Source organism: Physcomitrium patens, chromosome 23 (genome assembly GCF_059467195.1).
Source record: "Physcomitrium patens ecotype Gransden chromosome 23, ASM5946719v1, whole genome shotgun sequence".
Lineage (NCBI taxonomy): Eukaryota > Viridiplantae > Streptophyta > Bryopsida > Funariales > Funariaceae > Physcomitrium > Physcomitrium patens.
In genome coordinates, this window is record NC_143432.1 from 7858406 (window position 1) to 7930494 (window position 72089).

Sequence of the window (72089 nt, forward strand, 5' to 3'; positions counted from 1 at the left end):
AGTCTACCATCTTTTTTGAATGCAAAGACTATAGGTACTTTCTATGGAAAAGTGTTTTTTCAAATGAGGTCCTTTTTCAAAAAAAATTTCAATGTCTTTTGGAACTCTTCAAATTTATTTAATATTAAGCATTAAATTGGCTAACTAATCGATTTGGCTCTAGGTAATAATTCTATTCGGAAGGAGGCATCTCAATTAAATAGCACGCAATTAAGTAAGTAAATTAGAAAGACATTTTGATATTCATGTATATGTCATTCAACCCATTTTGTTCCTTTGACTCTCTTTTCTATTCTTGAGATAAGATTCAAAACCACTACATATATTGATTACTTATGTTATATTTGCTTCTTCATAAAGATCAATCTACAAGTAAACTATTAGCCATAGATTGTTTTATGACCTCACTTGATGTAGAAGCACAAAGAGTCATTTTCCATCTATCATCTTTAAAAGAGATTTTCTTTACTAGTTAATTAACTTTCTTATTTTTTATTTCTAGATATAGCATATCAAGGATAACTTGATATCTGAGCTTTTTTATCTTCAACTTTTTCTTCAAGACATAAGTATCATTCAATCTCAAGGTTTCTTCTTCGCATGTCTCACTCGGTATGTTCTCTTGATTATCTACTAGATATAACTTCCTTCTATTGATCACCTTTATTTTAATCTTAGAGTGATAAATAATTCCAATCAAGATACAATTTTCAATAGAGCCATAATCTACAAATACTTGACATGGCTATCCTCTTAGTTGACCTGTTAAATATATCGGTCAACCCTTTTGATAGTTTTCCATGGCCATATCATTTACCTTTGAAAGACAACAATTATCTCTAATACTAGTTCTTTGTGCATTTATTGGAGAGCCATATTTTTCTATTCTACTTCTTTATTAATTTGATGAGCCTCAAAATTGTGAATCTTCCTTGATTTGTTGGTTTTTGAATTTTGAAATTTTAGACAATCTTCAATCTAATGGCTTAAATCTCAATGGAAGAAACATAATTCCTTTTGTGATAATATTTGTCATCTCTATAATTTTAGTGATCCTTATAAGGTATCAATCTCTACCAATATTGGTTGTTGTGTCATAGTATTAGATAGCGATACTAGACTCTACGCTATAGGTTGTATTCCATGATTTTTGAAATCTATAGTATCAACTCTCTTTGCAATCCTAATTGCCTCTTCAAATTTTTATAGATCCCTTAATTCTATTCCTTTCTAAATTATAAGTTTCAACCTTTGTATAAACCAATCCATCATCTTTGCTTTTGAAACATTGTCAATTTGGATAAATATAAACTTAAATCAAGAGACATTATCTTGCACTAACTTGGATTGAGTAAGGTTAGCCAATGAATCATGTATTAACTTCTCTACATTGATGGAATAAAATTGACTCCTAAGCTTAGTCTCAAACTCCTCTCAATTACAAAATTCACTTTGAGCTCTATAGTTTTGAGTTCATTATCACCACCAAATAGCTATTGCATCTCTCAAATAGTTAGTTGCATACATAATTCCTCTAATGGTATTTGATCTAGATACTTAGAGGTATTGTTACATGTTAAAGAGCCATGGACATATATCTTCTTGTCTTGAAGTCCTAGAATATGTATTGGGCTTGTTCAATTTTAGTGTAGTAGATGTCAACTCTCTTGCCCTAAAGGCTTCCATTTTTCCTTAGAAAGTAGCTTTGTTGTAGGAGGTGTTGTATTTGAGCCTCTGTTTAAGATGGCTCAACCATATTTCTTATGTTGCAATTTCTTTGCTAGCCTCTACTACTATAATGCCTTCTTTATATCTAGCTAATTTCTCAAAAGTAACTTGTGGTAGCTCCACAACAATATCTTGTGTGACCACAACAATTGACCTCCAACTAAATGATGGCTATTAATACACTATCAAAGAATAGACTAATATTTTCTCTGATATCAATGAAATGGAACTAAATTCTTTCTAAAATCTAAAATCTTTCCAATCTATAACAGCATGAGTTTTATCACAATATAGGATAGAACATACTATAATAAAATAGAATAGAATTATAAAAGATAAAATAAAATAAAAGAAAATAGAACAAAATAAAACAAAAAAATATAAACCAAACTTTATTGAGAGAAAGGAACCAAAGCTATACCTATCCAAATATCCAAATAGCCTTGGCCAATCCTATTTATATTTTGTCCAACCATCCTTGAACTTTTTAGAATGTCTTTAATGGTGGATCCTATCAAAATAATTGCCCCTCTTAGAAGGTTCTAAAGATGGGCCTTATCTAAATAATCACCCTAAGCTATTTTAAAATGTTCTTTGGTCGATTCCACATAGACCACCAACTTAACCCTAATTCTAGAAACTTCTAGAAACTTCTCAAAAATAGTTCCAATTACCTATCTTTATGCATCAAGAGTATAAAAACCCCATTATAAATAGTAGTTTTTATTTTTAGAATACATTTGTTATTATTGAAATTTAACTAAACATTAAATACTGAAATTTAATTGAATATGGAGGAGTCTAACAATGTATTGTTTATTACATGCATGCCAAGTAATTGAAGGTGAAGGTTAGTCCTTGATGGAGAGAAAGGCATAATTGTAATTTTTTTGTACTTTTTTAAAATTACACTTCACAATCGTAATAGACATCTATCAAAAGTTTTCATTTTTTATACCCTAGATATTTGTACATTATGTCTCAGCTTTTGCCAAAAAATCTATCAAAGAATTTGTGAGTCAGTATAGAATAAGAATAAGTTTACAATTTTACTTAAAAGTAAAATTTGAAAAAACTTCAAAGATTTTAAAAACCATGCTCTCCATTCTTTTCAAATCATGTTATCAAGCTTTGTATTACAAAGTGAGTATATTTTTAGATATTTCAAAAGATTCAAAAATTTATATGTATTTGTATTCCATTACATTTCAAAATTTTATTATACTTTGTATTGCAAAGTATATACAAATAATTACATAAAAAAAAATTGTGTAATTTTTGAATATACAAAAATTTCATTGTACTTTGTATTGTAGAGTGAGAATATTTTTAGAAATTTTAGAGTGAGCATATTAAGGTAAAATGGTTTGAGTGTTGTGTGCTTTGTCATTTTGGTAGTTAATTGTTCACTTTTAGAAACAACATATGAACAATCAAATGAAAGTTGATTGTTGAGAGTCACCATAGCATTATATATTATTGAGCTATTGCAGAGAGTTTGGAAATTATTTGATTCTTAATTTAAGATCTTTTATTTGAAGTATTCAATATAGCTTCAATTTGTATATCTTTTTGTATTAATTGACTGACACAAGAAGTGCAGAATTAGAGGCATTTCAAAGCATCATGTGTAGAAGTGATAATAATGAGTTTTATCATTGAAAACTTATAATTTGTCAATAGTTGGAGAAGAACAGACTTGAGAGTTGAAGAACAAATCTTGATTCTTTTTTTTCTTTTTCTTTTTTTTTTTCTTTTTCACTTCAACTTTTGTGTCATCCTTGTAGAATTGATTACAAGCTAAAAGAATTCATTTTCTTCTTATTGTAAGCAATGAGCTATTATTCAAGAGTACGACAATTAACTTTGTTGGAAGTAGGCTATTACAAGAGATATTATGCAATTCATTCAATTTTGAAGGTTCTTTTACTATCCTTAATAATAACAAGTGATGTGCAATGGAATAAGAAATTATCTACAATTGCACCAAGAAATTGTAGTGAAGCAAGTATTGTCTTCTGGCTTGAACTCAATCAAATTTACTTGAGTAGATTTTGTTCATACCATTTGGATATTACTTTTACAAAGACAAACTGGTTTCTAAACTCCCACATCTTTTTAAACTATTGTAAATTATTCTTTAAGAACCATGATTATCTTAAAACACTTTTATAATTTTTTAATATGATTTAATATTTTTTTTATTTTTTCACAAGTAATTTCTTAAGAAAAATTAAATATTTTTTTACATATTATTTGTCACAATGGCATAGATTTAGCTATCCTACCTTGTAGCTAAAAGCTCCATTTTGAATTTCATTTATTTTTTATTCTTTTAAATAAAAAAAATATTCATTGGCTTAAAAATATATATTTCAAAAAAATGCTTCATTTGAGTCATACTTTTTGTGATAACAATATAAGTTCATCTAGTATTAATTTGAAGGAATGACTTATCACCATGTAATATTTAAATAATTCTAAAAAAAAACATAATAGCAATAGTAGAACTTTAGATTATATTTTTATGGTAGACACTGCTTTGCATTGTAGATTTTTGATTGTGTAATTTGTATAAAGATTTTGTATTCCACTTTAAAACATATGTTTAGCATTTAACCTTACAAATTGAATGTCATTTGTTAATTTGGTTGCAATTTGGTTATTATAGAATATAAAATTTATTCAAAATTTAATTAAAAGAAAAAAAAAATAGTATATTAGGATTGGTTATTTGATATATTAATTTATTTTTTTGTAGAAACTAAAATAAATCAAATAGTTTAAAGATTAAACATGTTAAGAGACTAGTATTTAAATTTTGGTGAAAATATACCAATTGCATTCTTTAAAAGATTTTTGTTAGAAGATGGTTTAAAAAGCCAACTACAAAAAGACTAAAATAATAATGTGTGAAATTTGAAGTTACCTAAAAAATAAAGACTATAAAAATTTATAGATAACTTTAAATTTAAAAATTTAATTGACATCAATTTTTTTTATTTTTGATAAATCTTGTTATATGAACTTTTAAGAAATTTGACCTTAATAATAATAGCTTAGATGTTTGATTTTTTAAAATTTTTTCTTTAAAAACTTAAATGTTGTGTCTTTTATAAAATTAAATATTTTAAAGAAATGATAATAATTAGACCATTTTAAAATTTTAGCTTTTTATCTAAATTTTATATTAATACAAGTAAGCAAATTTGACTTTTTTTTTTAAGTTATAACATTACCAATTTCATTTTAGAATAAACAATTATGATTAAAAATATTTTATTAAAAGTTGTGATATTTTTATTCTTTAAATAGAAATTAGATTTATTATTTATTTATTAATAATAACATCAATGTCTTGGTAATAAGAACACTCTATAATTTAGCCACTAATTTTTAATAAAAAATAATTTTTCTTATATTAATAAGAAAAATTATAATATATATTATTATTAATAGTATAATGTTATATAGGTTTTTCATAAATAATAAAGTTTATACTTATCTATTTTATTATTTCTTTAAACTAAAAACACAAATAACCAAAATATATATATATATATATATATATATATATATATCATGTAAACTATTGTTCAATTTGTGACATACTATAATAAAGTTTGATACAATATTTGTATAGCATGAGGTAGTTCATTGTTAGTATGTCTAAATTATTGTTATTAGTGACATTCCTAACTTTGTATGTATCCAACTATTTTTAGAATAAAAAATAAATTTTATAATTTATTAATCATATTAACCATTGTAACATAAAATTTCATCATATAAAACATTCAAATATTAAGTACTTTTTATGCTTATTAATTAATATATTACACAAAAAAAAATTAACTCCAAATTATCTAATACATATAAAATATTTAAGAGGTGACCTCAACACAAATAATTATGTTTAAATTCTTAAAACTAGTATGAACAATTTTACCAAATATAAAATTATGAAAATATTATATATATATATAGTACAAGAAAGGGTTCACTAAAACAAGAGGAAAATCCAGAACGTTGGACGAAAAGTAGCAAAATCAAAACAAACACAAAAACGACACGCACACAACCCATATGGGATCTCAAAGAAGCCGAGAAGCGGAACCATCAAAACTACAACGCGCTTTAACACCAAAGAGCACCCATGAAAAAATACAGAAGATGAGGATAGCATGCAGCGAAAAGAGCAGAATGAGCAAGAGAGAAACGGTGTGGTGTGGAGGGAAGAAGAAGAAGAAGAAGAAGCACAAAAAAACAACAACAATAAAAACAAACAGGATCGCAGCACGCAAAGACCAAAAAAAAACAAGCAAGCAAGCAACTGGGCGGGGGGGGGGGGGGGGGGTACAGTACAGTTCAACTTGGCGTTGAGGCAGATCGGCAAACAAACACGAAAGCCACAACATCAGCATCATTATCATTATCATCATTGAGCCAAAAGGAGGGCAAAGGGAGAAATGAGGGAAGGGAGGGCCTGGAATCATGCCAATGGGTGCCTAGCTACTCACTCTCTCCCTCACTCACTCCCCTGGGATTGCAAGCCTAGCCTTGCCCATGCTTGCTTTTAGTGCCTTCACCAACACCTTGCTGCTGCATTGCTTGGGGGTGCTGCGAAAACATATATCAACAACAACAGCAACAAAGTCCATCGCTGGTTAAGCCACGGTGTCATTGATGCACCGTGAGGAAGAAGCTGGCTAATTAGCTGATGTGCAGCTCTTGCTTAGGTAGACATGAGATTGGCGAATGAGCTTTTTGTTGCCAACTCTCTGTTTTTGAATTTGCTTTCCAGAGTTTTGGAAAATCACCCACTTCAGGGAAATTTTGCACATTTGTGTAGTTTTTTTTTTTTTTTTTTTTTTTTTTTCTTTTGATGTTGGACAAGGAGAGCGTTGCTGCAGAAAGTGCAGAGTGCACGCTAGATTTTGTTGCACATGTTTGACGTGCCGGAGATCCATGCTTGACGAGCAGGGTAATCGGGTGACGTTTGTTGGACTCCAACTCACACGCTTCCGATCTCCCTGGAGCATCTACTTGTCGTGACGGGTAGTAATAGATTGCAAGTAGGCTCGAACTGTGGGAAGAAGTTTTTGTTTGCGGCTTCACCTCGCAGTTACGATTCATGGCGCACGTATTCCGCGTTTAGTAGACGTAGTTCAGTAGGACTGGTGGTTCACGTACAGATGCTTTCCGAGCATGGGTTTTTGGTGGGATTTTCGTATTGCGAAGCTGAGGCTGCGTGATTAATTAGTGAAGGAATCTGGTTAGGGGACCTTGAGGACGTTTACAACCGAGCTCTCCTCGGGTCCCCCGGTAGTCAAGGTGAAGTATGTACAGGCGAGAGCTACTGTATATGCTTATATCAAGACCGCCTCTCTCCTGCAGGTTTTTTGAGCAACTTGGAATACAGGTCACACCAGTCGTTCTCAGGTAAGTAAGCCCTGATGTGGGCTGTATGTTAGGAGTTATTGCTAGATTTGCAGCGTCGTGGTCTTGTTTAGAAAGCTGGTACGAATGTGGGACTCCCTCTCAGATCGCAAAATGAAAGCTAGATTTGCAGCTTTGCGCCTGGAAAGCTTCTCCAATAAGCACCGGAACAGTTCGAATAGGAGCGCCGCCTCGAGCCCGTTCTGCATGGGTGTGGTCCCAATCAGCTCCCATCGAGCCTTTCGAAAGGAATGTGTTGATGGAGATTCGCCGATTGGCGAGATTCATGTCGCCATTCCCTTCGCTTGGGAAGTGACTCCAGGCACACCCAAGAGAGGCGGTGAATCTGCAGACATGGAAGACATGGTGCAGAAGATTGGGTCAGCGAGCCCGGAGAAATTGTCTCCGCAGTCACCTTCCTCTGAGCATGATTTCGGCGGCACTACCAACCTTATCGCAATAAGAAGTCACACTCGCAGACCGAGCAATGACGCCGCCATTGCCTCAGCTGATGAGCTCTTCCATTACAATCCGCTGCTGTCCCTGCAGCTACCTCCTCGACTCCAGGCGGTGAAACATCGACTGCAAGAGCTGCGAGAGCTACGAGAGTGCGCCGCATGCTATTGCTTGGACGCAGCCACTACTGACTCGCCAAGCAAGCAAGCCTCTCCGCAATCAAGCCATTCCAAGTTGAAGTTGCAAGTCTCGTTCTGTGGGTTGTCCAAGATGTCTCACACCGGCAGTACAGGGGGAGTAGTCATCTTCGATTCGGGTCGCAAAGTTAGTGCTGGAGCGAAGCTTCAAAACTTGATGTCGAAGCTCAAGAGGGATGAATCCAAACCGACAGTTCTGTTCTCGGATCGAACACCATAATGGTAGCCATCGCTTGCTGTGCTTGTGTACAGATTCGACGGTCTGAGATTGCACAGCACCTTGAAACTATCTTGCATTCTCAACAATCAACCTAAAGAATGAAATTACATGTCCTATTCATTTGTGAAGAAATGCTCAAAGGATACGAGGTATGGTGCAAATGATCCTCGCACCCTTTGCTCGGAGCAGTAAAGAGCTTCCATCTCTCTGTGAGTGAACACATTGAATGCAGCATTGGACTTTAATACCACGTCAATTATTATCTCATTTCCCCGGCAACAGAAACAGTGCACCTTCATATCCACAGGAATCTCACAGAAGTATTCTTCATTGTGATGCATCGGAACATGCCATTTAAGGTTAAGCTTGTTTATCGATCCCTAGCCTCTACTTCAGCAAAGCCATAGTTACAAGAATTCTTTGCTTCCTTCGAAGCACGCCCGCATTGTGATACAAACGATCAATTTCGAAGAACATGAATTAACATCAGAACAAGGTTCAGATCTATTGCTATGCTCTGGTACTGATTCCTTTCACGAGCTTCTCATTGCTACAATCGAGCGACGATCGCGAGCATGGGAGCATCCAATTAAAAGTAGGCACACACGAGGACTGTTGCTGGAAATTCGACCTGATTATGAGGACAACATTCGTTTCAGGGCACGAACCTACGCTGGGACATGACCTCTTCTAGTTCCGGTGCTCCAAGTATGAGCGACACTTAAATTTCGTCGATTTGCATCGTGGAAGACACCGCCCCTTCCCCTGAACGAGAGAGGGCGGATCACTGTTGGTTCTAGAGCAATCTAAGAAGCAACACTCGTGAACGACATGCTCAACCTTCAACATTACAATTCTTCCGCGGCAACCACTTTAACAAAACAGTTCAGTACATGGACCTTCGCAAACTGAGTGCCTTAAGATTGTTGAAAATAACGTGGAATGTGAACTGATCCCAGTATGGATCCGAAGGCATGTGATCTACTTAGCTTATTCGACCTGAACTTCGTTCGCATTCCTGAATAGCCCCGTTGCGCTTTGAAATTTTCCATACAGAATCCACGAGCTAGTCAATCGTCGCGACAACTCCACACACAGCATCACCACTCTCTCTCTCTAGCGCGCATATTCCATCCTATTAACTTTCCAGCCCTCTGTGTTCTGGCACCACACACGCCACGACTAGCCTTTGCCAGGCTGTGAGAGCTTTCGAAGCCTCCGTCGTCAAAAATAGAAACTCGCTCAAGAAACGTCGGAAAACGCTAAACTGGATTACCCACAAAAATCGCAAGGGATTCAGAGTGCCCACTCGTGATCGCGTTGCGATGTGGATCCCCGACGACGCTTGCCCCCGTTCAAGTTAGCGTGCGCATTTTCAAACTGGAAACAAAGCTGGAGGAGGTGGTGACAGTCACGCCGGGATTCCCATGAATGTAACTGTTGCTTCGAACGTTATTTTCGTTTTGGCGTTTTTGGCAGAATTTTTGTTTTGTTTTTTTTATTATTTTTTTGTAGATGTTGTAGTTGTTTGTGACGGAGATTGTGCCCGTGTCTGGATCGATGGATCCGGCTCACCTTGGTCGCATCGCAACGAGATCACCCCTTGCTTTGCTTGGCGGGGATGATAATATGAGAGACGAGGGTCGCGTAGAAACTGGGAGCTGCTTCCGAGGAGGGCCCTCCTCTCTCTCTCACACACACTCCCTCCCTCTCTCTATCATTTTGTTGGCTGTTGCACATAAATATGTGTAATTGTGGGTATATTTATATATTTAGATATAGAATTGTTAATGTTATATCCCTAATTGATATCACTGCACCCCACATGTCCTACTTGTAAACAACTAGCTAAGAACATTTTTTTTTTTTTTTTTTTTTTTCTTTGCTTTCCTTTAAGAATGAGAAGTGGTTGAGAAGGAGACAATTAATATATTATGAAAAAAGCATGTACGAATTTTTATTTAAAAACAAAACAAAACAATGTATTTGCATCAAAAATTGTTTAATTCAAAATATTATTAATATATATATATATATATATATATATATATTGCTGTCAAAATTACAAAAAACTTATTTTTCAAATTATTCTCTTTGTGGGTCAATATTGGGGTTACATATTGGGCCGCCAAGTGTGCCTCAAGCCAGTTCAAGTTGTATGGAAGTCATGTGAAGTTTAAAAATATTAATTGGGGATGTAGCATTAATTATTCTCTGTATATACGGATATGTATGCATACTTTTTTAAACACCATGTGTGTGTGTGGGTTATTGCAAGTGTTTTGATTCCTCTTTGTGGTTGTGGGGCACCCTCTTTAGGACGTGTTATACTGTTAGGCCATGTGTGTGAGCATGTGTGGGATTGCTCATTCACTTGAATGCTCTCAACATTCCTACGGTTGCAGCACTGTTTTGCATCAAGTGCTGCAAAATGATCCTGTGGGTGTGTGTGGACCTTTGTGTTGTGCACATGACATGGCTTTGTTTAAGGATATCTTAAGCCTTTTTTATTCTTATGTTATAATAGGTAGTATATATTAGATGTAAATAAATAATAAAATTGCAAGTACAAATGATAGTATCCGTTTTCAATTCTAATAGGTCATTAAAAACATGCATGAAGAAATACCAAAAAACTATGAGTATTTGAGGCCTATTACAATGTATATGTTATTGATTTTTGTTAACAATATTTTACATCCATCATTAATTTCTTTTAGAGTCATTTTCTTTTTTTCTCCTAATTCTAAAATTTTAAAACTACTTCATACTTAAATAATTGATGCTTGTATACTTTTTAATTCTAGTTTTTTTTTTTTTTTTTTTTTTTTTTTTTTTTTTACTTTACCACTCTATAATTTATTTTTCCAACTCTTTCTCAACCATGTGAATTTAAATCCCATCAAAAGTATCTATAATTATAATTGTCACATCCATAATCATATAAGCTAATAATTACATATAGAAATAGGTAGAAATAAGTAAAAGTAGATAAAAGTAAGTTAATTCTATAATATTTAATATAGAAGCTTCCTAGAAACTTCCTAGACGCTGCTTTGACTTCATAGGTGTCTTTAATTGACTTTTTGGATTAGAAACGTGGTCAACAAGTTGGCCATGTGCCACACATGTTGTTAGCTTGAAGATCAAGCTAACTATGTGGCCCACACGTAGAAAAACTTGCCTTGTAAGTCAAGGCATGTGTCCTACAAAGTCAACACATATTGGAGGTCCTATAGAACGTCGCCACGTAGCCCCTAGTTAGATAGTATATATAGAGACAAGAGTGAAGGCTTCTTCACTCTTGTCAACTCCTTTCTTGCTTCTAGTCCAGGTTCAAGAGTCTTTAGTTTCTTGTCTTGTGGCAATAGCCATTCCAGTTTCCTTTTAATATACCTACTTATTTATATTTTGACTTATTATATCGAGATAGCCTTTTGGTGTATATTTTCCCTCATCGAGTCTTTGTCCTTGACAGATTGACAAGAATACAATTACAATATTACAGCTTTGTTTTTTCTTGAGTAAGAGTGGATTACCCCTTTTTCTTGACAAGACATAAGCGTATTAGAAGTTTGCGGATTACCCACTTCTAAACTGATATTGTTCTTAGTATCTTCTTTGTTATCAAGTCTTTCTTTTCTTTTGTCTTGAGCAATATCAAACAAATTTTTCTTCTTAGTGTCATTATGGCAGAGCTTGTTGAAATGAAGGGTGCAATGGCACAAATGCAAGAGCAAATGAGGGAGTTAATGCTTGCAATGCATCAACTCAATTCACCAACACAGGAAAGAACAAGAATAGCAGAAAGTGGAGATATAGAGATGATCGGAGCTGCTTCAACATCTACAACAAATCATGTTCGTTCTCCAATTGTACAACACCCTATAAGCACTAGAGAACCAAGAATTGCCTTACCTGAGAAATTTGATGGTACGAGATCAAAGTTTCGAGGGTTCATCAATCAAGTACAATTGGCAATTGAACTTCAACCGCAAAGCTATCCAACTCCAGGATCACAAGTCAGATTTATTGGCACTCTACTTTCTGGTTCTGCATTATCATGGTTTTCGTCTTTTCTTGAACAACGAAATCCAATATTGGACAATTTGGAAGCTTTTTTGGCGGAGTTTCGATCTATGTATGGTGAACACGATGCAACTCGTGTTGCAACAAATAAGATCCGAATTCTGTGACAAGGAAATCGCTCAGTAACAGTGTATGCTTCACAATTTCGACAACTTGCAATTGACATCAAGTGGGATGATGCTGCACTCATGAGTCAATTTCTTTATGGATTGCAATACGAAGTAAAGAAATTGATGCTCAACTTATCTGATCCTCAAACTTTGAGTCAAGCAATCGATTTTGCGGTAAAATGTGATAATCGACTTTTTGAATTTCGATCTGAGAATCATTCACGGGAACCTCAACGTTATTACTCAATGGCAACATCAACATCTTTGCCAAACGTACATTTGGAAGTAGAAGACATGCAAATTGACGCGGTACATTTTAAACCTCTAACTGAGCAAGAAAAGATTCGTCGTCGTCAAGAAGGATTATGTTTATATTGCGGAGAACCTAAACACACTGCTGAACATTGTCCAAAGAAACGACGCAACTATAAAATGAGGGGTACGACGGTCAAAGAAGACAACATGTCGGAAAACGGATTCGTCCAGCTACAATAGGGACCGTGCAGCTGGAACCTTGTACAATTCCTAATGAAGGTCCTATCCTCTCCTCAAAACCCTCTCCTTGTTTTATAATAGACTTATATTTAGGACCTAAGAATTACAAAGCCTCTGCTTTATTAGATTCGGGAGCCTCAGCATGTTTTTTAGATGAACAATTTGTTAAAAGTCGTAAAATACCCTTTGTACAGAAACCTAAACCAGTACATGTAGAAGTCATAGATGGTCGTCCCTTGTCTTCTGGAGATGTCACTCATGAAACTCATCCTATAAAAGTAACAATAGACGGTCATGATAGCTACATAGCTTTTAACATAATTAAATCCTCGTCCAATCTAGTTATTTTAGGTTTATCCTGGCTAGAAAAATATAACCCTCGAATAGATTGGAATTCACGTAAACTTGATTTTTCCCAGAGCGTTATTAATAGTTCTACGAACCAAGTAAAAAATTATAAGTCTAGTATAGTAAAACCCGTACTGATAGGTGCGAAAGCATTTATATACGCAGCAAAAGAAGGATCAACTTTTGCTATTTATGCTGCACCTATTTTTGAAAACGTAAAGACTTCAAGTGGCATTCCAAGTCAATATCAGGAGTATCAAGACGTTTTTGAGAAAAAGAATGCAGATATTCTTCTTGAGCATCGTCCATATGATTGTTCAATCGACCTCAAGGAAGGAACTCAGCCACCATTTGGACCAATTTACAGTTTATCGCAAGATGAGATGGCTGAACTCAAGACATATATTAACGAGAATTTAGCGAAGAATTTCATACGCCATTCAAAATCTCCAGCAGGAGCTCCAATTCTATTCGTAAAGAAAAAAGATGGATCTTTACGAATGTGTGTTGATTATCGAGGACTCAACAAGATCACAATCAAGAACATGTATCCATTACCTTTGATATCAGGACTCCTTGACCAGTTGAATCAAGCTAAGATCTATACAAAAATAGATCTAAGAGGAGCATATAATCTAGTACGGATCAAAGAAGGAGATGAATGGAAGACTGTATTTCGAACCAGGTATGGACATTTCGAATATAATGTCATGCCCTTTGGACTCACGAATGCACCAGCTGCTTTTCAACATCTCATGAATGATGTATTTCGTGAATTCTTAGACAATTTTGTCGTCTGCTATCTAGACGATATCCTGATCTATTCTAAGAACGTCGAAGAACATGAAATACATGTTCGTCAAGTATTACAAAAACTTAGAGATGCAGGATTGTACGCCAAGATGGAAAAGTGTGTATTTCACACTACTCAAGTTGACTTTTTAGGATACATCATTTCAAATGATGGTCTCATGATGGATTCTAAGAAAGTCCAAACAATCATGGATTGGAAGATTCCAAGGACAGTAAGAGATGTCCAATGTTTCTTGGGATTTGCCAATTACTATCGGATCTTCATCAAAGATTTCTCACGAGTTGCAGCTCTACTTACACGCTTGACTAGTAAAGATAAATTTCAATGGAATCAAGAAGCGGAAGCAGCATTTGAAGCCTTGAAGACATCGTTTGTCTCTGCACCAGTCTTATATCGTGTTGACTTTTTCAAGGCATTTTTTATGGAAACAGATGCATCAGATTTTGCCTTGGGTGGAGTTTTATCACAAATGGGAACAGATGACAAACTTCATCCGATAGCTTTTCATTCAAGAAAATTCTCAGCAGCCGAGATCAATTATGAGATCCACGATAAAGAACTTCTTGCGATCGTGGATTCCTTTCAAGAATGGCGTCATTATCTAGAAGGCGCTTCTAGTCCAGTCACTGTGTATACAGATCACAAGAACCTCGAGTATTTCATGTCAGCACGCGTGTGGAATCGTCGTCAAGCTCGTTGGAGTATGTCTTTGTCAAGATTCGAGTTCATTATCACTTATCGGCCAGGAAAACAACAAGATTTGTCCGATGCCCTATCTAGACGTTCTTATTTTGCACCAAAAGAAGGAGATGCAGCTTTTGAGCAACAAAGAACGGTACTCTTGAAACCGGAGCAATTTCATCTCCGAGCAATGAAATCAACATTGACTGTTGATTCAACTTTTCTTAAGCAAATCCAATCCAGTATGTCCTCAGATCCTCTTGTTCATGATATCGAGAATAATTCTTCCAAGTCTCATGATCCTTCTAAGTTCGAGTTCAAGAATAATCTATTATATTTTGAAGGACGCCTATATGTTCCAAAAGGAGAAGCACGTTTACGTGTTCTTCAAGCACGTCATGACTTTCCAGCAGCAGGGCACTTTAGATATAATAAGACTTTGGAACTCATATCAAGAGATTTTTGGTGGCCACAAATGTGGAAGTCAGTCAAAGACTTTGTACAATCATGTGATATTTGTTCAAGATCAAAAATTCCTCGTCATCGACCTTACGGACTTCTTCAGCCATTACCTATACCAGAACAACCATGGTCTTCTGTTTCTATGGATTTCATCACAGATCTTCCAAGCTCAAGATCTTATGATTCTATATTTGTGATAGTAGATCGTTTCACCAAGATGGCACACTTTGTGCCATGTACAAAATCTATCACAAGTGAAGAAACAGCTAAGCTTTTCATTGATAATATCTATCGCTATCATGGATTACTTAAAGATATCATATCGGATAGGGGAACTCAATTTGTGTCAAGATTTTGGAGGACCCTTTTCAAGATTTTAAAAGTGGACATAAAGCTATCTTCGGCTCTCCATCCTCAAACTGATGGACAAACAAAGCGCGTAAACCAAGTCTTGGAGCAGTATTTAAGGTGTACTATGAACTACCAACAAGATGATTGGACAACCCTTCTGCCATTGGTAGAGTTTGCTTATAATAATACGGTACATTCTTCCACACAACAAACACCTTTCTTTGCCAATTATGGCTATCATCTACGACTTGATACTTTTGATTTTTCAAAAGTTGATAATCCTGCAGCAAAAGATATGGCAAATCGGTTGTTAGAGTTACATGCAATAATGAAGACGTAATTGAAGGAAGCTCGAGAACGACAAAAGATAAACGCAGATCTATATCATAAGGAGCAACCACAAATCAACGTGGGTGATAAGGTATGGCTACTTCGTCGCAATATCAAGACTACTCGACCTTGTGACAAGTTGGACTATCGTAGGCTTGGCCCCTTTTCTGTTTTTGAACAGATTAACCCAGTTGCATATCGGTTACATCTACTGGAGTCAATGAAGATCCATCCTGTATTCCATGTGTCTCTTCTTGAACCATATAAGACAGTGGATATACAAGGAAGAAGACAAATGCCACCGCCTCCTATAGAAGTAGATAATAATGAAGAATTTGAGGTGGAAGAGATATTAGACTCAAGGCGGCTCCGAAATAAGCTGGAATATCTTGTTCATTGGCATGGATATGATATTAGTGAACGCACATGGGAGCCATCCAGGAATCTAAGAAATGCATCAGCTAAAGTCAAAGTTTTTCATCAGCGACATCTATCAAAACCAAGATGAAAATCTCTCTTATAAAAGAGACAAGATTGAGGCAAGATAACATTCAATTTCCTATCCTTGTTTGTAACTTCTTTGCATTTGTGACGCTAATTAGATGGAGAGCCAACAACCAGCGGATTCAACTCAAGAACCTTTGTTTGCTGACCTGCCGGACGAGACATTACGATTGTCACAACCTTAAAGACGACGCAATCGAGATGAAGATCTTCAAGAACGACATGTTCTTCCTCGAATAGATGGTGAGATACAACGCGTTTGGTATCACGATTTGGAAAGGGAATCTCGATGTTTGGTGATTTTGCTAGAGGTAGGAACAACTCCTGATGGTGTTCCGAATATTCTATTCGAAGGAAGTTACGAAGGCCTCAACAATGATCAAATAACTGGGTGGTCTTCCCGCCCTGGTATAGGATACTACCGATGGTTGAGAGGCCCTATCAATCATCTTCGAAGAGAACAGAGATCAGAGTATGTGGCGAATATAATTCGTCGCATCATAGATTTCCTCAACATATGATAACCGCTCCTCGTGGAACTCGTCTCTAGAAGGGGGGGTAATGTCACGGCCATAATCATATAAGCTAATAATTATATATAGAAATAGGTAGAAGTAAGTAAAAGTAGATAAAAGTAAGTTAATTCTATAATATTTAATATAGAAGCTTCCTAGAAACTTCCTAGACGCTGCTTTGACTTCATAGGTGTCTTTAATTGACTTTTTGGATTAGAAACGTGGTCAACAAGTTGGCCATGTGCCACACATGTTGTTAGCTTGAAGATCAAGCTAACTATGTGGCCCACACGTAGAAAAACTTGCCTTGTAAGTCAAGGCATGTGTCCTACAAAGTCAACACATATTGGAGGTCCTATAGAATGTTGCCACGTAGCCCCTAGTTAGATAGTATATATAGAGACAAGAGTGAAGGCTTCTTCACTCTTGTCAACTCCTTTCTTGCTTCTAGTCCAGGTTCAAGAGTCTTTAGTTTCTTGTCTTGTGGCAATAGCCATTCCAGTTTTCCTTTTAATATATCTACTTGTTTATATTTTGACTTATTATATCGAGATAGCCTTTTGGTGTATATTTTTCCTCATCGAGTCTTTGTCCTTGACAATAATATATAAATTATGTAATAGAAAACATGTTTTTAAAAGTTTTCAACATTATTTTCAAAAGTACATCAATACATTTAATCCAAACATCTATTATTTCTTTGAGATTCTAAATGAATATTTAACAAACATATAAGTAGAAGATTTAATAAAAATTCGACTTTTCTTGTGATTGCAAACATTTACTTAGCTCGTATTAATGAGTTTTCTATTCAATGTCTCTTTAAATAAATAAAATTCATATCAATTTATATATTAAATTATTTCCTTTTATATAAGTTCTTTGACTTTCATTTGTAAATATTATATATTTGCCTATAGTTATAATCATAATACTAGAATTAAAAAGACACACACACACACATATATATGTATTCATCTACAATACTTTGCAATCAAGCCAAAAAGACTAGCTTAATAAAGGTAATATTTGCTACAAATTGTTAGATCAAGTATCATATTATATAATTCATCAAATTTTTATTAAAAAAATGTGTCATTTAAAAAACAACTTGTTCTTTTTTACCACAACCTTGCGCGCGTGGGACACGGCGCGGCTGGTTTTCTGTCAGTTAAGGCTCGGCGTCATTCAAGACCCCCACAGCAGCAGCGTTGTTATAAATTTCTCTCGCACCTCAGGTGTGAACTGCCTCCCTGACACCGCAATTCCAGCTTCCCCCATTGCAACCCAATTTCCTATTCTCATCTCGGTTTCTCTCAAATGCAGTGCACAATGCATTCGTTGTCCCAGCACTCGACAGTGCGATTTGAGTGTTAATTCGCAATCGGAATGTGCAACTGTTTGTTTGTTTGTTTGTGTGTGTGTGCTTGAGTAGATGAGAGACGTGGAATGAATGCGCGTTGGGGTCTATTTTTATCTCGAGCTTCGTTGCACCTGCGCCCCTTCCTCCGCTTTCGGCTGCCTCTTTCCCGGAGCGCAAGATCTTCTCCCTCCTCTGCCGCGCTTGCTTTATGTTTTGTTGGTTTTTATTCTGAATTGTTGCTAATATTGGGTACCGAACTTCGGCTGTCCCCCCCCCAGCTGCCTAGTCCCGCTTCCCCTATCTTCATTTGAATGCTTGGGGAAACGATGGTGTAATTTCTGGTGCATTCATCACTCAGGCAGCAGTACGCACGCCTTGCGGTAATGCTGGTATTGAGTTGTGTGTCGCTGATCATGTGAGTTTTTTCTTGTCCTTGACCCCCCCCCCCCCCTCCCCCCCTCTCCTGTGGCTTGACGTCGTCGCCTCTCCTGGGTGTCGGCTTTTCTAAATCGAAGGAGGATTTCGTTTACTTTGCCGGCGGTGGAAGCCATCTCTTCCGACGGCGTGACAATGGTGCAAGCTCAATGTGCGGTTTGTCTCCTACTCTAAGCGCAACAATGTTGTGTGCTCATGGGTTCGGGGCGTGGAATTGAAAGACAATGTTGATTGTATGGTGGACCATCTCTTCTGTTCAGGAGGTGATCTAAGAGTCTGAATTGAGTATTAGGGGTGGGATCTTACTACGGAGGTTTTGGATCTTGAGTCTTGACTGCAATGCATTTATCGTGGTGATTCGGAGTGAGGATGTGACCTAGGGTTGCTTCGACTCTAGGGAGGTTCCAAGACAAACTCATCAGCGGTTGAGGTTCTGGAATTAATTGGACTAATCAATGAGGGATGGAACTTCGCATGACTTGACGCGGTGTGTAAACTAGTTGCATCTGTTGTGATTTGATGGTCCTGAAGCAAGGAGCTGGCCACTCCAACATACGTAGTACTCTGGGTTGTGATGCTATCGTCTCTGGCATCCGCGACGAAATTCAATGAATTATACGCAGTGTTGTAGATCAGATCATCTGGTTAACGATTGACTAGCGTTAGGGGTTATGAATGGAGATGTCCGCATACCTGCAATTTTTTTTATCATTGTTAAGCATTTCGATGCATCAAAGAATAGTGTTAGTGCATTCCTATCAGTGGAGGAAAGTGACTATAATGGATTGTTTCAGTACCACAAGCTTGCACCCAGAGCGCCAGAAGCGGATTTAGAATACCTTTAACTCAATGAACAGGTGTTCAACATGTAGTGGATCCCTGTTTTCGTCGAAGGTTTTATGGGTAGAGGTGTTGATTCCATTTAAGAGCTGTCCCTCAAATTAGTTTTAAGGACACTTGCCTGTAGTCACTTCTGCACAGTAAAGTTGGTCACCGGCTGGTGTCCAGATTGTGCACAGTACACCATCTGCAAAGGTGATGAGGAATTTCTTCTGAGGACGTTTATTTTGCTGCTTGAGTTGTCCTCCTCCAAGTGTATCGGTGAATGCGTTGCAGAACTATGTAATGTAATGAAAATTTCAGCTTGCATCTTCAAGTCCCGTTTCCGTTTTGCTCAGTATCACGGCATCTGGATGACTTCTTGACACACGAATTTTATTTTTGCAGAGCACTGAGGAGACGGGACCGCCCCATATGATATCATGAAGGTTACAATTACAGGAAGCCAGTAAACCTTGGAGCTCGTTTCCTTTCGATTGCATTACTGATAAGATGTAACTATTAGCCATTCTGAGGAGTGAGTGTCATATCTACCTGGAAATCTTCTAGCCTGGAGGTGCCTTCAGCAGCTTGAAGAATCTGTTTGTCAGATGGCGCTAGATGATATTGTAATCAACTTGGATGCGAACTTCACTGGTGCATGGGGAGGAGAAGTACGTTCTATTTTGAAATCTCCTTCAAAATATTGTTTGCCTTGTCCTTGCCAGTTAAATCTTGATTGATGATCTAGCTTGATACTGCAGTCCGACAGAGATCCCAAGTAGAATTTGACTTAGAAAGGAAAGGCTCTGAAAAAGGGTTGTTATCATTCCCCTTTATTATTGCAGTTTTTTAATTTCACTCTTGCAATAGTATCCAATCTACACAGTAGATGTGATGAATCATTGAACTAATCACTGATACTTATCTCATCTGTCTTGGTCAGAGACGTGAAGTTGAGACACCTCATGGTCCAATTTCAGTTCTTCTGTGCGGAGATCAATCGAAGCCTGCCCTTGTCACTTACCCCGACGTGGGTTTAAATTGTAAGTTCATCGCTGATGAACCTCTCTGTGAAGATGTAGCCACACGTACAATTGAAACTAAATTTACAGTCCCCTGGTTTCTTTTTTCCATGAATTTTGTCAGTGCTAAAATTGTGTAACCGACGTTTGATGTAGCAGATCTGGCATGCTTTGAAGGACTATTCTCATGTCCTGAAGCTTCTTCTGTTCTATTCTACAACTTCTGTATTTACCATTTAGACCCGCCTGGCCATCAGGTTGGTAAAACTTGCACAATCTGTATCAGTTTCAACAGATTTACGGGGCTACATCTTGTTTATAATATTTATGCATATTTCTGAGATTACGTTGTGGATTGTTTATCGAGGGTGCTAAAAAAATCTCTTGCTCTAGAAAGACCTGGATTGTTGTATTTTTTATTTTTACCCATAATGATTCTCAAAGTGGAACCATGCATGCAGGATGGCGCAACCGAGATTCCAGATAACCAACCCCTTCTGACTGTGGAGGATTTAGCAGACCAAGTTGCTGAAGTCTTGGACCACTTCGGGTATGCACAAGAAGTTTTCCTTTTATCCTCGATTCTGTTATGTTCTGTATGACTTGGCCCTGAATGAAAGCTAAATCCGTTAGAAAATTCCTTTCGCATGATTGTAGTGCTAGTTGTCAATTATATTCCATGATTTCTGTCTTGGCATTTCTGTAGTATTGATGTCGTATTGTCGTACTGTTTCTTGTGCAGTGTGCATGAAGCAATTTGCTTAGGAGTGGGTGCTGGATCGTACGTACTAAGCCTTTTTGCGGTATGTGAACTTCGCCATGCTTCTATGTGTTGACACTCAAGGGCATCTGGATTAGTTACTAGAATTGCTGCTGTCATAGATGATTGTAATGTGTTTCACGTTCTGGGCTCTGTTGTCTGAAGCTTCTAATAGTGCATATCAGCATCAAATCAATTCATTGTGCGATCGATTTTCCTGTTTTACAGGTTAAGTATCGAGAACGTGCCATAGGTCTCATCTTGGTTTCACCACTTTGCCGGAAACCCTCATGGACGGAATGGTTCTATGATAAGGTAGATTTGAGTGGTATTCTTGTGTCATGGAATAATTTCACTACTAAGGTAGATTTTCAGAAGCCTCACAAGCATCTTGAATATCAATGCAGTGGAACTGAGCATTTACTTATTCGCTGTGTGGGCGTTTGCAGGCGATAATAAATATTCTCTATTATTGTGGCACGACGAGTTTTGTTAAGGATGCTCTCTTGCAGCGATATTTCAGTCAGGAAGTGCTGGCTTCACCCTTGGGATCAGAAGTTCTGAAGAATTTCCGCAAAGTATGTCGCTCCTATCGTACTTCATAGTTTCATCTAGTTTTTGATAGTTGCAGCATTAACCCATTATGCTGCCATCGCTTCTTTTGCTTCTTTCAGGTTTTGTTTTGTTGTGTTTTGTTTTTTTGTGTTACCGCCTGTCTAGTTGCTACAGGTGGTCGATGTCCTCACATTAGTGCCTTGTCAATTGGACATTCATTTGCAGCATTTAGAGGATCACCCAAGTAAGAACCTGATGCGGTACATCCAATCTTTAAATGAGTACGTTTCTTCCCTGCACTTCTTTCATGCATGCACTTTCGGAACATACAGCCAAAGGATATAACCGAATTGAAACCTTACGTGTTACATATTATGTACGAATATGATTGCAGGAGGAATGACATTACCGAAAGCATGCGAAAGCTCAAATGCCGCACTCTGGTAATTGTAGGCGAAAACTCTCCGTTCCACTGCGAAGCTGTGCATATGAGCACTGCGATGAGTCGGCGATACCAAGCCTTGATTGAGGTGAATCCTCATATCTCTGTCTCTCCTTTTTTTTTTTTTTTTTTTTTTTTTTTTAATTTCACAACTTTCTCTCCGGATAGCTCCCGAACGAACTCGCTGTCCACGTTGTCTTAGGGCTTCGATTGATGGAAGCAATTTCAATGTAAGAAGCGAAATCCAGTATTTACTTGAAAATAATCCTCTCCACTGTGCACAGGTCCAAGCATGTGGAACCTTGGTAACCCAGGAACAACCACACTCCATGTTAGTGCCGATCGAGTTGTTTCTGATGTTCTATAGTTTTTACAAGCGGCCATTATCGATCTCTACACCGACAAGCCCGCTCAGTCCACCCTGTGTTCCTCCGGAGCTCCTCTCCTCTGAGAGCTTGGGCTTGAAACTGAAGCCTATTAAGACTCGCGTTGCGCAATGAGGATCGATGCGTTACCTACTAAAACTGTGAATACTTCTTCCTAGCAGGCACTGTTCAATTTATCAATTCCTTTAACACCACATTATGACTACTAACCAGTGACCTAAGGTAAGTGATCTTTCATAAACGGCAGGTTTATGGCAGCACTACCCGGCCTTACGTTAAGCCACTTATTTTTTGAATAAAGAGGGTATTGTACCATATTATTCCATTTTTGTGTTACCGACCTGAACCTGCAAGTGTGCTTTCCACTGCATGTTCCAGTTTCATTTCCCATCCTGGTGTTGGTAGTGGTTGTTATTTCCTCCTCACTTCTCTACCATCCCACTGCTACTCACTCAACCAGAAAACAAGTCCATGTCTGTGGTTTCTTTACCCTCGCTTGTTGGCAGTACCACCGAGAAAACTTACTGACTGTGGGAGAGAGGCGTAATGGTGTCCTCGATGGACCCACAAACAGCAGCTCAACACTCTCACTGCGAGGCCCTTGTAGAGCCCAACCGCCATACCTACTTCGACGCTCCGGCTCCTCAGATTCTGTATTCCTCAGATTGATTCCTGCACATATACACACACATACACGTTGCTCGGCGCATGCAAATGTTGCTCATTGCGTGGGTCCCCTTCTCTACACATCTCCGGCACTGGCTAGGTCAGAATCTGCACGCGCCCCGAGTTTGTGGGTGCTATCATTTAATTCATTCTTTTGTTCGTTTTCAATTTCTGTGTTGTTGCCTAGATTAGAAATATGAGCAATGTAACTGTCTATATTTCTGGAGTAAACGGGACGACGACTTTGTAATGGGGTATCCCAGTTTTCTCACATTACAGATGTACCATCTATGCAGTGTAGAAGGTTAAGGGGTCAGCGAGATATTGTCTCACTGGTTGAAAATTTTGTACTAGGATTTGGGTGGTTTTTCAATTCGTCTGTAAAAGATTTCTCACATGATTTTTTTGTAAGCCTTGTCTACACAAACCTCCAAACGTGATCACTAGAGGTTCTTTGTATTGTGTTTTAATCGAAATGGTCAATAAATTTAGTTTTTCTTTCCTTCTTTTATTTTTACCAAATTTTGTTGAATTTCTTATATATTTATCATAGTTAACGGGCAAAGATTTCCTACATACTAATATTTGCTTTCAAGGGTTTTGTCTTGTTGAAAATAGATGTAGCGTACTCTTAGTGTATTTATTGCTTCCTGATATTCCAAAAGTTGTGAATGATTGTTTACAATGTTTTGTGGGTGGTGTAGGAGGCATATTTTAAATATATTCAAATTAACTTGAGTTCTCTAACTACTAGCTACAATCTTTTTATGTCAAATAGTCTCTATTAACAATGCTTCTTCCTTAGAGCATATTTTTATATTTTTTTAAAAAAAATATATTTTTTTGATGTTGTTTGAGAAAGTTTTTAAAAAATTGAGAATTAACATTGATTAGGTTGTAAGTATATTATCTGTATAGATAATTGTAAATATATTACAAATATATTTATATTGATTAATTGCAATATAATGTCTACTTGGCGTGATTTTTTTGATAAAAAACGTGTTATGTTAATTTTTGTAAATATACAAATTGATATAATCTTAAAAACTACAACAAAATCATTTAAAAATTCATACATATATGTGTGTTTGTCTGTGTATATATATATATATATATATATATATATAACATAGATAAATAGAAATAATAAGAGTAAAGACAATTGTAATCTTATTTCAATATGTACTTGCTAGTAAGAAAATGTGGAAACTTTTTAAAAACATGATGCTTCTATGCTTCTATGCTAAGCGTTTGAGTTGCATGATGTATTTGTAGTGGCTTTTTAGAAGTAAAATTAAAAATGGAAAGTATGCATATAAATGGTGCATTATTTAAGTCTCTTACAACACAAGAAAGAAAAATTAATTAGCAAAAAGATTTACATTTATATCCTTGAAAGTCTAAATATACTATTTAACATTGTCCAAAGAAGAAGAGCCACACAAATCAAAGAATACAATTACTAAAAGAAAAAAAATGAAAAAAATGAAAAAAATTGTCAATTAAAAAAAAACTTATCTAAATACATTAGCAATCATGCAATTTGATTTTTGTACAACATCATCTTGTTAAGATCACTTCTTTTTATTTCTTTTTCTTTTTCTTTTTCTTTTCTAATTTCTTTATTTCTTTAATAATATAGATTTGTATAGAACCTAAAATCTATATACTTCTTATAAATTTTATATAAATTTTATATTTTTAATGATGAATGTTCTTCGTATTAAGAAAAATCAGACTTTTACATATAGGAATAATAAACAATCAACTATAATCTTCCAAAGATATCATCTATAAAAACTTATTTACAAATCTATTTTTTAAGTTTATAAAAAAATATTAGTTATTGATATTGTACTAACAGAAAGTATGATGTTTATAAAAATATAATATCTGATAGTTTTAAATTTATTCTTAATTAGCTAATAAAAATAAATCAATTTAAATCTCGTATTTTATTCTTATTAAATTCAAAATTAAAATTGGTAATTTATTAAATTAAAAATTAGAATTGGTAATTTATTAAATTTAAAATTAAAATTGGTAATTTATTTAATTTTATTAAAATTAAAACTAGAATAAATTTATTAAAGGTAAGAATAATTGTTAAATCTAAAACAAAGAATTTAATGATTTTTATATTTATTTTTAGAATTGCATTATTACTAGGAAATAAAATATAGTCTAATTGTAATTTATAACATTTATAAGAATCTCAAGTATTTTTTTGTCAAATTGTATATTGAGTCTCTATAAAGTTTATAAAAATATATGTTCTTTATGATTTGTAAACAACATTATATGTCATGTAATATAACAAGGCTTATTAAATGTTTTGTATAGAGATTCTTATTTTAGACCTCTTTTAAAGAATGTAGAATAATTCATAAGACTATATTTGTTTTTTTATATTTTATATTTTACTTTTTTCCTAATATTGCAACTTTATAAGGATGTAGTAGCTAAAAATTAAAAATATTAGAAAATTTAAGGTACTTTGATTTGAATAGTGAGAATTTTTTATTAAAATTTATTTTTATAAGAAAATAGTATAAAATAATTTAAATTATATTTATTTTATAATAAAAAAATATTCTATTTACTTATCTTTCCTTTTAAACGGAATAAGCTATTTTTGAATACAATTTCTAATAACAATGAATACAATGATAACAATGATTGAATGTTTTTTTTAACTAAAACCTATATTATTGGAATAAATTATTTATTAGAAAAAATAGATTTTTGGAAGACTACAATAAAAATAGAGGATTTACTACCTAATCATGTTAATCTTAAATTAATAAAAAAACCACAATTGATATTAGACAAATATTTTTTGTACCATTTTTACTAATTTGGATAGAAAATAAAATTCTCTACATTATTTCTTGCAAAATACTAGTAGGATTATAAAAGAGTTTTAGAAATACCTATAAAATTATTAATATTATATACACAAAAAAAAAATTCTTTATATCAAAGATGCAAAAATATAAAGTCTTAATGACATAAATTTACATAGTAAAGGCCTTCAAACACCAACTTGCATTTGTAAATAATTCTTTAGAAGTTACTATTTTTTTAATATTAGTAATGATATTGTTGGAGCAATTAATGTGTAGTCAATTATGGTAGAATTTTTTGTAAGGAGTGAAGCAACAATGATCTTGTTTGAAGTTATACTTCATATACACACAATAAAGTCAAACTTCTATTCAGTTAGCAAATTGGTTATAAAACATTTTTTGGTTCATTTTAACATTAATAGATGTTATGAGAAAGATTTAAAAGAAGATATTATTGTCATAAATCATAAAATTAAAACTTTATACATCATTGCTTGTGAAGAGATTATGTATGTATATATATATATATATTACATTAAAATTTAAAAAATAGAAGTAAAGATTATTGTCTTAATTATTTGAATATAAAGAATTTTATAAAGTTTCAAACAATGGTAAGTGGCTTAGATATTAGTAATTTAATTTAGATGCTAAGAATTTAAAATTAATAATCTGTAAAAGTATATTAAAAAATCAACATCCTTTTCAATATTATACATAAAAAGTAATTTAATATATATATATATATATATTAAAGATAATTAAAAATATATTCATGTCCAAAACATTAGTTAGGAGTTTTGCTTAGAAGTATTGGTAAATAGGGTATAAGCATGAAATAGATGTAATACAAATGTCTTTATATTAGCAATACTTCAAAATATCTTAGAAGATTTTATTTTTTATTTTTTAAAAATTTTAAATAAGAAATTTTAGATAAATTACATATCCAAAAATATCACATTTTAAATTTAATGTGAAACATAAAAGCATGTATTCTTAGAATATTATGAAGGTAATTAGATATATAGAATAACATGTTTTAAAAATAAGATTATCATCAATGTTTTTAAAAGATTAAAAATTTTAAAATATAATTTTTTTGTGAATACTAAGAAATGTGTTCAAGTAGAGGAAATAGTTTCTTGGTACAAATACCTATATATTTTAACAATATAAATTAGAAAGAATTAATTTGCACAAAAAACCAAGATAAAAAAGTAAGTGTGAAAACAAATAAACTTCATCTATTTAAAAATAATAATAAAAAGTTCACAAATGGTATACATTTCAAATGTAATATAAATTATTTGAAAAAATATTATAGTATAATGAGATTTTTTATTTATATATATATAAAGTAATAGAAGGATTTTTTATTTTAAAAGTAAATAAAAAAATATGTTAATATTATTGTTTTTAAGAATTTATTAAAATTTTATAGTGCAATGAATAATGTAGGTGAAATTGAGTAAGAAATAGATGTATAATAGGATTATAAATCTCTTATGGACAATAGTGTATAGAAAACAATTTAATTCGTTCCAAATTATGAAGATATTGGTTGTAACAATCATTTGACATTCATTTGAACTGAAAAGATTAATAGAAAGTATCTAGTAACAAATAGCAATCTTATGAGTTGAGGACTTCATAATGACTAAAATGGCTTACAGCAACAATATACAGGTAATGGCATCAAGAGTAGAGAGAGAATTCACGTCAACCAAAAAATGGTCAAAAAAGAGCAATAATCAAAGTAAGTAACAACAATATTAAAACAAATAGGAATTTTATATCAATTGGAAGGATTGATGAGAAGCAACAAGGTGGATATTAAATAACAACAACCAAGAGCAAGTTCACATTGATTGGAATGATAAATGGATAACAACAACAACAACAACAAAATGAAAAAGAATTTATAGAATGAAGAAAGGTGGGCAAGAATTCGTGGCATGAATATAGTTTTGAATATGATGGGCAAAGTTAAAGTGGACATGGCAAAGGTTCTCTTCATAATTATAATCAAAATAATTCATATTAATGGGACCAAAATTTGTCTTAAGAAATTATGATTTTTTATCGATAATTATATTTTTTTACCCATTTTTTGATGAATTGATAAGATTGATTTAATGCCCTAAAAAATAAGAATAATATGTGAAGTCTATACAAACCATTTTTAATAGAATTTCAGCTATGCTTTTGGGTAGAACTTGCCCTGCTAACACTAATTACATGCACTTTGCCAAAGACACAATCACTTCGCTCTACTTGGAACTCACATATTTACATTTATTATTAAATTCAAATCAATTAGGACCTATGTTACAATAGACATTATAAAAGATTTGGACATGTCTATAGTATAATTACCATTTATGAGGTGAGAATATTAATATGAATATTTATAATTATTAATTAATAATCTAGTTAAAATTGAGAAGTTTCTTCTATATTAGATTGTTGGTGGTTAAAAGATAATAAATAATAAAGATAATTATGTCAATTATGAACTAAGATTTATGTAGTAGATAAGATTGGTGATTTGTATATTTTATTAAGATAAATCTAAAAGTATTTAATAGTAAATGCTGTTTTTGATTGATTTTTTCATATTTATATTTAGATATATTACCTATTCATAAGCAAATGATGTTTCAAATGAGATTTTATTTTTTTTATTAATTAATTTTTAATTTTAATAAATTTATGAATAAAATAAAAAATTATCCTTTAAAAAAAAACTACATTAAAAAAGAAATCAACAATAGAAAGATGGTATAAAACACAAAAAAATTAGTTCACCAACAAACTTGTTTTTATATAAAAACATAATTTCAATGTAAAATTCATTTTAGAAAGTTAAAGAATAAAAAAATAAAAGATTAATTTCAAGAACCGATATTTAAAGAATTATTAAATGATTCATAAATGTTATAATATAATTCATAATATTAAATATAAATAAATTTATTTAAGAATTATTTTTTATTTTAATAAAAAATAAAAAATAAATAATATGCATTGAAAGAAAATATTGGTGTTTAGTGATGGTATTGATGGCAGATACTATGCTAGATTGTATTCTAAATGTGTTATTTGAAGTTGCTTATGTAGACTATTGATTAAATAATTGGGTGGCTTTTAGCCTAGACATGGAAGATTATGAATGGTTCAAATCACATATCAATCATTTTATCTTAAACATAGATTAATATTTGCAAAAAATACTATTAGACATTTAAAAAATTATCAATTTATATAAAAAAACTTAAAAATTAATTATTCTTCATAAAAAATATTTTTAGAAGTAATAATAATTTTATATTAACATATACATATAATATTAAAAAAAATAATTTAAAAATTATAAAATTAAATAATAAAAAAATCAATTACCAAATTCTTTGACAAAAATGTGCAAATGCATCCTTGAAAAAAAGTTTTAAAACAAAGAGAAATAGAATTGAATTAGAAAACATTTGTAAGAAAAAGGTGAAGCCATTTGAATTGTGTTGAGAGCATTAAATGTAGCCAGTGCTCTCCGTGCTATTTACTATAGTCTATAATATTTATTGTAGCTATAGTGTTTGGAATATAATAGAGAGACATTATTTATCTTTTCTCCTTTTTTTTGTATAAGAAATATAATCCTATTAATAAACTTACTTCTTGTGTATGTATGTTTGTATATGTGTGCATATTACTTCTAGATACTCTTATTTCTCTTTTTTTAAAATATTCTCAACACGTTATTAGTACAATTGCTTTTATGCTCTAATCTTGATTTTTTTTTAAACAAAAAAAAAAAAAAATTATAAGTATTTTTTCTTTTATTTTTTCTTCAATTTTTTTTTTTTTTTTTTTTTTTTTTTTTTTGCTATTATTGCTATTAAGCTATTGCTACTGCATCCTACGACTGATTGCCACTGCTTGCCACCGACTAATGCACCTTGTCACACTCCACTGCAAATCTTTATTTTAATAAAAAAAAAAAAAAAAAAAAAAAAAAATCCAATTTTTTTTTTTAACATTTTTGATTTCAAGTTTCAATTTTATCATTCTATTTGGCTTTAAATTTTAAGGTGTATTTTACTCAACCTTTTCTACTTGAACTTATATTCTTATTGACAGATTTATTTATAATAAGTGCTTCAGCATCCTCATCTACCTCTACTATATTTTCAACTATCACCATTACATCCCAAAATTTTTAAATTCTTCTATTTTTATCATTGGATATTGATGGAAATAATTATCTATTATGTACAAAATTAAAAAAAAATAAATTTATTTACAGAACAACTATTGGATGCAATTCTGTTTGAAGAATTTTCTACTATAAGTACTTTAATTCTTATTGCTATCTATTGGAAAGCACTTCTTCTTTTTTCTTGACATCTTGTAGCTGCATTATAACATCAATATTTAGAAATGGAAGATCTAAGTAAGCTTTGGAAGAATCTTAAATCCAAATTTGATCATCAAAAGACTATTTTCCTTCCACACGTATATTATGTTGTCTTACAACTACTGTTATGTGGACAAAGTATCTCTGAAGAAGAAATGATTTAGAAAAATTTCTCTATATTTCTTCTTACATCTACTATGTTTACACAATAATATAGGAATATGAAATTTCAAAGTCATCATGATCTCATGTCCTATCTACTTCTTATGGAGAAACAAAATGAGCTACTTTTACATAATATAGAAGCTCCTCCTATTAGAACTAAAATTTCAAAATCTTATATAATTAATATTCCAAAGTCTAAAAAAAAATTATACAAACATGGAAAAAATGTTCATAAGCATGACATCAGTCATGGTCGTGTCTATTTTTTTCATATAAAAAGAATTAATATTCTATAATAATTATAATAAAAAACAAAAATCAAAGATGCATTCTTACCATAAATATAGAATGATTGAGTATTTGGCATATGTGTGCTATATTTTAGAATATTTTGTTAAAATATTCCAAAAAAATAAGAAACTTTGAGCTAAGGCTTGTGAAGTTCATACCATAGATGCATCCATAGATTCAATTGGTATTGATGATTTAGAGGCTTATATGAATGATAAAGCATCTAATAATAAATCAAATGATACGTTCATTGATTTTGCAACAACACATACTACCCTATGAGATTGATGGTTTTTTATTAAAAAATCTTTAACCTTGCAAAATAAAAAATTGATGACTATGGCTAGAATAAATGTGTTTTTTTTCTAAGAGAGAACATCAATGGTAAAATTTCCTATGGATTCTACCATAAAATATAAACATGCAATGTTTGCACCCTTAGTACCTTAGAGTCTAATCAACTACTGAGATGTACGTACCAATGGTTATCACCTTGTAACTGTAATTTTAGATAAGCAAGAGGTTTTGGTTCTTAAATAGAATCATAAAGTTGTAAAACAAAACCTTTGTTGCAACAAATGGTCTATACCAGATTGCAATCCAACCTCCTATTATATTTAATTCTGCATCATCTATGACAGAAAGTCACATTTTTTTTTGGCATGGATGATTGGGACATCTAAGATCTACATTATTTTTGAAGATAATTCCATATATAACTAGGTATAATTTAAGATCGGCAAATATAAATTCTATAGAATTATATTGTGTATGTATGTAAGGTAAGATGATTGTTCACCCATAAATTTGAAAATTCCAACAAGAATCACCACTAATGCTTGAAAAGTTATATGGTGATATTTGTGGTCTTATTAATCTAATATTTGGACTATTTCATTATTTTTTGGTTTTTATTGATGCATCATGCAAACAATCACATGTTTCATTATTATTATTATCTTAAAACATGGTATTTGCTAATCTTATATCTATACTTATTTGTTTTCAAGCATATTTTTTTGATTATCCTATGAAAACATTGCATATGGATAGTGCAAAAGAATTTGCATCAAAGTCCATTAAAGACTATTATATTGCAAGAAGGATTGAATTGACATATTGTGTTCTATATGAACATGCTCAAAATGGACTTGCAAAATCATTTATAAAGCATATACAATTCATTACCCACTATCGTGGAGAGAGAATTTGCCTTGAGAAAACATTGGGCTTCTTATTGCCATTGATTGCTTTATTATATTATAATTTTAGAAAATTCATAATACTCTATAAAATATGAATCCTTTTTAAATTTACTTACTCTCATATCAAGAAGTTCTTTTCTTTAAATATTTGTAAAAAAAAACAAAACAAAACAAAACAAAAAAAAATACAATAGAGCCAAAACTCCCTTAAAGAATGTTTATATTCTCTTCCTAAGATGGCTGCCCCTCTTTTTTCTAAAATTTTCCACCTTAAATCCTATCTCTAAACCTTAAATCCTAAATCCTACTCTCAAACCTTAAACCCTCAAGCCTACTCTCAAATCCTAAATCTTAATCTATTTTCTATATATATATATATATATATATATATATATATCTTGAAAGAAAAAAAAGAAAAAGAAATATAGGATTGAGGATTCCAAAGGATTGATGCCATTGCACTTTAAGCCACTACCAACTTATAGCTTCTTCTTTTTTAAGGGAAGCTATATACCAATCTATCAGAAAGATGAATATATAGAACTAACTTGTGGCTTGTGGCTTGTGGCTTCTTCTTTTTTAAGGAAAGTTATATATCAATCTATAAGAAAGATGAGTATATAGAAGACATGGGTATTACACATCATCTTACTATTAAGGGAGATTTCTTGCTCCTATCCATAGGTGATAAGTGCCCTTGTCACTTAACATAATCTCCTAATGCAAGCATTGCGAGGCCAACCTTATACATATCTTCAATAAATTAATTAAAGATTTTTCGAGAATTTTCTTCTCCCATCTCCTCTACATGTGCTACTATAGGGATTCGAACTCAAAATATCATAGGTGCTACCCTAGCATCCTGTAATTCATCCATCTCTACAAGCTCAAGTCACCACTTGATGTCGACAGCCTCAATTCTTTTTCCTACAAGCTTGTTGCCCAACCTCTTCTCCTTCTTTAAATCTCTATTTCTCACAAATCATAACTTATTTTTCTATAAAACTTATACACTTATTTATAGATCTATTAAAAATATGTTCACAAATTTTTATATTAAATGGATACTTTAAATTTTTAATTATACTAAATCCTAATTTCTCCTTGTATAAACTTACTTTTTAATTTCTATCAACTATAATACTTATTGCTAATAGAATTCTTTCATTTATATATATTTTTTATTAATCTTTATTCTAATCTAATATTTAATTAAATAATTAATTCTTATTTCTATTTTTTTTAAAAAATATTTTATTAAATAAGAAAACATAAGTTAAGAACTAATAGATTTAATAATTCTTATCTAGTTTTTATATATCGTGCTCAAATATGATACGACATCCATTCCCTTCAATACTGCACATCCTCCGAAATGTGCCATTAATCCTCTTCACTTTCTTCAAACTTTGTTAACATTGCCTTTAATTCTTCATCTTCTTGATCTCCTTCTTTTTGCTGTTGTAAAGAGCCAATATTATCTTCTTTATTGACTCTTGTATTTCTTTGCTTAAAGACCTTCACTCACTTGTCTGCCACTCGATTTTTGATAATTGTTCTATCTGACTCACATAAAGAATAAGTAGCATTATCATGGATTAAAGTTACTACATAAGGTCCAAACTACTTCTTTGCAAACTTCTTGATTATATTATATTGATGGATCAAGCTACTATCATAAATTAAAACTCAATCTCCAACTTCTATGGATTTAGGTCTTAACTGATGTATCTTATCAAATCTTTCTTTATTTTTTAACCAAGCTACTTTTAACTTCTCTGTTGCTACTTCCAAATCTTCTGGTAACCTCTCTAATTGTTGAATTTGCAGTTTCGATAGGCTTTCTCTATCAATTCCATCTTATTAAGATAAAAAAGCCTATGTAGAATAAGATTCTTCAGTTGGTATAATTGATTTTTGTCCTAGCATCAACTCAATGGGCATATAACTAATTACTATATTATGAGTAGTTCTATCAGCTGATAATGCAAATAGAAGAAATTTTGGCCATTGCATTGACTTATCTTTATAAGCTTTTATTAATGCGTTAATGATAGAAGGATGACCTCTTTCACTTTTAGCATTTGCTTTTGGATTATAAGAAGTAGTCAATTTCAATTGAACTTTATATCTTTTGAAGAATTTTCTTACATCCATTGCATCTAATTCTCCTCTATCTACTTTCATCCTTCTAATGCTTCCAAATTGGCTAAAAATATCTTCCAATATAAATCGACATACTTCTTCTATAGACTTGATTCTTAAAGCCCTTCCTTCAACAAAATTTGATAATTCTTTCATTGCCAAAATCAAATATTTCATGCCCCAAAGCCCAGCTGATATAGCTACTAAATCAATCATCCATTGAAAATGAATAGAAGGTGGATAGGTAAGTCAAAGTCCATCCCTATATTTAATCTTGGATTATACTTGGAAATCTATATAAGAGCCTACAAAATCTTCTACATCTTTGAATAGTCCTTTCCACCAATACCTCTCCTTGAATTTGGTATAAGTGGCCCAAATTCTTCTATGACTAGTCCAAATTCTGTTATGAAATTCAACTAGAATCTTATTTTTAGTCATTGGATCTCCTACCACTCATAATGGAAACTTATCACTTCTCTTTGGACTCTTCCAAAAAAATCCATCTTTGAGAAGATAGTCATATGATTGATGTCAAATATCCTTAAAAGACTTATCCAACCAACCTTCTTTCTTCTTCATTATACTTAAATAAATTCCAATATCTGTAAGCCTTCTTTCATATAGATCCTTTTTGAAGACTTCAATCCTTTCCTTGCAATTCACTTCTTCGAAGGCAAATGAATATCCATAGGTCTTTTTATCTCCATCTTCTCCATCTTCATGAGCCATTGTTGTTCTCGTTGTATTGAAGCTTCAATATACCAAAGTAATTGAACTAATAGAGATGGGTTCGAACACGGGGAAAGACTAGTTATATGAATTGGATCTGTTAGTGTCACAATTGACTGTACTTTGGCTATTTGAAATCAATTATCAAACTACAAAATACCAAGGCTTATTACTTCCATCTTAATTCAACCCATAATCCATTCTATAACTATCAATTCAACAATACTTCTATATTTTTATCCATTCATCTCCCACTTACTCTCTTTATGATTTATATATATTCAATTTCTGATCTCCAGCTTACCTATTGTATTCAGTTTCTCAATTCATCACACAAAATTTAATATCTCGGCTTACAACTCTCATAGTCTGGCACTCCAGACTAACTTTTCAGTATTCAAAAACTATCCATTACTCTTCAATAACAAAGAATCAAAAAGAGGTAGTACCAAGCTTGTCTCGACTCACGACTATTATGGTCTGGCCCCGATATCCCTTTCTTCAACCTCTTTATCCTACCAAAAGATGGACCGTCGGCCAACAAATTTCAAAGGTTATGACCCTTTGAATTCTTAACCATTTATTCCACTAACAACCTACTGTTACTATCTAAACTAACTAACCATCAGTCTAATTCTCAAGGTTGTCAATAACCAACCAGTAACTACCACAAAGTTTATTTGCCTATTCTACATAGCTGCACTCCTATCTATGCAGCGTCCTCGCAAACATTATTTAGCCTCAACTTATAAAGACGTAGCAGCGTTGGCTTCTTCAATCAATGGCATAGGCTTACCACCCTTTGAATTGGTGACCTTCTCCTCTTTACATCTTTGCCATTTGTATTAGTGTTCAATGGTTTTTCATCCAAATATACCGTCAGATCTTCATTCAATAAATCCAATTCCCGTACTTGAGACTCAAGATGATAATTTGATTGTCACACTTCTCCAACATCTTTTGCCATTCTTCTGTCGGTTTCAAAGGTATCTCCGAAAGTGTGGTCGCTAAAATTGGCATATTGGTCTGCACTAAATTATTGGCCTCCTTCTCTAATGCGGCTAGTTTAGTCTGCAACATCGCAACTTCTACTTGCATCCGTTCTTGCCGTTCCTTCCAATCGGTCTCTATCCTTCCTTTCTCAAACACCATGTTTGCCATCTTCTCTTTAACCACAAAAGAAAATATGATGCTTGTCAAGAATACTCCTCCTACTTCTTACTATGGTCCAATCAATTGGGTCAACTCTCGCTTATTTCTCACGATTCATCATGATGAAATACCCTTTCATCATCATTATTTACTCCTCCATCTCTCCCTTTTTGGAACAAAAAATCCGTCCCGAGTTTGTGTATGGTAAAGTTTAAGCCGATGGCTATTGATCCGTTTTGTAAATTTAGTACCCATAAAATTTTCTAATTGCACAGAACCATTTGGAAATCCGTCAATAACTCGATATGGCCCATGCCATTGAACTTGAAATTTTCCTGAAAATTTTTTAAATCGACTATCATAAAGAAGTATCAAATCATTTTGCATAAAAGCCTTTGGTCTAAGCTTACTATCATAATAAGTCTTCCTTCGTTTTTGTGTAGTTTCCATGATCATTAATGCATTGGCTCTAGTTTCATCTAATTTTTTCAATTCTTCTAAACAGTGCCGTAATGAATTATAATCTTCCAATCTATTATCTATAATAATTTTTAAATTTTGGACTTCCAATTCAATAGGTAATATTGCTTTCTGGCCATAAACCAATTGGAAAGGGATAGCATTGGTAGTAACTTTATATGCAGTATGGTATGCCCATAAAGCTACAAACAACTTAGTATCCCAATCTGTTCCCATTCGTGAAACTATTTTTGTTAAGATTTTACATAAAATCTCATTAGTCTTTTCTATTTGTCCATTGACTCTAGAGTGATACAGTGTACTCTTTTGATATTTTATTTCATATTTAGCCATGAGTGCTTCAATTGTACTATTTATAAAATGAGTTCGTTGATCACTAATCAATTTTCATGGACAACCAAACTGTGTAATAATATTTTTATACAAAAAAATTGCTACTATACTTGTACTATCGATTTTTGTAGCTACGGCTTTAGTCCATTTTGTTACGTAATCCGTTGCTAACAATATATACCATTTTTGTCCATTTCTCGAGGCAGGTGTAATTGATCCCACAAAATCAATTCTCTATTTTTCAAAAGATACTTGAGCCAGATTTGGTATCAATTGCATTGCTGAAGTTCCAATAGGTCGACCCGTTCTCTGACATGGATCACAACGACGGATGAATTGGTGGACATCTGCAAACATTGTTGGCCATCAATAATCAACTTGTAAAGCTTTATGAGTCGTGTTGTCCCCCGCAAAATATCCACCACAATTGTCTAAGTGGCAACCTTTCAATATAGTACTCACTTTAGTCTGATAAATATAGCATTGTAAAATTCAATCCTTGTCTTGTTTATATAAAGCTTCACCAATCATCATATAAGGTACACATTTTAATATTAAGTGTCATTTAAGCTTTTCATTAAAATTAGATGGAAAGGTTTGAAATGTCAAGTATTGAATTATTTTACTATACTCCGGAGTAATTACATCTACCGCAAACAGTTCCGCATCAAGTAATGCATCGTTAATGGGTTCATTACCCAATATATTGGATAATCGAGATAAATGGTCCGCATTGAAATATAATTTTCTTGGTCTTACTTGAATAGTAAAGTCAAATTCTTGCAATAATAAAATCCATCATGCAATACGACTACTTAATTGAGACTTATTAATCATATATTTTAAAGCATCATGGTCGACATGAAAAACAAATTTATAACCAAAAAGATAATGTCAAAACTTTTATACGGAATAAATCATTCCCAATGCTTTTCTTTCGATTGTTGTATAATTTCTTTCAGCTACTACCAATTGACGACTTGCATAATAAATAGGGTGATCAAAACCTCAATCATCTTTCTGGCTTAGCACAGAACCATTCGCGACATTAGATGCATCCACATAAACTTGGAATGGTTTTGTTCAATAAGGTGCTACCAATATTGGTAATGAAACCAATTTCCGTTTCAATATTTCGAATGCAATTGTACATTCCTTTGTCCAAAATGGATTGGTTCCATCGATTGGTGGTTTCTTCAAGAGATTTGTCAAGAAAAGGCATATAATTGCAAATAGATAGATAAATCACTGATAATAACTGACATGGCAGACAAATGCTTGAACATCCATAACAGTGTCTAATTGCTTTAATTGTACTATAATCTTTATTTTATCCAGATTAGTAGCAATGCCTGCCATCAAAATTATATGACCCATTAATTTATCAAAAGGCACACCAAATTGATATTTTTTTGAATTTAAAGAAATTCCATATTTGGTACATCGATTCAAACATTGAGCTAGACATTCTAAATACCTGGCTCTCGTAGTAAATATACAAAAATCATCTAGAAATATTTCCATCAAAATTTGTAGATAATCTTGGAATGCTTACGTCATTATCCTCTGAAATATAGCAAGTACATTACAAAGTCCAAATGGCATAACCTTATAGGCAAAGGTCTCCCAATCCATAGTAAAAGTAGTTTTTAACTGATCTTTTTTTATAATTTTAACTCGATTATAACCGGAGAATCCATCAAGAAATGAATAACATTCATGTCTAGCGACAACATCCAATATACTATCCATGAATGGTAAAGAAAAATAATCCTTCTTGATAGTCACATTTAATTTATAAAAATCTTGATAAATGCAAACTTTTTCATTCTTTTTTGGTACCATAGCAATTGATGAAACCTATTCACTGAAAGGAACTGGATAGATAAATCCAACCTCCAAGAATTTATCTAGCTCTTCTTTTACCATAAATGAGTATTTTGAATTAAATCGATGTTATCTTTAACGTACTGGTGTAGCATTCTCCTCCAATATAATTCGATGCTTACAAACTTCAGCTAGAATTCCTTTCAAATCTGCATATGACTATAGGAAAGCAATTTTATGCATTAAAAAGTAATCCACTCAAATTTCTTTCTCCTTGCCTTTTATACCGTCATAAATCTGAATGATTTGGAGAGCCTCCCCTATATCTAAATTAATTGATTGACATCGTGGAATTCTAGGAGTCTCTAGAATAATGTTCTACTTAATTTCAAAATCTTTCATAAAATCCGACAAATTAAAACTTTTCAACTCCAATTCCATAGTACTAATGTGATTAACATCCTATCTATTCATCCAATATGCAATCATATGATCAGAATCGTCAATAACATCTAGAGGAACTAAATACTCTCCCGATCCCCTGCATTGGTAGTTCATTCTAGTATGCTCAACAACTTATCTTGTATCAGCATAAATTGGGTCAAGTGCACCAATTTCTTCTTCTATAGATTCATCTTCACAATCATATTGAATTCTGAATTGGCAACTTGAGTTTCTCCGTGATATTGGACAAGATACATTTGAAGCACAATTTTATCATTACCTTTTCGAATTATCAATGTACTATGGCCCCAGTCATTTCAAGCTTTATCTTGATACAACCATGGTCGCTCCAATAAAATTGGGTATGACAATATAGAGCTTTACAATCGAAAAACAACATAATCAATTTTGTAGGTAATCCTCGCAATTATTGTATCAATACTTCGTAAAATATCCATAGGTTTAATTTGATTGGAGTCAGCCATTTTCAAACTAATATAGTAGGCAATAAGTGATCCAAATCCAACTCCTCCATTGTAGCAACATTCATAAGATTTACAGTAGATCCTCTGTCTACTTGAACTCTCGATAATAACATTCCATTAATTGAGACATCAATCATTGGTACACCCAGATCGGGATTAAACTTATTTCTTGGATTTCTTTATTTCGAGATTTGTGATGTATTAATAAAGAATTTAAGATAGTTCGGCACTCAAGTGCTACCGCCAATAGTTGCTTCATAGAGATCGTGGACTGTATGGTGCCCAAATCTTTTAGAATATTATATGGTTCTGTATTAGTCGTAATTCCCAATGTTCATTTTTTCTTCCCAATCCTAGACATCGATGCAGGTAAATTGATTTTCTCTATATTGGAATTTGGTAAAACTACTAGAACTGAATTTGACAGAGTCTATAAAATTGGTTCTTTCAATGAGTAAGATTGTTCTCCTAATTGGAATGATATTGGTTCTTTGGAATTCATGCCTCTGAGAGGATCTTTTAACAAAAAGAACGTTTTCTGAAACTGTGTAGAGAACGAAACAGCTTGACACGGAATCGAAGCCTCCGTAATTGGTACCTCATCGGGATGCACAACCGATTCAGGTCTTATACTGAGTAAAGGGTCCATGTTAGGACCTGGATTGGATGGCCCCATAATTGGGTCCAATTGGTCCTTTGCTTCATGATCATCCAAATGTTGAATTGGTCCTTTTTTCTTTTGTTGACTTCTTGTATGGACAGCTTGGACTACTTCTATCCAATAAACTCGTGATTCTTGTATCTCATTATTTTTTTCTTCTATAATTTGCACAGTCAATTGTATCTTCTAATCATGATTATTAGGGTTAAATGGAACATTGCATTGATAATGAAAATTACCTGGTTGCTTGTAATTTCTACATACTAGAACATATTCGTGTATAAACCTTAGATTAGGGCATTCACTCGCATAATGACCAATTTGTCGACACCGGTAGCAATATAGTGGTTTTCGATTCATACCGTTAGGTACACTTAGAATCTCCAGTGGAATATATCTACTAGGCCGATTCTAGGTAGGTATAATAAATGATCCTGGTTGATTAGTTGCTACTGGTCGAGAATTAAATTGCTGAATTGGTATAGTTTGCAGATTACTCCCTTGATTATTTCCACCGTTCTGTATCTTTATTCAATAAATTGGATTATAATTAGTATTTTGAAGATTTTCAAAGCCATGATTAGGTCAATTTGAGCGATTACTATTCCAACCACAAAATATACATTGAACACCCATTTGTCTGGGTGATGGACATTTCGTATCAAAATGACCTTGTCCCTTACAATTATTATACCATACATTAGGTCTCGTATTAGAAGACTTATATCGTTTCTCTTTGTTTTTAGCCAAATTCACGGCCAATTCTTCCATCTTCTTTGTTAGATTTAATAACAAGGCTTCATTTGGATCTTTAATAGTCGTATTTGTGAACAACTCTGATTGTTGATAGGTTGGCAATGTAAAATAAGGTATCATTGTTATTGGCGCTATTGCTTGGAGTGGGGTAGCATTAACTGGTTTTTGCAACATAACATTCTTCATGTTGGATACATCTATTTGTGGATAATAATCCATCGAAATATTTTCTGGTTGTATTTGTTGGCTTCTTGAACTTGGAATCATCATGGCCCCCACTGTTAACAATTGGTTATAATGACATTCTTCCCACACCTTTCCTCGTGCCAATGATGCCTCTACTATAGCTGCTCAAGCTTCTTTTACAAACATTTTCAATTCTAATTGATGCAAACCATTGATTAATATCGACAATGTAAACGCATCTGGTATTTGATTATTTACCCATTTACAAAGTATATCCACGATCCAGCCATAATAGGACTCCACTGATTCCCTCGCAAACATCCTGCTATTCATAAAACTTTCTCTAAGCCGAACTTCAAATCCAATTGGTCTAAAATGAGTTAGGAAGGCATTTCTTAAGGCCTCCCAATTGAAAAATCTACCCATTGATTGCCAACTATACCATTCAAAAGCTGTATCTTTTAAAGTTGTTAGTAACCATCTCAACCAAATGTCTTCAGTTCTACCAAGCTGTCAAGAATTGAGATATATGGTGATTGGGATCAAAGCCCGGCCAACCACTAAAAGTAGATAATAGTGCCACACTTGTAGTTCGGTCTCCTACTGCTCTCATTTGTACTACAATTGGTACTTCTGGCACTCCCCCGGCCATTGGTATTATCACTGGTCTCCTGGTTATTTGAATTTGAATTTTTCTTCCTTTAGTTTTACTTGGACCTACAATTCCTTTTTGTCGTTCCCGTAGGAGATTTCTTATGCGTAATTGCTCCTCTCTTTCTTTTACTTATCAATTAATTCTTTGATAATCCTCTTTTTCATGATTATCACTCATAATCTTTCATATTTCACAGCAAAATCAATACTGCCTTGAATTATAACTCATATATTTGTAACCCTAAAACTGATTCTTTTCACATTTTCATTCAACATATAATTCCATCTCTCATACAATCAATTTCTAACATTTCATATTATTATCATTTCTCTTACAGCGATGCCAAAATGTTGTTTTCATTGTGTTCAAGCTTTAATATACCAAAGCAATTGAACTAATAGAGGTGGGTTTGAATATGGGGAAAGACTAGTTATATGAATTGGGTCTGTTAGTGTGACAATTGACTGTACTCTAGCTATCTGAAATCAATTATCAAACTATAAAATACCAAGGCTTACTACTTCTGTCTTAATTCAATCCATAATCCATTCTACGACTATCAATTCAACAATACTTCCATATTCTTATTCGTTCATCTCCCACTTACGCTCTTTGTGGTTTATATATATTCAATTTCTGATCTCTAGCTTATCTATTCTATTCAGTTTCTCAATTCATTATACAAAATTCAATATCTTTGCTTACGACTCTCACAGTCTGGCACTCTAGACTAACTTCTCAGTATTCAGAAACTATCCATTACTCGTCAACAACAAAGAATCAAAAAGAAGTAGCACCAAGCTTTCCCCGGCTTACGACTATCAGAGTCTGGCCCCGATCTCCCTTTCTTCAATCTCTTCATCCTACCAAAAGATGGACCGTCGACCAGCGGATTCCAAAGGTTATGACTCTTTGAATTCTTAACCATTTATTCCACTAACAACCTACTGTTACCAACTAAACTACCTAACCATTAGTCTAATTCTCAAGGTTGTCAATAACCAACCAGTAACTTATCACAAATTTTATTTATCTGTTCTACAACCATCATCTCTTCTTCAGCAACATATCTAGCTCAAGATAACATATGTGCTACCAAATTATCTTTGCCAGTGATGTACTTCAAAACCGGATTTAATTTTTGAATATAAGCTATCCATCTTAACATAGCAATATTCGGAGTAGAACAATTACTTATCATACCAAGTAAAGGTAGACAATCCGTTTCTAAAACCACATTGGCTCCAATCAAGTAATTTCTCTCAACCTGTAAAGTTGTTGTCATAATACATGAAGTTTTGCTTGAGAATGCTTTGAGCACCTGGATGTGGAAGGTAAAATAGAAATTACAACAATAAAATCCTAACTCTAATAGAATACTAACTAAATTCTAATTAGAGCATAATAATTCTAAGTAAGTTTTAATCAAATTCAAAGAAACCTCAAAGGAATTACAAAAAAATAATAAGAAATATTAAAGAAATATTAAAATGATCACAAATATATTTCAAATACATCTCAATTCAATCTTAATTTAATCTTAGTTAAAATCCTATTAGACTTCATTCAAACTTTAGGCCAAAAATTAACTAAATCTTAAATCCTAAACCAAATCCTAACCAATCCTAAATCAAACCTTAATCAAATCCTAAACCTTAAATCAAATCCTAACCAAACCTTAAATCCTAAATCAAATCCTAAACCCTAAATCCTAAATCAAATCCTAAATCCTAAATCAAATCCTAAATCCTAAACTAAATCCTAACTAAATCGTAATCAAATTCTAAATCCTAAATTAAATCCTAATCCTAACTCTAAATCAAACCCTAACCAAATCCTAAATCCTAAACCAAATCCTAATCAAATCTTAAATCCTAAACTGAATCTTAAATCCTAAATCAAATCCTAATCAAATCTTAAACCTTAAACCGAATTCTAAATCCTAAATCAAACCCTAAACTTAAATCAAATCCTAACCAAACCCTAAATCTTAAACCAAATCCTAACCAAACCTTAGTAATTTCTACAACAAATTTACACCTCAATAAGTAATGAATGAAACATTGATCTTAACTCAAATTTTTCATACTTCTTAAAAATTAAGTTGAAAACAAGTACAAAAAATCTAAAAAGGATCGGAATTACCAAATAGACGATAACCTCAAAAATAAGCTTGGATATTAGCCGGCCTCCTTCTCCAACCTTGATGCCAATCTCCCAAAGCCAATATCTCTTCTTTTCACCATTCAATTGATTTCAAAATTCTCATACATATATAAAAACAAGTCTAATATCCTCTCACATAAATTTTACTCCAATCCAATTAGTAGATTGCAAGAAATCTTAAAAATCCTCACTGGACCTAAAATTCTACTTTCTCAGACCTTGACCCACTTAAACCTCAATAACCCTCAATTCAACTATTAGATCCAGCTAAGATTTACAATACATATTAAGCACAACTATAACCATTAACCTACAAAATTTTATCCATAGATTTCTAACAAAACTCTTGAAATCACTAGAAACGACAATCCTATTTTATTTCACAAAATCCAAGTGATTTGAAAACAATCTTGTTTTTGTAAAGCTCTTACAAAGTCAAAAGAATTCCAAATTACTCAAAACTAATGCTCATAGAAATCTTATTCAGTTTTCTATCAAATTCCACTCTTCAATCTACAAAAGAATCCCAGAGTTGCCGTAGGTACTCAGTTTTGTGCCTCAAGGTCTGATTTCGACCTAGGTTGATAACCGGCCCTCCTTGGATATCAATATCTAGTTTGTTTAAGTAATTTTTGCTAGAATTTACTCTTAATTTCTTCCTAAAGATGTCTATATCATTTATTTTTCCAATCTACCTTATTTTGCCTTATTTTTGGCCCTACAAAGTAAATAGAAGCTATTTTTTCTAAAAGAGCAGCATTACTACTAAAAGTTTTACTACCTTCCTATCTTTTATCCATATTTTTCTACTTTTTCTTTTAACTTAGCTCTTCTATAATAAGATCCATATTATGATCCATATTATTATCTTTCACCATGTAGTCATGTTACAATATAATACCATAAGTGCTTCTTAAAGTTTATGTTTAACTTGTGGATATGTTCTTTGTCTATCTGTAAGAATTTTGGCTTTAAACCTTATAATAGATCTCCTCCTTTCTTGATCATTTTGCCCAATAGTCCATCAAATTGCTATTAGACTAGTATCTACCATTACTACTATCGGCCTTTCACATTGATAATCCATTTGTTTAAGTATAGGTGGTGAAGTTAAAATCTTCTTTAAGTTTTTCATAGCTTCTTTATGTTCCTCTTTTCAAATAAATTTTTTATCTTTTTTCAATAACTTGTATAGTGGTTCTGAAATGTGGGAAAAATGAGGCATCAAAATATGATAAAACATACATGCAATTAAAAATCTTCTAACTTCAATAATACTATTGCATGCTTTCATTTTGGATATAGCATTAATTTTATCCAGATTTGATTTTCTACCACATTTTTCATATATATGCCCTATTACTAGAATTTCTTCGATTCCAAAACTTAATTTCTCGAAAGATAATGTCAAGTTTACTGATTGAAGCTTCTCCAATATTTAAGCCACATCTTCAATATTTTTCTTAATAAATATTCTACAACCATTTGCATCAATAGTTTCATCTCTTTCTTCATACTTGTAACTTTTTATTGATATATCATCCAAAAATGGAATGGTTTTCTCTGGTACTAATTCTTTCAATATATGATTCATTGCATTTTATATATGAGCGACTAAAAATTCACTCCCTCTAATCTTTAGTTTAGTCAGTGACTCCTTAGTGAATTGATGTCTAATCTTTTGCTTCTTCCTTAATCTTGGCTCTTTAAGTGCTTGCTTGATATGTTTCATTGTATCAAGTGGTAATTGAGTAGCTACTAGCTTAATCTTCTTAGCCACAGTCTTATACTTTGTTTGAACTATAGCCTAATATTTTAGTCTATAGCTAGCACCATCATCCATACTTTCTATTACCTCCTTCAATTCTTTATAAGCTTCTCTTGAATGTAAATTTATCCATACTTCTTCTTCTTTGCTTGTTGCTATGCTTTCCAAAACTAGCATCAAATCATATTATAAACTTACCTCTTCTATTATGCTATCTATAGCCTCTTTTTTTGAAATCAAATCGATATTTTTAATTTTTTTTTCCTATTTCTTCATCCTTCTTTTATATACTAAATTCAAATCTTTAATTTTTCTAAAACTCATAAAGCCACTTTCATTCAAATCCAAAAATGTATTATTCAAAATATTTATATTAAGGTTGGCATAATTTTCATCTCTACCCTTGTGGCCCCTTTTTATAAGGGTACTCTTTAAAAATCCAAAAATCTACCTTTAGGTTCCTAAGGTACTTCCCTTAATTGATATTGATGCCTCTCATAAATAGGCTTAACCGTAAGGAATTGTATTGCCTTCTTTCTATTACAACTACGAATCCTAGCATAATGGGAACCATTATCCTAAATTCTAGTTTCTATTATTGCAGCAATGATATAAGGTTGATCAAGAATTACTGGATATATAGCTGAATTTTGCACAAAAAAATTTTGCTCCACCTCTGTATTTCCAATTCTTGTTTTTACTCTGGACAAGTTCTATAAAGATCTCCTTATTGGTTATTTGCTACTTTAATCACCCATCTATGATTCATGTTGATTGGCCACTTATCTTTTTCATACACTTTCCTTGACATGATGTTAATTTCTAACCCATGATCAACCAATGACAACATTGGATCATTTAAATCACCAAGCTTCATTTGTATCTCCATGGTTGCCCTAGCCCAATAAGAATTCAAATAGCTCATTCCATCTTCTTCTTGATCATTGTACCTAATATAATTTGCAACTAGAGCTTCTTGTGCTTGATGTAATTCCATAAGCATATTATTATTGATCAAAGTCTTATCTTTTAAGTTTGCTTCTCTCCTTACTCTTGATATTGCATATTGGACAAATACATGTCCTATCTCTTCTTCTTCATCTTGAGTATCTAATGCATCAATCATAATAGCCTCGGCTATCATTTGTCTCTTTCTTTTTATTACATCAATGATCAATTCATGGAAATCTCTCTTAGCTATACCAAGAGCTTCCCTAAAGCTAAACTCAATTTTGGCATCCAAAATTTTCTCTTCCAAAATACTCTTCATATCAGTAGATGTTTCAATATAAAATTGAAGTTTGTAAGTAGGATTTTTACATTTGACCTTCTTTGATGCATCTTTTTTATTTTCTTTTTTCTTCTCTGGTGCTCTTTTTTTGTTAAAAAATTCAATAGAATTTTCTTGTTGAGTAGCTCTACCTCTCTTTTCTTTAATTGCAATACTATACGGACCTTTGCCATACTCTTAAACTTGTTGCCATTGCTCCATGAATTGTGCAAATGCTTGAAATAAGTCATTTGAAGCAATTCCTTTTGGCATTCCAAAACCTAAATCAACATCCTCCATTGTTCCTAACAAAGCAATAAGTGCCTCAAGGTTCTCTCAGTGGAAGCACCAATATGTCTTGGAGAGAGAGTTTGCCTTTAGAAAATACTAGGCTCCTTATTGCTATTGATTGCTCTACTATATTGTAATTCTAGAACATTCATAACTTTCTATAAAATATGATTTCTTTTTGAATTCACTTGCTCTCATATCAAAAAGTTCCTTTCTTTTAATATATATATATATATATATATATATATATATATATATATATATATATTTTAAAAAAAACAACAAACAAACAAATAAACAAAAATAAAATAAAACAAAACAAAACAAAATAAAACAAAACATAAGAAAGCCAAAATTCCCCTGAAGAGTCTTTATATCTCCCTCCTAAGACGATTGCCCTTCTTTTCTCTAAAATTTTTCTCCCTAAATCCTACCTCTAAATCCTAAATCCTAAATTCTACTTCCAAATCCTAAATCCTAAATCCTACTTCCAAACCTTAAACCCTAAACCCTACTTCCAAACCCTAAATCTTAATCCTATATATATATATAATTTTTTTGAATATGTATATGTCTTAAAATATATATATATATATATATATATATATAGGGTTGAGGATTTTAAAGGATTGATGCCATTGCACTTTAAGCCACTACCAACTTGTGGCTTCTTCCTTTATAAAGGAAGCTATATACCAATCTATCAAGAAGATGAATATATAGAAGGTATGGGCATCACACATCATGCTACTATTAAGGGAGATTCCTCACTCCTGCCCATAGGTGATAAGTACCCTTATCATCTAACATAATTCCTTTATACAAGTATTGTAGGGCCAATCCTCTAGATATCTTCAATAAATTAATTAAAGATTTTTAGAGAATTTTCTTCTATCATCTCCTTTGCATGTGCCACTATGGGAATTTGAATCCAAAACTTTTTAGGCACCACTCAAGCACCCTATCATCTATCCATTTCCACAAGCTCAAGTCACCACTTGATGTCTACAACCTCAATTCTTTCCCCTATAAGCTTACTACCCGACCTCTTTTCCTTCTTTAAATCTCTATTTCTCACAAATCATAACTTATTTTTCTATAAAATTTATACACTTATTTATAGATCTATTAAAAATATTTCCACAAATTTTTATATTAAATGGATACTTTAAAATTTTAATTATACTAAATCCTAATTTCTCCTTGTATAAACTTACTTTTTAATTTCTATCAACTACAATACTTATTGCTAATAGAATTCACTTATTTATATATATTTTTTATTAATCTTTATTCTGATCTAATACTTAATTAAATAATGAATTCTTATTTCTATTTTATTAATATTTTATTAAATTAGAAAATATAATTTAAGAACTAATAGATTTAATAATTCTTATCTAGTTTTTATATATCATACTCAAACATGACACGACACTAGCCACTCCTTCTTCATGCAAATTTACCTTCATTTGTGTGGGATCATGTTGTTTTAATATGCCTCATGTTGCAATATTAATATACCTATGTCCTTTTTTTCTTAAAATTATTACACCACAAGATCTTATTTCAGGTCGTGTTTCAAATGTATTTCACCTATGGATGTTTGGTTGCCATAGTTGGATTCTAATACCAAAACCTAAATGGCATACAATTAGAGCTCATTGACAAGAAGGTATATATGTTGGTTTTGATTCACCAAGCATTATTCGTATAGTTAATCCATCAGCTAGCATATTATTACGTGCATGTTTTCAAAATTGTCATTTTAAAGAGAACAAATATCCATCTCTTTAAGGAAGAATATTTAATTAATAAAGAAATATAATATTTATATTTGGAACATCAAAAATATTTATAATAAATCCTAATTTTAGAATATATTTAGTTGAAAGTGAAGTTGCAAAAATTTTGTATCTAAAATGGATTGCAAATGAAACACCTAATGGCTTTAATGATGCACCTCGAATTACAAGAATTTGAATTAATGAGGCTCAGAATGAATCCGCTTAAATTACAATATTACTAACAAATATATCTCAGGTTAAAATATCAGCAATTAAAAGGATTTGGGGACCAAATAAACAACCATGAAAGAAGAAAGCTATAACATGTACTGATTCTGGTATTGTTTCTATGGAAGTTCCTACTAAATCTACAAGACCATCAATTAATGACAATATGTCCATGCACATTATACCTTCACCTCATGCAATAAAAAATCTTAAAATTAAGAGGAATAAAAACAAGTTGAATATAAAATTATTTATTCTATATTGTGCTACAAATGACCTTTGAAGTAGACCATCTATTATAATAGATGAATCATTTGCATTCATCATGGGAGAAGCTCTTTTTTATGAAAAAAATGATCTTGAACCTCAAACCATTCAAGAAGCAATGTGTTGCTCTGATTGGTTAAAATGGAAAATTATCATCAAGGAGGAGTATGCTTCTTTGCATAAGAAGAAAGTCTTTGGTCCAATTGTCGACACTCTTACTTCTGGCCCTGCGGAATATAAGATGGTATTAATATACAAGCGAGATGCTAAGGGTCAAATAATCCGCTATAAAATTCATCTTATTGCTCAAGGATTTATCTAATACTTTGGCATTGATTATAAATCTACATATTCTCCACTCATGGATTCAATTACATTCCAATATATTATTGGAATGGCCATTTATGCCACCCTTGAGATGCATCTCATAGATGTGGTAACTATGTATTTGTATGCTTCACTTAATGTAGATATTTATATGAAAGTTTTACTTGGTTTGAAAATAAGAACTCCAAATGTACATGCTCCAAGACAATATCATGGTATTAAATTAAAGAATGTGTTGTATGGTCTAAAACAATTTGGATGCATGTGATATTAATGTCTTTGAGATTATTTAATTATAAATAAGTTTGTAAGTGATCCATTAATCTCTTGTTTATTTATCAAATGAGATAAAATTGAGTTTGTAATCATTGCTGTATATGTTGATGATCTTAACCTAATGGGTATTAAATCTGAATGCATTGCAGCTATTAACCTACTTATACATGAATTTGAGATGAAAATACTAGAAAAAATAACTTTTTGTATTGGTCTAAGGATTATGCATCTCATAGATGGTAGCATTTTTTTCTACCAAATAATGTATATTAGACAAATCTTATGAAGATGTAATATGATTGATGCTTATCAATTGTCCACACCAATGGTTGGACATAGTCATGATGGTTATGATCTATACCATCTGTACAAGAAAGAAGAAGAATAATAGGATAGCAATATCCATACCTTGTAGAAATTGGAGCACTTTTATATTTAGCTATATCTACCAGACCAGATATTACATTTGCAGTTAGTGTTCTTGCAAGATACAATGCACGTCTAATATTACAACATTTAAATGGAGTCAAACATTTATTATGTTATTTAAAGATATTGAAGATTTGAGATTATACTACTTATAATTTACAAATCTAAAATTGGTTAGATATTATAATGCACGATTTAAATTTGATATTCCAACAGCTAAATCCCAAACAGGCTATGTATTCTTAAGACATGGAGTTGCAATATCATGGAAATTAGTGAAACAAACTATAACTACAACTTCATCCAACCATGCAAAAATTATTGTCTTACATGAAGCATCTCGAGAATGTATTTTGTTGCAATTAATCAATAAACTCATTCAGACAACTTGTGGATTTTCATATGATGATTCTTCAACTATCTTGTATGAAGATAATAGCGTTTGTATTGCACAAATGCAAATTGGTTTTATTAAAGAGGATAGGACAAAGTATATTGATCCAAAGTATTTTAGTTATATCCATAACTTGATTATTGATCAAGTACTTAAGATCAAGAAAATTGAACCTGCAAATAACCTTGCTGATCTCTTTATCAAAACTCTCCTTTTATGCAACCATTGTCGACTTACTTATGGCATTGGCATGCGGTGACTTGCTTTTCTTAAACAAGAAAGTTAATGAATTCTTCAGATAATGTTGTACTCTTATTCATTTATGGTTTTTTCCTTAAATATGATAAAGTTTTCCTAGATAAGATTATAATGAGGCAATATTTATTGATCTTACAAGATTATATAAAAGTATAGATCATAATTCTATGCATATAAGTATTATGACAAGCGAGGAGGAGGTTTGAGAGCATTAAATGTAGCTGGCGCTCTCTACACTATTTACCATAGTCTACAGTATTTATTGTAGCTACAATGTTTGAAATGTAGTGGAGAGACACTGTTTATCTTCTCCCCTTCTCTTTGTATAAGAGATATAATCCTATCAATAAACTTACTTCTTGTGTGTGTATGTTTACATATGTGTGCATATTACTTTTAGCTACTCTTATCTCTCTTTTTCTAAAACATTCTCAACAAATTACACATCATTCAATACAATCTTTAAATAAAGCTACATCTATTTTTCCTTATTATTATTATTATTATTATTATTATTTCCTTTCATTCTACATTTTTTTTAATAAATTTTAAGAAAAAAATAATTTCCTGAATTTTTATGCTTTTCACTTGTTCACTTTTTATTATTTTTTCATCCCATTTGATAAAAAACATTTAGGATTTTAAGGATTTATTGAACTTTTTAAGTTGTTTATAGAGAATAGTAACACAGATCTATTTGGTTGTATATATATATATATATATATATATATGTATGTATATGCACATAATTTTATTTTAAAAAATAAAAATATGACGCCATGATCACCATGGTTGGAAAAATAATAATAGTACCCCAGCCTCAAATTCCTATCCACACTGCCCTGTTCCCATGAGAGAGAACAAGATAAGGGAACAAAGAGAACCCATGTTCCCAAGAAACGTATCTATATACGATACGAATATCGATTACCGTAACGAGTGAGTTTGTGTACTATCTATTATCTGATTGTTTGTGAGGGGGCGAGGGGGCTATCGAGGCTCGCGCGTCTTCCGTGACTCCCTTGAAGCCCAAATCCTCGTCGAAGCTGCTCCGCTTGCGCAATTCCTCGGAGCGTGGCCTCGCTCTCGGATCCCTGCACAACATTCACTTCGTGGTTTTGGCAATTGGCAGTTGGGGTTCCTCCAATTCGGTAGCACTATGGCCACCGCCGCAGCGTCCATGCTGCTGGAGTTTTCGTCTCTGCACGTCGCGGCGTCGGCTTCGGCGACCCACAGGAATGGCAGCGCATCGCAGAGCAATGGGGTGAGCTCGAGAGTGAGCTGGAGTGGCCTGTGGACGGGCGGTGGCGTGCCTTCCGGGGTTGCCAGGGGTTGCCAATGGCGGGACGTGAAGAAGGACGTCGAAGGGAGGGCGCGTGTGTGCGCTGTTGCGGAGCTTTTTGAGTCGGAGGTGTTGGGCACTGAGGATGAGGGCGCGGCCCTTGAGGATGCGCCTGTGAAGTCCGTGAAGCCTAAGACTGGCAAGGCCGCGTTGCCCTTGAAGAGTGACAGGGTGAGTCTGGTTTTGTCTGCATTTTTTTTTTTTTTTTTTTTTTTTTTTTTTTCCTTCTTGTTGGTCTCTTTGTTTTTTTACGTGGCTTCAGAGCTGGCATTACTGGGGCGAGAATTCGTTTTTGAGTTTGGTGTTGGGAGAATTGTGGCATTCTATCCAGTGTGGGATCTGGAGGGTTTGGTGGGGTTTGGAGACTGTATTCTGGGTCAGCGTGTGTTTCTCTCGATTGCTACATTTCATTGATGTTTGTGCCGCTATCCTCTTTCTGCGCATAGAGTCATGGAGGTTCATGAGTTATGCTTTAGTCCGCGTGAGTGAGTCACAATGTGATGTACGTTATACATGTTAAAATACCTTCTAACCGGCTGCCGTTCCGCGCCTGGCTGACGGTGAAATTGTTGAATGAATCTGTGCTTCTCAGTGTAGTTGCCTGTGAACTCTATATCTTTCGTTTCGTTGCTGCAAGTTAGAATCTGCATTTGCTTGACTTCAATCGGATTTGTAGTTTCATCAATTAGCATTAGCTCTGTGACTTATACAAGGTTCTTATGAATCATGCCTCGCGTATTTTCTCTTTAGAGCTTTGTCCAAGTCGTTGGGCATGGGTGACCAGTCGATTATGTTTCCGCTCATGGAATTCCGCAATGAGCCGTTGCGGCTAGCATTCTCAGCTGCTTTTGTCGGTATTGCAGTGGTCATAGAAATTCGTAGGACTTATCGTTAACGCTTTTTTTTGTAGGCTATTTTTATTTGATAGTCACGTGTAATGTATCTGCGAGCTTGTTGATTAAGTTTCATATCAATTGTCTTCGAAAACATGTTTGCGTAATGTTAGCCTCTTTTTTCGTAACACCTGCCCTCGGAGCTTCATTCCGTTGATGAATGAGCTGTTTATCAATGGCGGAACACTAATCGCCTCCTTACCATCTGAACTTGAATAGTGAGTCCCTAATGAGTTTCATTGATGGGGTTAGTCTCTGATATGCAATATTTCAAGATGGTATAGAAGAGCGAGAGTTTATCCTTATTGTTTTTCTGATTTCTGAAAGTGCTCCGGGTTTGGCAGACAAGGTCAAAGAGATACTTGGAGATTCAGAAACTTAGGGAAAAGAAAAAGGAGTACGATCCTGATACGGCAATTCGGCTGCTCAAGGATACAGCTAGTCTCAAATTCGTTGAAACTGTGGAGGCTCATTTCCGCCTCAACATCGACCCTAAATACACAGACCAGCAACTCCGTGCCACTGTAAATTTTCTGCCCTCTATCGACCTATAATTTTGGTCCGTCATCGTTAAGTCATTCGATCGGTTGGCGTTTCTCTCCGTTTGCGCGTAAGTTTGTGTGCTGGTGGGTTTTTCTGCGCCGTGTGCTGAAGCTCCTGTGAACTATGCAATGCTCTTTTGCTTATTGATTTCAAAACTTGACGATATTGCAGGTCTCTTTGCCGAAGGGAACAGGACAAACAATCAGGGTTGCCGTCCTTACCCAGGGTGAGTGTCTGTCTGAATTAAGTAGTTGATATCCGTAGGGACCACTAAGTTTCATACATTAAGTCACATTAGTTTTGGGGGACTTCGAAATAATCAATAGGTGGCGACAACTTTCCTATTTTGTTCTCATTGCGAAGTGTAAGGTCTCTACTTATGACATGTGGGTCTTGTAAATTTGTAGCACAGCATTCACTTAGTAAGCTATTTTGTGGATTGTAAGAAACTACCAAGTTGCCTTTGTTTCTATTTAGTTTGGATCAGCACTCGGAGTAATAATTTTTCTTACCTTTATGGAAAAGTAGTGATATTCTTATTTTTGCTCGTTTCATTGGGACAGGTGAGAAGCAACAGGAAGCGAAGAATGCTGGTGCTGACTTCGTTGGCGCTGATGATTTGATTGACGAGATTGCCCGTGGTATGATGGACTTCGACAAGCTCATTGCTACCCCGGACATGATGCCCAAGGTTCAACTCTTCCTATTTGAAGACGCTTTTGCGTTCCCTCTATTGTCTTTTCTGTTTGAGACATCCTTCAGTTTATTTTGTAAGATTTATGTTATTTATACCCGGATCCTGTGCTTAGCAGTGTGGGAGGATCATTTCACGGGCTTATATCGTCGTTCCATGCTTAAGCTAGCTGTATATGACAGGTTGCCAGGCTCGGAAGACTTCTGGGTCCAAGGGGTTTGATGCCTAACCCAAAGGCAGGGACAGTTACCGTCGACGTCACAAGCGTATGCATCTGAACCCCTTCTATTGGATCTTACACGTACTACTACTCCTGTTATGATTGTCAATGTCTGATGTCGTTACTGATAGTCTTTGTTTGGATACATAATCGATTTTTTCCTGTTCATTCTTTCCAGTTCACCATCTTGGATTGCTCCTCTGATGACATTACTATTTTTTTAATGCGTTGTGGGCGTCAAATGTAGTCGTGGAACCAAACAGACCACTGATACGCACTCGTAATCCCTTTGCAGGCCATTGCAGAATTCAAGGCAGGTAAGGTGGAGTACCGAGCAGATAAGACCGGTATTGTTCATGTGCTCTTTGGCAAATCTGATTTTTCAGGGGACGATCTTCTGGAGAATCTAGTAGCTGTTGCGGTAATGTTTTCTACCCAAACCCACTTGTATTGTTTCGCATGTCTCCAGAAACATTTATCTATGACGAAACTGGTGCTCGTATCTGCATTCAAGAACCTTGCTTTAAACAATTCATCAATCGCTTTTATATTGAACTACGTTTCATGGATGATGTTTTAACTGTATCTTTTATCTCCTTGCAGAATTCTGTGGATGCGAACAAGCCATCAGGAGCCAAGGGCGTGTACTGGAAGTCGGCCCACGTTTGCACAACCATGGGCCCCTCAATCCGCATCAACGTCTCGGAGTTGAGGGACTACAAGTTCAAGCAAACATAGAGATAACTTAAATTCGGTAGTCCACATTACGCTCTAGGTTTGTTAGTTGTTGTAGAATACGTGTAGACACAAATATTTTGTGCTGCTGACCCTGCTTACATGGGCACTACTTCCGAACTGGAGGTTGTATTCCCAGCATTTGCTATCCGACTTGGACAATTTTAAACTAGGATCACAAGGTATGGTTTTCTTTTTTGACATCAGCCATTCATTGTTTTACAAAGATTGTTTTTCTTGCATTTGGAAGAGCTATTGCCTCTTTGCTGCTATTTGTGCTGAACATGGTTCCCTTTTTCAGTTATCTACCTGGCTTCTCTTTTTTGGTTTTTTTCTCTCCTATAGATGCTTTGTATTCTTGGAAGTTACGACTCACATGTCATGCTTCTTCAACCTCTGAGATTTTGAGATGTAGCAATTTGCTGAAACTTAAATTTAAAACGTGCATAGTTTTCCATCGTAGCTTTGAAATTGCACGAGTAGAATCGTGCTTCAAAAATGTGATGCAAACATGTTTTTTGGAGCGGTCAAAATAAGAATGTTACATTTATTTTGGAAGATTCTAATTCTTTGAACTTGAAATACCAGATATTCGAACTTTCAAATTCAATTACTAAATTTGAACTTTCAGAACGATTCCTTTTGTTGAATTATATAATATGTAACACTAGATGGATAATTACTAGGAGATTTTTCTAGTAAATGAAAATGTGCCAAATATTAAGTGTTAAATATACACAGTGATCTGTAATTTTTTCCTTGAAGTAGTAATTTAAAGTGAAAGTAATAAAAGAAATATATCTCAGAAGTCAACCCTATGTGACTTACATTACCACGGTAGTGTTAAAATTATGCAGAAAAATATGCTACACTGAATAACAATAATTGTAATCATTTTTATTATTGCTTGAAATATTGTCAAGTGTAAGTAAGTAGATCTAAATCACTCAAAACATAGATAGAATGCACAAATGGGTATTAAATGTTACTAAAAAATCATCTATTAAAATCTCATTTGATTGGTTTATATATATATATATATAGTTTATTTTTCAAAATGTTTTTATATAAATTATATATAGAAATATTTTTTTATGTTTTTTTAATTAAAAAAAATACTATTGAATAGAGTAATTGGAAATAAACCTTGATTTATGGATGTAGTTTCTATTAGTAAAACATAAAAGCTTCAATTCATAATTATGATTTTGAAAATATTAGTATCCTTGTAGTGTTAAATTTATAAACCAATTATTTAGAAGAATAAATAATATTAAAAAATTAATCATTTTTATTATTTATGTAGAATATTTATATAGATAATTTATTCAAAAAATTATTGTGCACTGATAAAAGATTATTTCAAAGATTATAAATGATGAAATTGAAAGATTACAAAAGTTTTATTTCAAAGATCTTTTGTAATATAATAATCAAATCTTCATTATAATATAAATTTTTGTATTTAAATATTATTTAGATTTTAAATTTTAAATTATTACCAAAATGGAAATATATTTAAATTATGAAAAATTATCATTTATTCTTAACTCTTTAATCAATAGCAAGAGATGAAACAACACAATTTCTTTTTGTAAAACATGTTTTATCACTACAGTTTTTTAAGGACTACAAGGATTATGTACCAAATGCCAAAGTTGAAAGATACTTCTATCAATAAGTTTCATAAGTATTCATGTTCTATTTTTTATTTTTAGATGTATAATTATATTCAAATTTAATTTTCTAAAAATAAAATTATCTTTTATCTTCAATATAAAAGATTTAATTGTATGACTTTATTATTTATCTTTTAACTTTATGAATTTGAAAGCATTCATAAAATAATAGTTATAAAATATAGAAATACTTTTAAAAAAATCCTTTAAAAAAATGTTCTATAGTCTTTAAAACTACAATTGTACAATATACTATTATAATATTATTAATTATGTATAATCAAAAAATTATAATAAAATATTATTTTTTAATTATATAATAAGCTAAATAATATACATAATGGTAATTATAAGGATTGAAAGTATTCTTGATGTCTTTATTCCATTTTCTTGCAATCCAAGTTGTGATGAAATAGTTGTTGAATTCCTTTTAAGCTAAATTGCATTAGATAAGCCGAACATTGTAGGGTGAGTTTTTGACATGAAGACCTAGGGGATGTTAGGTGGTATAATGAAGAAGTGATAGCTAGTGAAAGTAGTTGAAATTTTTTGGACATGTGAGTATCAAAAACACGGTTTGCTACATTTGTGTATCTTGCTGATTTTAGACCCAAGCAAAAAAAACATACTTTTGATGATATTAATAAGTTGGTTTCAACCAAGGTGCCATTGAATGAGAATGCAGATTTGTACCAAACAATAATCAAGTGTCTTTTATATGGGCCATGTAGGGTGGCATATTTCATATATTTCATATAAATTTTGTAATGTGCTTGAGTATGCTTCTTTTAAGATCTAAAAATTGTTGAAAACATTGAGAACCTTTCTTTCCAAAGTTCTTACAGTCCATTGGACTTCTTTTAAGATGATGTAAAGTAGGATGCATGTTCTAGGAAAGCTTAAGTGAATTAAAATTTTGTACAACTTTATAATTTATTTGCTATTATCATGTTGTACTACTTTGCCTTTCAACTAAAAATATTGTGGAAAAAATGCCTTCATGAATTCATATAATTTCAACAAAGAAAAATGTACATTATTGAAGATGCAAGCAACATTACTTTGTTGATGTTGGAAGAGAAGCTGGCCTATTTAAATAAGAACTTGAGTGACTTTTCAACAATATTGTTGGCAATTCCACTATTGGCAATAGAAAGGATAGATCTACAACTTCAAGCAAAACTTTACCATGATTGCATAGCATTTCAATAGTAGGTGGACTATGACTTTTAATGGTTGAATTCAAAACAAGTCCATGCAATTACTAATATTCTTAATGTTGTACAATTAAAGAATCAATTTATATTTAATTTTGATGGTCTTGGAAGCTTGCATAAAATATTTGTATAGAACATGTTCTTGGCATTAATATGAGTACATGGTGATATTACCATTACGGTGGCTTTATCAAGTATTGTTACTTTATTATTGTCATTGACATACATATTTATTCTAACAGTTATTTACATGTTATGAATAGATAAAAGTATGTTAGTTTGATAATATCTTGTAAAAAAGCTTCCTAAAAGCTTCATAGACACGATTTCATCTTTATACATATCTATAGGCAATTAATAGGTTAAAAACTTCGCCAACAAATTAACCATAAGTTGCATGTGTTGATAGCTTGTGGTATAAGCTAATGATGTAGCATACATATAAGAAACTTGTCTTGCAAGTTAAGACATGTGTCTTGTAAATTGAACACATGCTGAAAGTCTTATAGAATGTTGTTATGTAGCTTCTAGTTAGATAGTATATATGGAGATAAAAGTCAAGCCTTCTTTAATCTTGTCAATGTCTTTCTAGTCCTTGATCATGTTTTAAGATTTTCTAATCTTCTTGTCTTTGGCAATAGTCATTCTAGTTAATATCATACCATCTTTGAGTGATTTTTTAGCCTTTTTAAGTGATATAAGAGTGTATTGATCTTTTAGTTCTTATAGATTAATATTCTTGAGAGTTTGATAAGAATGCTAATTCATTGCTCTTGTCGTGTTTTAGAAATGAATAGACTATCCCACTTCTACTATTGTGTTTTGAAAGTTGTAGACTATCCACCTTCAATCTAATATTTTAGTTCCTTAATAATGATTTTTTTCCTTAAAAAGAGTGGACTATTGCTCTTTTTAGAAACTTTCATTTAGTATTAGAGGTTGTAGATTACCTTCTTCTAATTTGACTTTTAGATTTGTTTTGAGTTATTTATGGAAAGAAAAATTATGAATGCTATGAAATTAAAATAGAATTGTAACTATTGTAAATCTTCATGAACTTGTCAATATTCTTAAGTGGAAATCTCACATATTTTTAATATCAACCATAGAAGTAATATTCCAATGCCAATAGAAGAGATCAACAATGACATTCAAAATCTATGCCAAAAAATTGTGCAATTGAGAAAAGCAAGTAAATCAAGCTCATAACTAAATCTAAAATATTTTTCTATTATAAATATAAGAAAGACAAAGATAAGTATGTTGGAGAAGTTTGATAGAATAAGATTGAAGTTTTGAAGATTTCTACAATAAATAAAGCTCTATCTAAAGTTGCATCTTTCTCAATATCCTAATGGATTTACTCAAGTTGGATTTATAGATGCACTTCTCTCTAGAATTGCTCTCTCTTGGTTTCTAACTTTGATAAAAAAGAATTCATAACTACTCTATGATTTAAATTTATTTTTGAAAGTTTTCATAGCCATATTTAGAGAAAGTGATTGAGAAAGGATAGTAGATATCAAACTTATATCTTTACAATAAAGATCACGTTTAGCCACTATATGTACTACTAAATTCCAAAACCTCACTTGCAACATGGATTAGAATGATCATGCCCTTATCAATCAATTTTGATATGAATTAAAAGATAATATCAAAGATTTACTATTGATAATATTAAGAGCAAATTCATTAGAGCAATTTATTACTTAAGCTATTGCATGCAATAGTTGACTCTTTAAAAGATATCAAGAACAAAGATTTGATTGGAGAGGTATAAGTCAATTCATGGCAATAGCTTCTAAGTTCATTGCATCTTATTCATCAAGACTAAAACCTATACAAATTGATATAGTGTCATGTTGCAACACGACTATATGGTGAAAATATGAACAAAAATGATATTATGATTCAATTTTATCATCTTGGTTCAATAGTAATTCTAAACATTTAAATAAGGCTTTTATGAAAGCTTCTTAGTTTATTTTTATTATTTTAATAGCTAATAGATTAAAAGTTAATTAACAAATCTACTTTATAGGTTAAAAAAACTTTTCTAGTATCTTAAAAAGGCCATAAATTGATAAAAAATAAAATAGATTAAATAAATATTTAATATGGTCAATTTTAGAATAAAGTTAAAGATATGGTCGTGCTAAAAATTCCAATGAAAGGTTGGACTACTACCTAAGAGATGATTGTTTGTAGGTCAAGATTGAAATTAGACCTTTAGCCACTAAAATGGTGGTTTAGGGTAAAATAAAGAAGATTTTTAAATTCAAAGAGATGAATCAAAGAACTCACATTAAGCTTGTTTTAAAGTTATAAAGCTTATTTTTATGGATTTTAAAAGGACTTTGCAAACATTATGCAAAGTCAGGGTTTGTATTAGTAACTTTGGATTTATACAATAAAATTAGGGCTAGCACTATTGGCTGATTTGTAAAATGCATATAATATCTACAGTTCAAATTTTTTCAATGTATAGTCAAATTAGTGTCTTAATTATATATAAAAAAATTTATTATTTTAATAGTACAATTAGAAGATATTTAGTTATTAAAGCAAGGAGGTACTGAAAGTCGGCAGTTTAAGATTGAATAGGATTTTTGCAATATCTAAAGATCTACTTATTGGAATAAGAAGAAATTTCGCATGGATTTAGTAGACTGACTTATCAAGCTAAATATCAATTTAGAGCTTAAATTAATAGTTGGAAATGGAGAAATTATTACTCAAACTTCATCATCAACCTTTAAATTGGCAGCTAAAGAATACCAGTGCGGTTTTTTTGTATTTTTTCATAATTTATAAGTTGAATTTGATTGAAATTTTTTTATTGTACAAAAGATGTATAATTTTGCTAACATACAAAATTTTGCACCAACTAGATGATTAGATCAAGAATTATAATAAATTAAAGCTTGTTGCTTAAAATTGGAGTTTGAAGAAAAAATTAGAAGTTGTAAAAAAAGCCAAATAACAAGACAATTAGGATTTGGTTTAGATTAGGATTAGATTTTTTTGAGGTAGTTAAAAAGATTATTTTTAAGAATTTTGCATTAGCTTTAAATTCTTTTACATTTGAATTCAAATTACTTCTTTTTTAATAGTTGAAATCTATTAGGATTTCTTAGATAATTACAACATATGACTTCACCTTTTATAGCCAAGTGCTCACTGTATTTTCAAATAGGAAGACATGTAATATGACAATTATAAGCTTCAAATATCTTATTGAGTAAGACAAGACTCAATGCCATCAAAAAAACATTTGCTTATATTATGGGAAATATTAGCACACTGCTCAATATTATTCAAAGAAACAATGCAATTAGAAAATGACAAGCATGGTTATTAAAGAAGAAGATAAGTCAAAAAACCAATTTTTTCAACTATAATAGTATCAAGGACATGAATCTCAAAGAAAGAAAATCCTCAACACACTCTTGTATCACTGAAGGAACTAGAAAGTCATTCAAAGATGATATAATATTGAACTAGAATGACTATTGCCAAAAACAAGAAGACTAGAAAGACTTGAAACAAGACTAAGGACTAGAAAGGCATTGACAAGAGTGAAAAAGGCTTCATTCTTGCCTCCATATATAATTTCTAACTATGAGCTATGTAGTGATATTCTACAAGACCTCCAATATATATTGACTTTGTTAGTCACATGTCTTAACTTACAAGGTAAGTTATCTATGTATACGCCACATAGTTAGCTTGTGAAACAATCTACTACATCGAATTAACTTGTTTCACAAGCTATTAAGATGTGGTTAATTTAGTGGCCAAGTTTCTAACCTACAAACACATCTAAAGTCAAAATTGTATCTATAAAGTTTCTAGAAAGCTATTTAAGAAGATTTTATGAAATTAATTTATATTTACTTACTTCTATCTAATCATATAAGTAACAATTGGGATAAATATATATGTCCGTTGTCATATTACGTGCTTTCCTGCTCGAGAACACGCCGGGCGTCTGGCTGTAGAAGGTAGTAAGGAGATTCACCAATAGTCAAGCAGTCTATCAGTTTTTGACTGTTGGAATATAAACGACTGCAAGAATACACTGTAAATCTATACGGATGCCCTTTGACTGCTCGTCTAAGTCCTTTTTGTCCTGACCGGTAGGTCTCTAGACATTACAGAGAACCCTGAACAATCCAAACTGCTAATCTTTGACACCGCTTTATACTCACGATCTTGTATCCACTAACTGTCTCGTTAGATTAACCCAATAAATTTCATTCACTCCGCATACTCAATCCTATAGATACCCTTTTAATTCTTCATCACAGACGTAACTCGATTTCACAAAACAGTCAAGAGTAATCAAACCCACTTCATTAAAAATCCCGATTCACCATTACAACACTGACTTCAGCAACGATTGCCTCAGTCTTCCCAAAATCCTATGAAGAAAAAAAACCCAATTCTCTGTCTTCTTTCCCCGCCCAAAGCATGAAGCTAGCTCTCCCGATCCTTCAAAAAAAAAAAAAAAAAAAAAAAACCCCAAAAACTTATATATCCCCCTAATCTTATCCTCTGAATTTCTTCAATCTTCCGTCTTGGATCTGGAATTGGCTCCCACCATCAGAGCTTGGATCCAAAATTGGCTCTCGCCATCAAGGCTTAGATCCAAAATTGTCTCTCGCCGTCAGAGCTTTCTCCTCCATTTTTACCTTTAAGAGATCCATTTACCGAAAACAACGTTCTTTGAAATAGCATAGAGAAAAGGACAGCCTGAAACAGAATCGAAACCCCGTACTCGGGTCCACATTCAGTCGCCCGATCAATTCAGGTCTCATATTGGATAAGATGCCCGTAGTAACCTAGATGTTCGCATAATTGGGTCAAATTGGTCCTCGCATCATATTGACTAAGAGGCCCGTAGTAAGACCTAGATGTTCCCGTAATTGGATCAAATTGGTCCTTCACGTCAGATTGGCTGAGGCCCGTAGTAAGACCTAGATTTTCTCGTAATTAGACTGCATTGAATTGCCCGGCCAATTCAAGTCTCATATTGGGTAAGAAGACCCGGATTGGATTCTTGAAATTGGATCCAATTGGTTCTTCGAACCAGGCTCACCCGTCATGTGAATTGGTCCTTTTTCTTCTTGCTGACTCCCGTTATTGGAATCGAACGGAGCATTTCAGTATGCCCCGGCTGACTGTAACGGGGTGACTGAACCTGGCCACTCAATATTTGTACTGGAGTTGGTCGTTGCTCCCAATATTCGAGGTAACTAAACATTAATAAAAGTCCCCTTTCTTTATATTTTCATGGTAAACTCGTGTTTCAACACGACATCTACCCCCTCTAAACCTGTGCATCCTCCGGTATGCACCAATTTACCCAATTGCTGTTTGATTCAGAATATATCCTCTACGTCTTTGTCTAGTTCGTCTTCGTCACCTTCATCATCCAAATCACTTTCATCTTCTTGCTGCTGAATCTCTATACCTTCATTAAGGTCTTCCATATTCATCTCCGCATGTCTTCGTTTAAATATTTTTACTCGCTTCCCTGCAATTTGTATTTTCAATTTTGTACCATCTAACTCCCGTAACGAGTAAGTTGCATTATCATGAACAGATGTTACCACATATGGTCCAAACCAACGTTTTGAAAATTTCCACAAAGTACTATGTTGATTATCCAGACTATTGTGATAAACAAGTACCCAGTCACCTTCCTCGATTGCTTTTGATCTCAATCGATGTTGCTTATCGAATCGCGCCTTATTTTGTAACCTTGCTCTTTTTAATCTTCCCAATGCTATGTGCACATCTTCCGATCTTTGCTCCAATTGTCGAATCCTAATAGCCAGAAGTTCTTCTCTTGTCAATCCATCTTCCCATGGTAGCATACTCTAAGTAAGTACCTTTTCTTCAATCGGCATAATTGGTTTTCGACCTATCATAAGTTCTACTGGCATATATCCTGTCACCGAACTATGTGTTGTTCGATCAGTCTATAATGCAAATGACAAAAGCCGTGGCCACTCTTTAACTTTCCCATTACAAGCTTTAACTAATGCTTTCACAATAGGTGGGTGACCGCGTTTGCTTTTTGCATTCCCTTCTGGATTATAAGCAGTAGTCAGTGATAGTTTAACTCCACATCTTTCAAAGAACTTATGAGCTTCTTGTGCATTTAATTCTCCATGATCTGCAATGATTTTTCCTACGCATCCGTAGCGGCAAATGACATCTTCAAGCAAAAACCTACAAATCCAATCTGTAGATTTTGTCTTCAATGCTCTTCCTTCTATTTGATTTGATAAATCTTCACGAGCTAAAACCAAATATCTCATCTGCCATAACCCAACCTACATAATAACCAAATCAACAACCCATTTAAAATGAATAGCCAGAGGATACGTAGGATGAAGACCATCTCGATGTCGGATATTAGAATACGATTAACAGATTTCATATGACTCTACAAATGAGAGCACATCTCGATACATATTTTTCCACCAATATCGTTCCTTGAGTTTAGCAAAAGTAGCCCAGATTCCTCTATGCCCTGCCCATAAACTATCATGAAACTCCTTTAATAATTTTAGTTTTTCTTCCCTTTTGCCTATCACTCGTCGTGGCATCCCAATTCCTTTCTTCGGTCTCTTCCATAAGAATCCATCTCGAAGTAAAAATCCATATGCTTTTTTTCTTATTTGTTTGAATTTTTTTGTAGACCAATTCTCCTGCTTAGTCAAGGTATTCAAGTAATGACCAATATCCAATAATTCTCCTTCATAAGATTCTTCAAGAAATAGCTTGTCTTCTCTGTTGAGATTTGATATTGAATAGAATTTCAATCCGACGTCATCAATGTCTTCAACCATTTCGTCCTCCCTCTCGTATCTTGCTCGAGATAGCATGTCTGCTACTAAATTGTCCTTCCCAGTAATATGCTTAAATTCTGGATTTAGTGACTTAATATAAGCAATCCATCTCAACATTGCAATATCTGGCGTTGAACAGTTAGTAATCATTCCAAGCAATGGCAAGCAATCTGTTTCAATTACTACTACTGCCCCAATTAAATAGTCCTTTTCAGCTTTCATAGCCGAAACAACTCCCCAAAGTTCTCTTTTGACTTGCGAATATGCACGCTGACGAATACTTAAACTTTAGCCCCAAATCGAACTGCAAATCTACTCCCATTTGAATTATCTTGACCCACAGCCCATCCAATGGCAATTGGACTAGCGTCCACAGTAAGAATCACTGGTCTATTGCACTTATAATCAACCTTCCTCAATATTGGAGGTGACATCAATAATTTCTTCAATCTTTGCATTGCCTGAATATGCCTTTCTTCCCATTAAAATCGGTAACCCTTGCGTAACAGTTCATATAATGGATCCGCTATGTGAGCAAAATGAGGGATCTTGATTCGATAAAATATACATGCACCCAAAAACCTGCGAACCTCTGTTAAAGAATCACAATCCTCTTTCATCCTTCCAATTGCATCAACTTTAGTCGGATCTGGTTTTCTTCCGTAAGATCCACATAAATGTCCAACAATTACAACCTCTCGTACTCCAAATACGGACTTCATATCCGATAATGTAACATGAACTTTTCCAAGACGAGTTAAAATCTTTTCACAATCTTGTATATGATCAACAACATATTTGCGACATCCCCTCATATCTAAAGTTTCATCCTTGTCTCCTTCTCTGCACCTTTTTATAGGAACATCATCCAGAAAAGGCATAGTCTTTTCTGGAATAAAATCTCTCAATACCTTATTCATCCCATTCATCATATGCGCAACAGAGTTGGTCGCGCCTTGAGGAAGAGTGCACATTCTAACCAATCCAAGTGGTGTCCTCATTATTGTCATATCTCTACTTCCTTCGACAAGTTGAAATTGATCATAACCTGAATACAAGTCACCCATTGAATAGATCGCCCTTCCAGCAAACGCCTCAGCAAATTCATCCACAATAGGTCCAATTCCTACATTCCTGACAGTTACTGCATTCACCGGTTGCATATCTTGAATAAACCGTAGTAACCCATTCTTCTTAGGTACCGTAAACCATCGACTAGAATACGGCGCAAATGAAGGTTCCAATATTTTCATCTTTATCTTTTCTTTTAATAGTTCCACCAATTTAGGTAAATGTGCCCTCGGTACTCGAATCGGTCTTAGATTCCAAGATACATGCGGTACAGTGAAGATAACCATAGGTGTTATAATATTTAGATCCACACACCCAATTTCATGAGATTCGAAAGCAAATGATCTACCTTGTTTAGCCAACATCTTTTTGAAGCAAGTAATTTCCTCCGGCAATAAAGAACCATCAGAACCAATCTTCAATTCTTCAAAAGTCTCTTTAGTAAACTGATGTCCAATACTCATTGGATCTCTTAAACTTGCTTCTTTTGATGCTTCTCCCATTTGTTCTTTAGAATCTTCTGGTAATGGTCCGGCAACAGGCTTTACCTTCTTATCTGCCGTTTTATATCTCGTCTCTACAGTGACTTCTGGTGCTTGAAAAGATTCAAGTATGGTATAAACCTCTCTTGAATGAATCTCAATAATCTTATCATTATCCCCTAACCCAATAGATGTAATCAATTCCAATGAATCTTCCAGTCCATTTTCTTCATAAACACCTAAAATCCTCTCATCATCTTGTAATGTACCTAACTTGCGTAATTGTCCTTCAATATCATATAATCTTTTTCTTTCTTTTCTTTTAAAATCATCAACTTTCTTATACATAATATTTCCATTTTCCAATATACCAATAAAACTCGCATCAAAGGCACCTTCATCTCGCGAGAGTACCTCCTCTTTTGTACCTCCATAATCTCGCTTTACAATGGGTACCTCCCCAAAATCCTTAAATCCTTCAACAATCTTTGGCAATGGTTTCTCCCTCAACCTATCTCGATTCCGTTCATGGTTAGGAAGTACTGTTAGAAATTGTACAGCTTTCCTCCTATCCTTGCTACGTATCCTTGCATAAGCAAAACCATCGTCAAGTACTTTTGTTTCCATCCATGTTGCCATAATATAAGGTTGTCCTAAAATCAACGGATAAGACGTTGTATCTTGAACAAAGAAATGTTGCTCCGTCGCAACATCTCCAATCCGAATTTTGACATCTGGACAAGCTCCATATAATTCGTCCCGTGTGTTATTAGCTGTTCGAATTGCCCATCCATGTTCCATATCAATTGGCCATTTTTTCTTCTTATAAAGATCTTTAGACATGAGATTTATTTCAGAACCATGGTCGACTAAAGCAACAATTGGTTCTTCCATATCTCCTACTTTCACCAATACCTCAGTAGTTGCCCTTGCCCAATGCTTTCGAGTATAATGGCTCAAAGTTTCCATTTCCTTATCACTATAATCTTCGAAACGTACTCGTTGATTATACCCATTCTTTTCATTTGTTGGTTGCTTGTAACCAATATCAACCTCTTCTTCATCTCTATATATTCTTACATCAATAGCATGACTCATTCCAGTTTGGCCCATTAATTGCCTCTTTCGCTTAATGCTGTCAATGATAACATCATGAAACTCCTTCTTTGCAATTCTCAAGACTTCTTTCAATGTGAATTCCACCTTAGCGTTTAATATACGTTCTTCCAATACCCCTTTCAAATTTGTTGCCGCTTCAATGTCAGAAAGTAGCTTATAAGCAATTGATTTGCCTTTATCTTTTGTCTCCTTTGTTTTTTCTCCCAATGATGCTGAGGTATCCTTTACAGGCAATTCTTGTGAAGCTGCCTCCCGAGCCTTGTCTCCTTGAGTTTGCCTCTTAGAAGAATTTCCTTCTCTAGTATCATCAAAATTTCCTTGTCTCTTTTCTTCCATCAAAGCTTCATGTTGGCTCTTAGCAATATATGCATGAACTGAAAGAGAGTCAACAAGATCCTCCCAACCTGTTCTACCTCGTATTGTAGCTACAGTCCTCAATAATGCTTCTCGAGGTAATTTCCCTTCTTGCATTGTAGAAACGGCAGAAGCCCAAAACTCACTAGTTTCCGTACTTCCACCAATTTCATCATCTACTCTAGCACCATAACTTGCACTTTCTCGTGCTGCTGTTTCATGCTCTTTTAGGTAATCTTAAATCAATGCTCTCATTCCTCCCTTGTCAAAATTGGTTTGAAGAAGATCCTCCCTATCTTTCAATGCTATCTTCCCATCTTTCCAGCAAATAATTCCCTGCCGTATCATATTATTAAATTCATTGCAATCTTTTCTAGTGTGTAAAGCGTCATCACACCAAATGCATCTTTGTACATATCTTTGTTTTGAAACATTCTTCGAATTGTTTATAGAAGTATTCTCTTCAAGTCTTGCCAATTTGATTTGAAGATCTCGCATTCCTCATATAATTTCTTCCATCCCCATAGTTGCTTTCTTTGATAAGGATGTCGAAGGTTGAATTGTAGGGATTGTTGGTGGTGTTGTACGTACTGGAGCTTTGGGTGCTTGTACTGTTTTCGGAATATTGCTTCTATCCTTCCTCCTTTCTCTTTTTGTAAGCAACTCCACCGCATCTTCAACGTTCTTCCACTTCATTGTCAATCCTTCATCTTCTTTTTTGTCTTCAAGAAGGAGTTCTAATTTCCCTTGCAATTCTCCATCAGCAGCTTGAAGAAATAGATCAACTTTGTTCGGCTCCAATGTCAATTTTTCTACCTTCGATAATTGAGAGTACTGCCTCTCAAATTCCCTTAGTAACTCTGTTGCTTGCAAATTCTTATTAGGCCGTTCAATCCATTCCAGAAACAACTTCTTAGTAACGCAATCAACATCTTCCAAGAAATATTCGTCTTTCAATGCATGTGAAAAAACCTCCCATGAATTCCTATAACGATCCGTAATCGATGTAATATGGTCTCTTATCTCTGGTATCGTGGCAAGTCCAAATAATTCAACCATTTTCTTCTCAGAAACTTGATTTAATTCCATTTCACGAACATAACATCTTAAATACCTTGAAATATTCCTCCCATCAAATTGATCAATTTTATTGACCACTGCTTGCAATGCTTTGGTTGCCAAAGCTTCCTTTCGATCATTGCTTTGCTGTTGGTGCATTGATAATGAGAAGGCTTGAGACATACTAGCAATAGACGGATCCATGTGCATACCTTGTCCTTTAGAAGAATCTCCACCAGAAACTTCTCCCAAAAATCCTTTAAAATTTTTATTTTCGTTTTCCATAAAATAAAGATAAAATCAACCAAAATCCAATACCATCCACCTCAAGCTTTCACTTCGGGTTCACCACTTTTGTCGTATTACGTGCTTTCTTGCTCGAAAACGCACCGGATGTCTGGCTGTAGAAGGTAGTATGGAGATTCGTTAATAGTCAAGCAGTCTATCAGTTTTTGACTGTTGGAATATAAACGACTGCAAGAATACACCGTAAATCTATACGGATGCCCTTCGACTGCTCGTCGAAGTCCTTTTTGTCCCGGCGGGTAGGTCTCTAGACGTTACAGAGAATCCCGAATAACCCAAACTGCTAATCTTTGACACCGCTTTATACTCACGATCTTGTATCCACTAACTGTCTCGTTAGATTAACCCAATAAATTTCATTCACTCCGCATACTCAATCCTATAGATACCCTTTTAATTCTTCATCACAGACGTAACTCGATTTCACAAAACAGTCAAGAGTAATCAAACCCACTTCATTAAAAATCCCGATTCACCATTACAACACTGACTTCAACAACGATTGCCTCAGTCTTTCCAAAACCCTATGAAGAAAAAAAAACCCAATTCTCTGTCTTCTTTCCCCGCCCAAAGCATGAAGCTAGCTCTCCCGATCCTTCAAAAAAAAAAAAAAAAAAAAAAAAAAAACCCCAAAAACTTATATATTCCCCCTAACCTTATCCTCTGAATTTCTTCAATCTTCCGTCTTGGATCCGGAATTGGCTCCCACCATCAGAGCTTGGATCCAAAATTGGCTCTCGCCATCAAGGCTTAGATCCGAAATTAGCTCTCACCGTCAGAGCTTTCTCCTCCATTTTTACCTTTAAGAGATCCATTTACCGAAAACAACGTTCCCTGAAATAGCATAGAGAAAAGGACAGCCTGAAACAGAATCGAAACCCCGTACTCGGGTCCACATTCAGTCGCCCGATCAATTCAGGTCTCATATTGGATAAGATGCCCGTAGTAACCTGGATGTTCGCGTAATTGGGTCAAATTGGTCCTCGCGTCATATTGACTAAGAGGCCCGTAGTAAGACCTAGATGTTCCCATAATTGGATCAAATTGATCCTTCACGTCAGATTGGCTGAGGCCCGGAGTAAGACCTAGATTTTCTCATAATTAGACTGCATTGAGTTGCCCGGCCAATTCAGGTCTCATATTGGGTAAGAAGACCCGGATTGGATTCTTGAAATTGGATCCAATTGGTTCTTCGAACCAGGCTCACCCGTCATGTGAATTGGTCCTTTTTCTTCTTGCTGACTCCCGTTATTGGAATCGAACGAAGCATTTCAGGATGCCACGGCTGACTGTAATGGGGTGACTGAACTTGGCCACTCAGTATTTGCACTGGAATTGGTCGTTGCTCCCAATATTCGAGGTAACTGAACATTAATAAAAGTCCCCTTTCTTTATATTTTCACGGTATACTCGTGTTACAACATGACACCGTGACATAACTCCTCTTTCTAGGGATGAGTTTCACAAGGAATGGTTATCATCTTTCATAGATCTCGTAATTATTTATCTTGATTTTGATGGATGTCGTCAATAAAAACCTTCAACTCTCTTTGTTTCATTTGCAAGATTCTTTACTGGCTCCCATGTGCATTCACTAATATCATACCTATGCCAATGAACAAAATATTTTAATCTATTTCACTGCCACCTTGAATTTGAGACTTCTTCTACCTCAAACTCTTCATTATTATACACTTCTATAAGAGGGGGTGGAATTTGTCTTCTTTCTAAGATATTCATTGTCTTATATGGCTCAAAAAGAGATACGTGAAATATAGGACAGATCTTCATAGACTCCAATAGATATAATCGATAAGTAACAGGGTTGATTTGTTCACAAATACAAAAGGGTCCCAGCCTACAATAGTGCAACTTATTACAAGGACTAATAGTCTTGATATTGCAATGAAGTAATGATACTTTGTCATCCACATTGAATTGTGGTTACTCCTTGCAATAGGCATCCATGTTAATCTTTTGTCATTCTTGAGCTTCCTTTAATTGTATCTTCATTGTTGCATGTAGCTCTAATAAATGATTTGCTAAATCTCTCACCGCAAGATTATCAACTT

At 33.3% G+C, this 72089-nt stretch overlaps 2 protein-coding genes across 6 annotated transcripts; both read left to right on the top strand.

The window, feature by feature from the left end:
• The first annotated feature begins 17999 nt into the window (after positions 1-17999).
• Positions 18000-22849, top strand: LOC112275593 (protein NDL3). 5 transcript variants are annotated; one of them, XM_090246650.1, is made up of 11 exons: positions 18000-18693; positions 19765-20030; positions 20303-20402; positions 20541-20638; positions 20843-20931; positions 21124-21184; positions 21370-21456; positions 21591-21719; positions 21922-21977; positions 22091-22226; positions 22423-22849. In XM_090246650.1, exons 2-11 carry the CDS (start codon positions 19968-19970, stop codon positions 22636-22638), a joined length of 1035 nt encoding a protein of 344 aa, XP_090102776.1. In that variant the 5' UTR covers positions 18000-18693; positions 19765-19967; the 3' UTR covers positions 22639-22849. The 5 variants fall into 5 exon arrangements, with proteins under 5 accessions (XP_090102776.1, XP_024361847.1, XP_024361853.1 ...); XM_024506079.2 differs by having other exon boundaries at positions 18322-18688; positions 20538-20638; XM_024506085.2 differs by having other exon boundaries at positions 18322-18688.
• A 29660-nt stretch (positions 22850-52509) lies between these two features.
• Positions 52510-56070, top strand: LOC112276240 (uncharacterized). Its single transcript, XM_024507371.3, has 7 exons — positions 52510-52950; positions 54017-54196; positions 54387-54441; positions 54779-54906; positions 55092-55175; positions 55425-55550; positions 55733-56070. Exons 1-7 carry the CDS (start codon positions 52597-52599, stop codon positions 55865-55867), a joined length of 1062 nt encoding a protein of 353 aa, XP_024363139.1. The 5' UTR covers positions 52510-52596; the 3' UTR covers positions 55868-56070.
• Positions 56071-72089: the final 16019 nt, after the last annotated feature.

Coding starts and splice junctions, on each gene's coding strand:
- LOC112275593 (XM_024506079.2), top strand. CDS start 19,968: ATGGCGCTAGATGATATTGTAATCAACTTGGATGCGAACTTCACTGGT. Junction 20,932..21,123: donor GAAGTCTTGGACCACTTCGG/GTATGCACAAGA, acceptor TTTCTTGTGCAG/TGTGCATGAAGCAATTTGCT. Junction 21,457..21,590: donor CGGAATGGTTCTATGATAAG/GTAGATTTGAGT, acceptor GGGCGTTTGCAG/GCGATAATAAATATTCTCTA.
- LOC112276240 (XM_024507371.3), top strand. CDS start 52,597: ATGGCCACCGCCGCAGCGTCCATGCTGCTGGAGTTTTCGTCTCTGCAC. Junction 52,951..54,016: donor TGCCCTTGAAGAGTGACAGG/GTGAGTCTGGTT, acceptor CGGGTTTGGCAG/ACAAGGTCAAAGAGATACTT. Junction 54,442..54,778: donor GGTTGCCGTCCTTACCCAGG/GTGAGTGTCTGT, acceptor TCATTGGGACAG/GTGAGAAGCAACAGGAAGCG.